General features: G+C 41.7%; 2 protein-coding genes across 3 annotated transcripts; one reads left to right on the top strand and one right to left on the bottom strand.

Moving 5' to 3' along the window:
• Positions 1-15,189: 15,189 nt before the first annotated feature.
• Positions 15,190-26,971, top strand: smyd2b (SET and MYND domain containing 2b). Its single transcript, XM_029462999.1, is given in 13 exon segments — positions 15,190-15,424; positions 17,719-17,782; positions 18,522-18,632; positions 18,736-18,796; positions 19,919-20,043; positions 20,306-20,373; positions 21,014-21,116; positions 22,021-22,131; positions 22,260-22,380; positions 23,152-23,285; positions 23,287-23,327; positions 26,239-26,347; positions 26,702-26,971. Coding segments are annotated over 13 exon segments (1,299 nt in total). The 5' UTR covers positions 15,190-15,254; the 3' UTR covers positions 26,783-26,971.
• Positions 26,972-27,475: 504 nt separating this feature from the next.
• Positions 27,476-64,683, bottom strand: LOC115029000 (tyrosine-protein phosphatase non-receptor type 14-like). Of its 2 annotated transcripts, none has more exons than XM_029462997.1 (20): positions 64,321-64,683; positions 53,303-53,704; positions 50,726-50,901; positions 42,812-42,909; positions 41,328-41,395; positions 40,759-40,829; positions 40,546-40,633; positions 40,335-40,423; positions 40,120-40,207; positions 39,754-39,836; positions 39,511-39,571; positions 38,846-38,924; positions 37,384-37,850; positions 35,995-37,287; positions 34,240-34,380; positions 32,872-33,090; positions 30,677-30,805; positions 30,231-30,465; positions 29,795-29,958; positions 27,476-29,482 (listed from the first exon to the last, which is right to left on the bottom strand). In XM_029462997.1, exons 2-20 carry the CDS (start codon positions 53,474-53,476, stop codon positions 29,354-29,356), a joined length of 3,852 nt encoding a protein of 1,283 aa, XP_029318857.1. In that variant the 5' UTR covers positions 53,477-53,704; positions 64,321-64,683; the 3' UTR covers positions 27,476-29,353. The 2 variants fall into 2 exon arrangements, with proteins under 2 accessions (XP_029318857.1, XP_029318858.1); XM_029462998.1 differs by lacking the exon at positions 64,321-64,683 and adding an exon at positions 53,960-54,079.
• Positions 64,684-72,089: the final 7,406 nt, after the last annotated feature.

The raw sequence follows: 72,089 nt of genomic DNA, 5'->3' as shown, positions 1-72,089 counted from the left end.
TATATTCTGGTTTTAAAAATCAGTATTTTCAGGCTAAATTCTGGAAACGATCTCAAGCATTTTTTATTGGAGATCTGCTGTACGTTGATTGATATACATGGCTGTAACCGATCCCACAATTGTCTTTGATAGCCACCCATCCTGTCAATCAGGCTGCAGGACAAAGGCCACTAAACCAAGGCTGCTAAACCAAGGCTGATGACCTCATGCCTGGGGTCTGCTTCATACCGAAGGGGTCTTAACACGTTCAACTTGCCTTTTGTGTCTGGGGCCGTTTTTCAGATGCTGCTGAGTACCGAGAATCGGCTCGCAGTATCTCTCGAGGCCCAGGATGCACGCATATACACACACACATGCAGCTCACACATCCCATTGATCCATGGGCTGGAGCGTTGAGCCAGGAGTGAGCCTTAAGACAAGGAGTGACAACCGGGACAGCTGCAGGGGCTGGAAGCCAGTCTTAGCCCCCACCACCACCACTACCACCACCTCCCATACCGCCTACAGCCAGCCAAACAAACCATTGTTTCTGGCCAGGACCTTTGGTATTTCATTTGTCATGAAATGGATACGGACATGGGACAAGCATGAGGCTCTTTCTCTAAATAAGAAGCTGCTACTGCGACTGCTGCTGTTGTGGCTGCTGGTTGCTGAGCCCAGATTGCTAACTCCCCTCATCCTTAACCTTCTCGTGCAGCTTGCCCCAAGCACCCTGCTCTGAACTATTAATAAACCTGCTTTTCCAAGGTAGAGAGGCAGGGAGGGGGTGGTCCAATGGGTATTGTTTTCAAAAGGGGTGTAAGAAGAACGAAAAAGAGAAAGAGTGAGAATGTGGGTGGGAGGGAGGTTAGCTTACGTGCCAATCTGTTTTTGTCATCCTTTATGATCTACATTTTCTCAGGTTTCTCAGTGGACATTAGGCAGGTTAGGCCTGTGGGCCAGGTTGGTCATCAACCTCGGCTCAGCTGTTCAATCTCTGCCGAGAATGAGTTTGGTGTTGTGGGTAGTATGACAGAGGGGCTATATCAGCGAGCCAATAATTGGCCAACCTTTACACGTTCACATGGCTGCTCGACGCTAAGCCCCCCGCACATGCCGCGTCTTAGAGCTACTTTCAACACGTAGTTAACAGCAATAAGGAGGAACTTACAACATCCAGCTGCACTTCTCATGGCATTTATGATAACAGTAAAGATGTTGAGATGTTCATCACCCTTGCAGCTGCATCATCCTTATGTCCCCAAGTCTAAAAGAGTCCATGGGCATAAAAAAATACCCCTCTATCTCCGTCAAGGGCATTCCTTGGCACAACAATAGGACCATCTCCTCCCCCTGTATTTTCCTTTCCTCCCCTCCCTCCTCATTCTCCAGCCCCTCCATCAAAGGGCATTCCAGCTCCAGAGCCCCCTAAGCCTTTCACTCTGGGCCTGTCCATGTGACACGCAGACAGTCATCTTTAAGAACTGATTCACTCTGGTATCCAAAGCCCATGGAGCATGGCTGCCAAGATACCCAGCAGGCGCCACTCATGGGGTCCAGGTACACAACAGCTGCTCCCCGACAATAAAGGCAAAAAATGGAAGGCACTCAGGGGGAAGATGCAGCCCTAACCTCCCTCTCAAGCCTGAACTGGTCACCTTGAGCCAGTTGTTGCCTGCCCGCCTGCCTTCAGAGACCACAACGGATTGGGTCTTACATTGGGACAAGGGTGGTGGAAGGGGGAGGCTATAGAAAGACACCTATAATTTACAATAAAAATGGAGAAAGCGAGGCACAAGACAAAAGTGGTAAAGAGAAATATGTTTCCCTTCCTTGGAAGAAGCGTGCAGTCACAGCTGTGCTACCAAGATGGTGCTGAGTGACACATGGAAGACCATAAATAATAAAATGACATGTTGTTTTCTTCTGAGGCGCATGGAGGTCAAGTGAAGGAGATGCAAGCCCATCCCTGAAACCTCACGCACACATGCACACGGGGAAGTAACGCCGGGTATGTCGTGATACTACAGATAGAGATCACAAATCACACAGAAGGAGACAGGAGAGATATTACCTCACCTGAAGTGTTTCCATAAACTCCAGTGTACCAAAGCCTTGGGAAGTGGTATCACTCTTCAAGCAGGTCCTGACCCACACACACAGTGATTTATAATGATACAATCCAGCACATCATCCATCATAAATAAGGGAGATTAAATGAATATACTGAGGCTGCGTATGTAGAAATGGTGTATACTGTTGAGCCACTGTGTGGTCTAAAAACTAATTCCATGGTTTAGGAAAGAGGAGACATACATCTGTCACTTTTTCCTAAAAGTTAAGGAGACATGAACAAGAGACAGAAAAGAGAGAAGGGAAGCAAGAAACAGAGAGAGGAAGATAAGGGCAGAGAGGAACTTGGCATCACCGGTCTTCCTGTTAAAACGGAAAGGCAGAAGAGGGAAAGCGAGAGCAATGGAGAGAGAGGGGGAATTTACCAAAGCAGCTCAGGAGGGCCCTCATTACGATATTAAACAAGATTTAATAAGTGAGAGTGATTTGATGAGGTGATTATCCTGGCCCATTAATCAAGCAGGCTTCTGGCCTCGCTGTAATATGGCCCATCTTTCCCCCTATACCAAAGCCTCTTTAGACGCTGAGCTCCTTACTGCACTAACGCCGCTTCAGAAACAACACCAGGCCAGGGGAAAAAAAGGCATATTACGTCTCATCTCTCAACCCTGCGGGTATTTTCAATGCTCACTCATCCCTCTGCCTCCCTGCCCGCTCTTCTGGTGCATCTGGTAAATTGAACTCCTTAACATCTGGGTCAGAAAGTAAAGTCTTATCAGAGGGAGCTAAGAGTGATAACTGGCATTGATAACGAGAAAGCATCTGTTGGCTTTAAGGCTTTTGGTTGGAGAACAGAAGGAAGTTGTACGGATTTCACAGGATTGTTGGGTTTTGTAGAGAGGCAGGGGACACACGCTTGTGTGCGTGCTTGTTTGTGTGTGTGTGTGTGTGTGTGTGTGTGTGTGTGTGTGAGTAAATGTGTGTGGATGGGCTGATTCATAGAATCCTTCTTAGGAAAATTAGGTAAAAGTTGCATCAGGACATGCGAGAGCAAACACAACCTGCTGTCAAAACGGACCTGGCAGACCTGGCCATATGGCTGCAACGTATTACTTATTATTTTCACTATTGATGAATATGTTGACTTTTGTATTTTTTAATTTTAACAGTTAATTACTTTTTTGAAAATAGTGAAAGTTATTTCCCAGAACCCAAAGTGGCTTCTTTAAATTGCATTTTCTGTTGCACCAACAGTCAAAATCCCATAAAACTATTAACTTGCAATAATATAAAACAGGAAAGCCTCCTTCACAAGCTGCAACCAGCAAATGTTTGGCATGTGAGCTTGATAAGTAGCTTAAACAAGTAATCCATTAAATAGTTGGTGGTTAATTTGATGTCAACTGACTAATCGATTGATTTACTAATCGTCTCAATCTTAATACTATAATTTCTGTGTGTCTTACAGTAGGATGTGTAACGTAATGTATAGCAGCTATTACCAAAACAGTCACTTGCAAAAACTGAGATTAATAAAACAAAATATTTCAGCATATTTGGTAAAATGAGTCCCTCCCCGATCTTCTTTCAGCGCTTTTTTTCAGTCATATATAATATATGTTCTTCAGCCAGATAAAGGGCAAAATGCAAAATGCCTTCCAGCACCAAAAGCTGAAAGAGATGCTGCATAAACAAAGAAATGACTTTAACTGATAACTTCCGAGTCTGGGATGCAGCCGTTTACTATTTAGTCCCGGGAAGCAACTATTCTTCAGTGTAGGACGCAAAATGCATCACTCTCTGCGCACTAAAGGAGAGACCCGACTAGAGCTGAAGTGAGTTGTCGGTTAAAGTAATAAGAAACTAAATATGGAAGGATTTTTATAATTAAGGAATTTTTTTTATTACCTAAAATACCAGACACTCTCTGAGGACTTGTTTATTTATTTTGCCACATTATGATAGATATTATATATTCCTGACATTTTATAGACAAAGCAATTAATCAGTTAATTGAATAATAATAATAATAATAATAATAATAATAATAATAATAATAATAATAATAATAATAATAATAATAATAATAATAATAATAATAATAATAAGGGTAATTACTCAGTAATTTGGGCTGTTCCAAGAAACTGCAGCCCGTGCTATTTTTGTGAAAGGAGTTGACTTTATGAGAATAGATTATTAGTGTAAAAGTCTATAGAAAGAGATAAATTCTATCATTAGAGCATAATAATAAAATATCCTGAAGACACGTTTGTTCTCCTCACAGAGGTGTAAATCATACCTCTAGGGCAGTCATGTGCCTTCAAACTTTCTTTCTTTTTTACTTTTAGTGGGTATAATGACAAAACAAGTCCCCTCACTACCCAGGTGCACATATTTATTAAAAGATGTATAATGTACTGTGTGGAATAATATGATAGAGGAGTTGAGCCAAAGACAAGAGGTTAAATATAACATCAAGAGTAGGAGAGAATAGGTATTACAAAGACAGCCAACCCCCCGAAAACATTTTAAAAGCTCAAGTGGAAGAAGATTACCTTAAAGCAGGCGTGGGACGGAGCTTTTTCTGGGAACTGCCTGAGAGTATTAATACAATAAGCACAGAAAATATAATACAAGAATGTTTTTATCAACGTAATCCGGAGAGATGAGGCTGAACCAACCTGGACTGTAATCCCAAGGAGAAGGTCCCCTGGTTATCTTTCATCTAGGACACACACACACACACAAACACACACACATGCACACACACGCACACACACACACACTTATGGAGACACACTCACACAGTGTCCCTCCATGTCTCGTCCTGGCTTCAAATAATCAACAGATAATCTTCAAGAGGATGTTGTCCCTTCAGACTCATCTTTACTGTAATGTCGTCGTCCCCCATCAGGGCTGAGAGGTCATCTGCTGGTGAAGCTATCAATGAGAGGTCAGCTTTTTAATATTTCTATTAAGATGACATCTCTGACCTGATTCTTCATTAGTATTTGGAACGGTTATTTGTTGGCTAAGATCCTATATTTGATTTAGGCTGAATTTAGCTCATCCACTTTTTTTTGCAATTTAAAAATAAACCAAAGCATGAAATAAGTCACTCAGTAGTTCCCTTATGGCGCATTTTTACTGCATGGCCCTATTTGACTCTACTCGACTCTGCTCGCTCGTTTCTGTTTTTCCACAAGGGACGGTACCTGGTACCTTGTACTCTTTTATAGTACCACCTCAGCAGAAGTTCCAGGTGACATTAAAACACTGCAGACCACCGATCAGAGAGAATAATTGGACATCCTGCACAAACTCATGTCAATAGGGATCGCATTACAAACCACGTCGTACACAATTGAGGAATTGCAAACATTCTTTTGATTAGTTGCCAAGGAAAGGATTCAGCGAGTCTCCAGTTTATACAGAAGCTTCAAGCGCCGAGGCTTCAGCAAACAGCCTACACTGAGTCAGTACAATCTGCAGATGAAACCTAAATTATGTGAGGCGAGTCGAGTTGAGTAGAGTAGAGCTGTACCATATGGTGGAAACATGGCTTTAGATGTTTAGCATTTAGCTCCACAGAGATGGAACTTCCTGTTCGTTTAACCACTTTGAAAATGTTAATAAATACTCTCTCACTTCTTTTTTTCTGCACTATTATTTCTCCTATTGCATTTTCTGGAAACGTATTACTGCCCTCAAACTGCATTTATTGGCTTATATTATTTGTATCTTATTGTAAGTTTTAATAGCTTTTATTTTTATTATGCTTTCAAATGTTGTTCCAATGAGTTTGTTTGCCTCATGGAAAGCTTTTTGGATTGCCTCCATATTAGATATTCACTTGCCTTGCCTTTATAATAAAACAGTTAGATAAAAATGATAAAGCAAATTAAGCAGTATAACTGTCATTAAGGAACACCTCGAGGGAAGAAAGTAAGGGTTTACTTGAAGGACAGATACAGAATTTGCTAGCTGACACTCTGACGGCTGTAAGACAATGTCGCCTTGGCCAGTGACTTTCTCTCTTTCGCTCTGTCCCACTCTGTCCCTCCGTGTATCTAAGCAGCATAATTTGAGTAAATGACAGGGGAACATCTGCTGTGCATAAGAGAGAGGCCAACACTTTAACATGCAGATGTCTCTCTCCATCTGCATTAATTCAATAATTACCGCAATGGAGGGAGGGGAAAAAAATCTTTTTTTATAGCTTAAGACAATGTTATCTGTGCCAGTTGGTATGGGGAGTTCGAAAGGGGAGGGTGGGGGGTGGGGATAAATGAGTGTGTGAGTGTGTGTGTGGGTATGTGTGCATGTGCTGCTGGAGGTTTGTGAGAGGAGGGGTAGATTATTACACCATTTAGCCAGAGCAAGCTGTCACATTGCGGAGAATCTCACTAATTCCATTGTGCCCTTGGTGAATCACTGGCAGACTCCAAGTGACCGATGACGCCTCAACGCCACCAGTTTATCACGGGACGACCAACCTGCTTCACTCAGGGAATAACTCTGTGTGTCTTGCATTGCACGTGTTTGTGTGTGTGTGTGTCATATGACTAACTTGTGTATTTTAATGTCTGTAGGAGTATGTGAGTGTAATTAATTCATAGTGTGCGTGCAAGCATGTGTGCGTGCGTGCGTGTGTTTGAGTGTGAGAGAGATTACAGTAGTGCAGTCCATCGGTCGAGGTCTCTGAATCCCCAATTAAAGGGAATTTGAGGCAACACCAGAGAATGACAGGTCAGGGCTTTCACATACCACTGAATCAGTCCTTGTGACATTTAAAATGTCAGGCAATCATATTTTGGCTGGCACCATCAATTACAATGAAAGTTTTAGGCCAAGGAGAGCATTACCATGTAATGGTTTCCATTCAAATAAGAGCTAATTACTTTATTGAGAGGTGGGCTCCAATATCTCATTTTCATCAAAAGCATTTATAAAGCAATCAGACAAATTTGATTATAATGTCCTTGTTCGATGAATGGAAGAATGTGAAACATTATTTTAATGATATTGAGAGGTCACATTTTGCACGATAAAGACACTCCTAGCAATATAACCAGAAGTTTTGTTTAAGTAATTTACCTGTAGATAAAAAAAAAAGACAAATCCTAATTGTGCCTCGACAGTAGCAGGTTGACATGTGTTCCACCAAAAAGCATACCAATGCTCCGACAACCTGTGAGGGCACATGACCTCTCAAATAAAAGGTCAGCGAGGCTTACACACACGCTCGCACAAAACACACAAACAATTAAAGGATGTATCACCGTGCATATACGATTACACACTTAAATAAACATACAACCTGACATAATACCCATGAGCATGCACACTCTTGCTCGTACAGACATGCACACACACACACACACACACACACACACACACACACACACACACACATATCTGACTCTTAGGTGCCTGCCAAACATAGGGACAAAGGAAAATATTTGTATACTTAGCAGGCCAACTTCCTTTGATTACAGCAGTGCTGCTGTAGGAAACAATGCACAGGCTCTATTTATACACCAAGGAGAAAGAGAATTCCTCTTAGAGGAAAGCTCAAAGGAGCCATCGGCCGAGCTATTTACAGACTTACTGACTGATTGGATGACTGACTGCACTATACTTACTGTAGTCCCTACGTCTTGTCTTACTCCACTCCTTTTCTCTGCAAGGACTCCGACATGCTGACACATACAGTACATTGTGCATTAGAGGGTCAGTGGTACATATTCTTGAATAATACCTTCTTTTATACATTTTGCTGACTATTCTGGTTATGACCGTTTCAGTGTACAGATATCAAATTGAAGCAAGTGCATGAGGAATGTAACAGATCTCTTCCACTGCTGTATCATATCCACACGCCTGTGACATTTGACTGTTGGTAAATAGCCGCCCGGCCACACTTATGACCGCCTCTCCTTTCTAAAAGTGCTCAGTTAAAGAGCATCAAATCCCCACTCGCTAAACCCACACAAGCCCAACCTTCATTAGCATAGCTAACAAACTCCCTGAAAGAGCAACAGTGAGGAGAGAGAACAATGGCAGTCTATTAAAGGGGGAGTTGAGGGGGTGAGAAGAGGAGACGAGGGGGGAAGCTATTGTTCTGGTCTCATTTAGCCCTTGGTGTCACCCTGCAACTGTTGTCACTTCTAAGTTTAGCCGGATGGCTGAAGAGGACAGGGAAGAGAGGAAGGAGGAGGGAAGGCAGGCGGAGGAGGTGGGGAGAAAGATGGAGAACAGAGGGAGGGTGGACAGGGAGAGATGGTGTGAGGATGAAGGCTGGAGGATAAAATGGATGCAAATGGAAGATGGAAAGAATGCAGAGTGAAGTGATGTCAGTCTCTGTAACCCAGACATGTTTACAAAATTAAGACTCGTCTCACGACTTTTAGTTAGAGATACACCATAATGTTCAGGCTTAGCAAATAATATGGCTATTTATAGTCATTTCACTGCAGATTAATTATCCTATTAAAAACACTAAATATGGGTATAAAGAAACTGCAATCATGACTCAATACAAGTACCATCCATAATGTTTTATTCTTTCAACTGGCTAAAGAACCATTTCAGTATTGCTCTTTTGACTAATAATCTAAGCAAATCTCTTTTATTGTCTCTGTTTTAAGGTACATTAACAAAGTTAAGAATCAGCCAACACAGTGCCCTGTAAAGTTGAGTCTGCAACGATCAGCTGATAATTTACCCCAAATATTTGATCAATCTTTTTTCCTATAAAATGCCATAAAATTGTGAAAACTGATAATTATAAGGGGAAGTCGGTAATTGTCTTGTTTTGTCTGACCAACAGTCCAAAACCAAAAGATATTCAGTTTACAATCATGTATAACAAAGATAAGTGTTTCAGGAGATGGAGTGAGTAAATGTTTTTGCTGAAATCATTTTGCACCTTTTGTAAGTTTTAAGTATATTCTGGTGTTATTATTGTTGGCGCCGCTGTTGGGGCGCGTTCCATTTTCTTCAGTGCTACCAACAACGCAGGACACACTGCATTATGTTTCCAAACAAACTGCGCGTAGGAGACATTGATGACATATTTTCTGTCTGCTCATTTTCATATGAACAAGAAGATCGATGTACAACATTGTTAGCAACGTAGTCACCGCCAGCAGCCTTGCTACTGTCCAAAGCAAGAAACAACTCCCGACTGAAATGCATCCCGAAAGCAGTGAAAACAAGACTTATAGGGAACCAATGTAAACACTTATGGTGTCATTATTCTATAGCCATTTCTTTGTGCAATGAAACATGACCAACTTCATAATTATAAGTTAAAGCTAAAATGGTATCTATTGCCACTTTAAGTGCAAGGTCTTAATTTAGAGGTTAACAACATATTAGATGTGGAAGCCACTCTGAGATCAATCAGGTGTACTAGGGGTGTCAGCCCGGCAGGTGCATAGTGTGTTACACACAACATACAAAACTTTGATTCGGCAAAGATATTCACCATGTCTTATTAATCTCTGAGAGAGCCAAAGTCATTATTAACAGGTCAAAGCCAACTGAACTCAATAAAGATTCATTGTAAAGTTGATTTAGTTGCAGCATCCTGATGAGCCAAGGACCAAACCTAATCCTTTCTCCCCTCTTTTTGAATTTCCTATTGAGTCGCACAGAGACATTCAAATGGAGAAATTGTTACTGTGTGTGTGTGTGTGTGTGTGTGTGTGTGTGTGTGTGTGTGTGTGTTTGTGTACTGCAGAAACAAAAACAGCAGTGTCAGTGTTTGAAAGGCATGAGATCAAACTAGACTACAAATAGATGACCAAAGGAGCCAAAAGAAGAGATGAGGCAAGACCCAAGGAGAAAGAAAGAGGGAGATAGATTAGCCCAGCTGTCTGCTCATAAAGCGGCCGAGGGGTAAGGCGCTAAGCCCCCCAGTGAAAGCAGAGCTTAGGTGGGTGACACAGGGCAGTGGACCCCACTCAGCCCGCAGTGGTCTGCAGCGTAGGGCCTGAGCCAAAGCAAAGACACATGGATAAACAGTGGGAGATGAGGCTCCGCGCCTGCAAAGCCCACAGGGCTAAGACGGCCGAGCAGGCGAGCAGTCGGGCAGGCGTCACATTCCCCCCCAGCCAGAAGTGGAGACAGGGCGGTTAAGGCTTAAGGCTTGGCTCCCTAACTGACTGCCGAGGGACAAGGCGGGATGGCAGACATTGTCCCAGTCAGTGAGTTCATCAGAAAGAATGTGGATTTATTGTATATTGCTTAGGCTAGGCTCAGGAGAATAAAGGCACAATTACATAGGGTCTTGGCATGCAGCCCCTCCCAGCCCCCCCGCAAAACACAGCCCATAATGATCAATTACTGTGTCCCCACTATCTCCACTGTACGCAAACACACAGCAACGTCCATCTCTCAAACCGTGCCCTGGTGATGACCCCTACTTAGCACAGCAGCCTGGGAATGGCCTGTGATGACAAGGTCACGGGTATGAGGTGAGGAGGCCTGGTTCACCACTATTGCAAGACCGAAAGTAGCACAGGGTCTTTAACCGCGCTGGATTTCACACACAACCCTCATCCACGACCTTGTGGCAGTTGAGGCATTAGCAGCTGCTGTTTTACGAGGTTCTCGATGTGACAATGTTTATCCATCAACAGTATGTCATAAGTTATACCTACAGTGTCTTCTAAGGGTGTAAAAACAGCCGCAGTGGTTATGTAGTTTGATCCTTGCAGGCTGAAGACAACATGCAGATATATTACGAGACATCACAAGTATAGATTTGTGCTAAGCCTTTTAACGCTGTGTGTCTTCCCTTGAATAACTTCTTTATAAAAATACACAGAGAATAATTCCAGTACTGTAAACCATCACTTGTTTCCACTGGTTTTCTTAAATTAACAATAAACCAGTCAACCTATCTTGATCTGTACAAAGCTTAGAATGGCCGCACTCTATTGTCTATAATATAATAGCCCTCTGTACAGTATGGTGCCCCCTGTTGTACGATGGTCCTCTGTCTGCAAGCCATGCATGCTTTGGTTTACAGCATCAAATATTGAACTGAAGACCTTTTCTTCGCTGTTTTTGAGCATAAAAATGTAACCTGGTGCCTATATCATCATGCTCTGGGAAGATGGCAGGAAAACACATGTACTAAATGAACTTTTCACACTTAAATTAAATTTGTAAATGGCAAACAAATCCACATAATGTTTGAACAGAAGCAGTTTTCCATAAATGTGTTGGATTTTGTAAAATTACACCTCACAGCTCTGTTATGAGGAAAACTGAGAAACCTTCCTGGATTAGAGCTCACACACAAATAAGTGTATTCAAACTTAAAATGCCTCTCTATCTCTGACATTACCCTGGACATAGTCAATTTTTTAAGGGCTTCAACTAACAAATGACCTTGATTATTTTCTCGAATAATCAATTAATCGTTTGAACGATGAAAATAGTGAAAAATGCCGATCCCGATTCCCCAAAGCTCAAGATGACGGCATGTTTCCTCGTGTCATTCTGTTTTGTCCAACTAACAGTCAAGTCTTCGCTTCAATGCCATTATTTTTATAGTCGAATAATCTGCATTGTTTTCGGTTGTTTGCTTTGATATTAAACTCTCATCACAATTTCCCATAAATGAGGAAATGTCTTCATATATCCTGTTGTCTGATCAACATTTAAAACACAAACATAGCAACTTTATATATGGTATACAATAGTGAATCGCAGCTAATCCTCACTTTGGAAAAGCTTCAGCTCCACGGGTTTTATTCGCTTGAAAGATAACTCAAAAAGTTAAAAATCAAAAATACTAATCGATTAATAAACTAATCTTTGCAGCACTATTTGACTTTGAATTCAATTCCAGATGAACTCTATATTAACTGGTGTATAAAACAATTTATTCTGAATCAGTGCAAATGTTATGGTGGGATCGATTCAATTTGAGTTGAGGAATCTCAGACCAAACAGGTCAAGCCGACTGTATCTATTTAATACCTCTGTCCTGTCTCTTTCCTGTCCTGTCTCTTATTCTGTTGATTTTCCCTAACAGGGTTTCCTTGAGAACTAAATCTACTTAGGATTTATTGTTTCTTATTATTTCTCGTCATTGGAAATTATAATCCTTTCACCTAATCCCCCTCTCCCTCCCTCTCTTTCAGATCATATTCATCAAGATCATCCCCTCTGACAAAGCAAGAAATCAGCACAGTGGGGAGGTCTAACTAGAGCGTGTACTGGAACATGGGGGTTTCTTCCAAATCAAATCAGGTTCCTCTGATGTAATCAAGACGAGACGCCAAAGACGACGACATAATCTCCCAGGGACATGCCTTCATTGCTTGCACATTATTAAAAAATGAGGAGGAACAAATCTTTAGATTGAAAGACTGGAAAATGGAATTATAATAAATCAGTTGAAACTGGGGCAAGGTTGGATAAAGCTTCAGATACAGATGACAGACAAATCTTCACAGTGGTCTGTGTGTGTGTGTGTGTGTGTGTGTGTGTGTGTGTGTGTGTGTGTGTGTGTGTGTGTGTGTGTGTGTGTGTGTGTGTGTGTGTGTGTGTGTGTGTGTGTGAGAGAGAGACAGAGACAGAGAGAGAGAGAGAGAGCAGGCGAGCGTGCGTGTAATGTGTTTGCATGGTTGCTTATGAAATATTTCAATTTACTCAAGATCAGGTTCATGACCCGAGCTCTCCCTCTCTACCTCTGTGCAAAAAAATCACAAGTCACTCTGTGTTTTTGGATAATCTGTCTGTACCCAAGGTGACTGGTGGACTGTGATGCATCACGGATGGGCAACTCAATCATTAGAGGCTGCACTTACAATTCACACCCACATGATGGCACAACATGACAAAAGTGGACACTAGCTAAGAACTTGAGGGTTCAATCTAAACCTGGTCTGATATTCATGATGAACAAAGTATCCCCATATAATGCATAATTTTATCAAGGTCAGTGTTACATTTGAATACTCAACTTCATGAATGTATTCAGTGAAATAATCTACATATGCACAGCTGTCACAACAATTAAATTAAATTGAACAAAAGGGTAGGCATCAACTAGAAATATTGTCTTGGCCTTCGCCACCAGATGGCCTTATTGAACTGCAGTAAAAAGTATCAACATTAAGGACATGAACTGTGGGCTTCATATGAACTGTATGTGTGCATCAGATGTTGGAGGTGGTGGTCTGATGTATGAATGTAAGAAACTTCCAAAAGCAGGCAAATCATTATTATTTCACATAATTAATATTATTTATTTCAAGTATTCTTCTATTGTCGTGGAATACAACACATCCAAAGGAAACAATGCACATATCATATATAACTAACACCTCTTAGTTTAAAGAAGATAATTATACAATATACCTAATTTTAGAGAAGTTTCATGTAGAGTGGGTGTAGTTAGTTACTAACTAACTATGAACTAAGTATTTCACCAAGTTAAGAGTATAGTATGTCATTAAGAAAAAAGCCATAGTAGTAGTATATGTCATAAGAAATATCTTAAAAATCCCATACATGTAACAATACAGTGTATCATAAAAAGGTCATAAGAAATAAAATAAAAATGTAAAAATGTTCTAAAAAATGTCATAGTGTAGTATGCAATATAGAAATCATAAAAACGTAACAACATAGAGTAGTAAGCAATAAAAGTATCATAAATCATAGCATAGTACGTCACAAAAAAGAAAAAATATATAATAATAGTATGTCATAAAAAAGTAGCAACAGAGCAGCAGCAGCAAGATAAACCCCCCCATGGAGTCCAGACACTGGTCTTGGTGGTGGCTGATGATTCTGCTGAGACTGGTAGGCTGATGAAGCTGATGAAATGATGAAGCTGATGAAGACTCTGCAGTGATGGGGAGGTGGAGGGGCGTACATAACAGCAGCATGAATGAAGAGGAAGAGAGAGAATAATTTTTTAATAAATAGTCTTCCAGACTTAATAACATACGCTTAAGCTTCAATAAAATGTCATAAAAAGGTCATAAAAAATATAGTATATTATTCAAAACCTCTTAGTATATATATATATTATATTCTTAATGGTCATAGTATGCCACAAAAAAAAGTCATAATATCGTATGTTATGTTGAAAGTCACAACAGTCATTGTATATTATGTCATAATAAAGTATGCCATAATAAGCCATGGTATAACAGGCCATAAAAATGTCACAATACATGTCATATTATAGTATGGCATAAGAAAAGTCCTTTTATAGTACTTCATAAATATCTCAAAAGGTATGTCACAAAAAAGTCATAATATACTATGTTATGTTGAAAGTCATAATAATTTTCATAGTATAGTATGCCATAAAATATGTAAAAAAAAATGTCATAAAATAGTCATGCTATAGTAGTTTTTAAAAAGTATTCATAGTAAGTCATAATAAAGTATGTCATGAAAAAGTCATTGAAAGGTTATAGTATAGTAGATTGTTTAAGATGTTGAGAAAATGTCATGGTATACTGTAGTATGCCATAAAAAATCATAATAAATATCATAGTATTGTATATCGTAATCAAATGTAATAATATAGTATGTAAAAAATAATAATCTGTTGTATGCCAACAACAGACACAGTCATAAAAAAGCCACAGTATACTTTGCCATACATTTTTTATTTAAAAACCAAAAATCTAATAGTGTAGTATGTTGTGAAAGATGTCGAAAAAAATGTCATAAAAGAATTTCATAAAAAATGTCACGGTATAGTATGCCATTCAAAAAATTCATAATAAATGTCATAGTATAGTATGTCATAATAAAAACATTAAAATGTCATTTTAAAAAATGCATTGCATAATATGCCTTAAAAAAGTAATTTAAACATCATAGTAAAGTATGTCATAAACATGTCATAGTATAGTATGTCATAACAATGTGTAATGTTAAATGTAATAATATAGTATGTCCCACTTTTTTTGTGTGTGTAGTATGCCAGTAAAAATAATTCATAAGAAAGTCATACATGTCATAACATTTTTTATATTTTACTAGTTTGTTTAAAAGTGCAACCTGGCTCTTTCTATGCCTTAGGATGCCATTATGAACTATTAGTGGGAGGTTGACGCCCCAACTATTGGAGCAGAGGCGCCACATCCCACTTCACTCCCGGGTCCTCGTGAGAAAAAGGTCAGTTTGGAGGAACTCAACCCGAAGGAGGCACCATGGCAGGCAGCATCGCGGGACTCGAGAAGTTTGACAGTCCCGGTAAAGGGCGAGGTCTCCGCGTTACTAAACCCTTTAAAATTGGAGAGCTGTTGTTTTCCACCCCGGCGTACTCTGTTGTGCTGTCAGTAAAGGAGAGAGGCTGCTACTGTGAGTTCTGCTTCAACAGGTAAGTGACGGGCTATTTTTATCCATGCATGCTGTGACAACGCATTTCATTTTAATTTGCTTAGCCTTAATCACAACTCTTTCTGATGCTACCTGTAATCCCGTAGCTGCACAACACCTTTATTACATACATTAAATGTATTATTAGATCTATGCACATACGTTAAGACGCTACTACCTTCGACTGCTTCCCAGATTCTCTTCTGTTTACCAAATGACTTCATTAGTGAGTCTTAAAAATAGCCGATTGACCACCAAACACACACACACACACACACACACACACACACACACACACACACACACACACACACACACACACACACACACTACACCATATAGGCTCTTTGTCATGAAAATGTCACCCCATGAAATCTATTTTGGTTATCTGGTTCATGTAGATCCTGTTCAATATGTGGCCATTACCCTCCGACCAGCTGTGGGAGTATGAATAGTGAACATGAGCCAAAGATTGTGTTACCTGAGTAGCATCATGATTACATGATACAGTGTGTTTCAACTGTAGCTGTAGTTGTGATTAAGGAAGGGGCTATAGGTGTTAGTGTTAACAATAAGATACAATCATATCTAATGCCTTAATAATTGTCTTTGTCCCGTAGTCTACAGGTTGGTATGGATGCTGGTGAGAAATCAATATCATTATACAATCGATCACTATGTATATGCAATGGTGGCAATCAGTCATGAAATCAGTCTTTTTATTTCTGGAGGTTCATTATGGATGAAACTATAACATGTGTCCTTTTTTATTGATATGCTGTTGCTTTGATGATCTCCCTTTAAACTGAAAACATGCAAAAGTCTTAATATGTGCACAGTTTGGATTCTGTGAAGTGGCATTGTTTATATTGTTTGGAAAAGTATAATTTCCTATTGTAAACCACTATCACCCTTTCTCCGACCTTATCATAATCAAAACTCTTTGACCTCCTGAAGCAATACAGAGAAACCTACCTCAAAAATGAGCTTAGTCTCGCATAGATAAAATACAATTTCTAAGAGATCTTTACATCTTGGCAGAAAAACGTGAATAATGAGTAGGGGTGTGAATCGTTTGGTATCTCACAATTTGATAAAACTTCGATTCTTGGAGTCATGATTCTATTCAAAATCAATCCTCTATTCAGTTCATAGGGGTGCTGATTTCAGTATCTACTCTAAAGGTGGTGTGCCAAATTAAAGTAAAGTGGTTATAATATTATGGAGTTTTTATATTTGAATAAGTTATATTAACTGATTGCAATAATGTAAACATACAAAGGCAAAAAATAACATTTATTCATAATAAACTTGCACAAATGAAAACTTTCTACTAAAATGTTTTTTATTTCACGGAAACAATATTAAAAATAAATTGTACATAAAATAACACTGTAAAACTGGTATTTTGTGTGATTTCTCAACAATTCACACAATAATGCTTCACTGACGTAGTGTTTCGGATCACTGTCCATAAGTAGCAATATTTCTCTTCTTTTGTAGAAAAAAAACATTTTGAACGATTTGGATTTCTTTCCCTTCCACCCCTAATAAGGAGACATTTTAAGATCCTGAGACAATCATTTAATTTTCCATAAGTTAGAAAACACAGCTTCAGTGTAAAGGTAGCCAGCGGCCTAGACGACTTTATAGATACAGTTATAGACAACGCATTGAGAATCAATGACGTTTGATACAGCTCACTTTAATTGGCTTCTGTGTGTAGAGTGCAGACTCTGATTGTAAGAACCAATCATCAGCGAGACGCACTTTACATCAGGTGCTGCGCTCCCAGCTTTAGCCTGTCATGTTCACCCACCACTGAGCAACTTGTTAGACATGTCCCGACTAACGACTGCAAGTGTTTAAAAATTAAATGAGTGGACTTTTAGACCGCTTTACTTTTCAATGTGGTAGAGAGACAGCTGGTCCGTCACAAGGCCAGCTCTATTAATACCACGGAATGTTTTAAAGCTCTTCATTGCTATCAGTTACGACGGGCCACCAGCAACTGCTGCTTCTTGTCTCAAAGTAATAGAGCTGAATGTTTAAACGTCTATACACACACTTATACACTCAAGCAGCTACATACTCACATACACGTGGATACTCAAATACAGACATTCACAACGTTGGAGTCTGATATCTGCAGACCAACCTTTTGTATGCTGGTTGATATCCACGGAGCTCTGATGTCTGACGTTTGTGTGTCTGAAAAAGTCAATTTCTGTACGTTTTTATTGCATGCTGTTTGCGATCCATAAGCTAAGAGCCTGTATTTTTTGTCATTAATAGGAAAGAAGGCTTGGCAAGATGTGGGAAGTGCAAGAAAGCCTTCTACTGCAATGCGAAATGCCAGGTGGGAAACAGTTGGGGGAGGGACAGAATGTCTCTGTAATGTAATGATTCCTGTGTAAGATAATGGACCCTATATTGTAGCTTTAAACTATTACTGTGTATTTCCTTTACAACAGCTTCTGTATGTTGGAACACAAGCAGTCTCACATGAGGAATGATAATGATTGATTGAGTCTGAGATTACCTAAAATAGTCACTATAGAGAGCAGGAACCCTGGAATCCCGACCCCCCCAGGGGGTTGCCAGATCATTTCCAGGGATTGCCAGATGGTTGTTGAGAAAACAAATAAGATATTAAGAAATGACATAGGAGGGGCAGACAGTTTATGAGCGATAAATGTGTTGGGATTTAAATGTCCCAGTGCTATTTTGGGGGGGTCAGGATTCAAAGAAAATTGAGAACCACTCTTTTAGGTGACAATATGTTCTCTACTGGTAGCATATGACAAACTTAATCAGAGAGGGTGGCCGGGCAGTCAATGAATGGGTCTGTTTGCATGTGGAGGGAGAGGATAACATTATAGGTCCACACAGTCTGGAGTCACATCCCACCAGGCTCTTAATGCTTCATCTGGTAGTGTAGCTCCGGGGCCATAAATGCCAACTGTTAGGCCTTTTGTTGTGGTGGGACCTAAACTGTAAATAGTTGGCTCTACCGCAGATGTTCACAATTTAATCGGTTTGAAACTACAGGGTTTCTCTTTTGTGTTCTGTTATAATATTTATGTGTTTGTGAGTAGAAAGGGGACTGGGCCATGCACAAGCTGGAATGCTCTGCCATGACAGCATTCGGAGAGAACTGGTGCCCGTCAGAAATATCACGCCTGGTGGCACGGATCCTCGCCAAGAAGGTTGGACAGTTAATAAAAGACACAAAGTCCTTTTGGAGTGTTGTCTCGCAAATACTGTGGTTCATTGAGGTCATTTATGTTATTCATGGCTGTTACTTCACAGAAAATGCAGAAAGAAAGATGTGTTTCGGAGAAGATTTTGCTCATAGAAGAGCTACAATCACGTGAGTAATTGCTCCGTTAACACACATGGGTGATTTTCTTTGTGATTTGACCTTTTCTCCTTCGGGACGACCCTTATAAAGCCAGATTTAGTCAGTATAAAGTGTTCAGAGACTTCAAGTGTGTACTTCTGTCCTAAGTGTCCATAGATATCCCTCTTAAAAAAACACAACCTATTCAGATTAGACCCAGAGAAACACCAATGGCTACATCTATATATATATATATATATATATATATATATATATATATATATATATAGATGATACATATATAGATACATATAGATGTGGGTTGAATGGCCAGGAGACAACATAACAAAGTGTAACAACTTGAATGGGAAGCAGGAGCACTTCAGACTAAAATACAGGGCTGCCTACATGAAAGTCTGTAAGTCAAATGGTATTTGATCGAGTAAGTCTTATTCAAAGAATTCATAGTTGAGGTTCAGTTCAAAATCAGAGGAAATAAATTAGCTAATATTTCCTGATGTGAAGGAAGTATTGCATGTATACAGTATATGGTGTATGTGGCATAAAAGACAAAGTCTATGGTGTTAATGGGGAAATCCACCAATTTTACACATCAAAGCCTGTAAAGTCTTTTGTTGCTCCAGAAATGATGTCACTTGAGTCAGTCAGTTGGGAATAAAGAATACAAGTTTGAAAATGATAAAAACAAAAAGTCAGAAATAAGTGAGCTTCCCAGACCTCTGTAGCCTGCTCCTCCTCATAGCGACTTGATGCTACATTAGCTCCTACTTGCATAACACACCCGATTCTCTGACCCAAGTGTTGGCGATCAAGTTGCATTGTGGGTTATGTAGGCACCAAGTTGTGACAAGGAAGAAGAAAGCCTGGAATAAATAGATGCAATCTCTGGCTCTGCTACAGCTTGTATTTGCAAATATTACTTATTAGCAAATATGTAAATATATATGATACCCTGTCAGAGAGCACGGCAACGTTAGCTGTTATACACAGGATGGCAGCAAGAAATTTCAAGTCAATGAACTGGTCACGAAATAAAGGCAATCCTCGTCTAAAATAAATACTGCTATGCATGCTACCCTGTTAAGTAAAAAAAACACTTTTGATGAATCACAATCCCTCTTCCTGTAACAGACGTGGAGGACGTGGATAACGAGAAAAAAGAGATGCACGAGGGTGATGTTGCGGGACTGCATCGTTTTTTTACCAAACATTTGGAGTTGCCTGACCATAAAGACCTTCTCACACTCTTCTCCCAAGTACTACACTCTCACACACACACACACACACGCGCGCACACACACACACACACACACACACACACACACACACACACACACGACGATGTTAATAATGTCTATAGATTATTTCTCTCTTTTTTGCTGTCCTCATCAACCACTGGAGTTTAAGAAGATAAGAGGACATCACAATTTATATATAATTTGAAGTAAAACAGGCAAAAGATTGGTAATATGGTTTTGCATTGTTTTCATGTTATTCCCTGTGTCATTTATTCAACAGGTTTCCTGTAATGGTTTCACCATAGAGGATGATGAACTGTCCCACATGGGTACTGCAGTCTACCCAGAGTAAGAAGGAAAACTCACATGCATACAAACACATTCTGTACACATGTAAAAGGTACATTATATCAAACAGTACATTATCCCCTCCACACACAGCGTATTTAGTTTTTTGGATATGTGTATCCTCTTTCTGTTCTGAGACCTTTGGTCATTTGATTTGGTCTCCAGTTGTAGTTGAAAAAACGCCCTGGACAAAGACAGCCATTTATTACTCCCTGAATGCTGAGTGCTTCTATTAGCAGTATTTGTTCATGTTTTAAAGGTCCGTATTCAGAGCAACATGTATCATATATCCAAAGAGGCCATATTCTTAATTCCTGGCAAGACAGCTTTTCTTCTCCAGGTGGTCATTTGATGGTACAATAAGCTCCCTGCTGTGGCTGTTTGAAAGTGATTTTTCCCTCTCAACTCCCTTTTAAAAGCTATTTCCAGGCTTCCCCCCAGATAATAGCAAGGTCTCTAACATATGTCAGAGACACTCAAGACCTCTCTGTAAGTGCAGTTGTAGCATAGTGTTAAAAGCACCTAAAAATAAAGTGATGACACTTTTCTCACTGTTCCTACTTCATCAATTGTAAGAAAGTTGAGAGCTGGGTTTTTAAATATTCTCTGTTGCTTTCCCTTTTTGTGTCCGTCTCCTCAGTGTGGCTCTGATAAACCACAGCTGTCTTCCCAGCGTCATAGTAACATACAACGGGACGTCGGCTGAGGTTCGAGCGGTGAAGAACATGAAGCCGGGAGATGAAGTGAGGAAAGGGGACAGCTGCCATTAGAGGGGGTTGGGTTTTGTTCCACGTGTGTGTGTGTGTGTGTGTGGAGAAGGAAGCTGTGGTTATTACGAGAGTGTTAAACGTGTCTGTGAGCACAAATCAAATTGGATTTTGGTTTATCAGCCTGCGCCGAATCCAAATTAACAATAAATAATAAATTACTTTTAAACTAGTAAATGTTTTATATTAAAATGACACTATACTTCCTTTTCATCTTCCAATAATATATAGGAATAGATCAAAATTGAACTTCCGTAAGTCAAACAGAAGACACTTTGACACAGTTTGTTACTCTTGGACAGAGCCATGTTAGCTGTTTCCCTGTTTCCAGTCATTTATGCTAAGCTAAGCTAAAAGGCTACTACTGTTAGCTTTGTATTTACCGTACAGACCCGAGAGTGGTGTCAATCTTCTCATCCAACTCTTAGCAAAAAAGTGAATAACTATGTTTCTCAAAACTTAGAAACAAACTTTATATGTTTTGGTTCTGGTCTTATTCTCAATGCCGACGGTTTTATCGTTGATACAGTAGCTAAAAAATGGTAAAGGAGACATGACATTGTGAGAAAGGCAAAGACAGGCTTTCGCATGAGCAGAGCGTGACATCACTGCTGGTGTACAATAAAAGGGTCAAGGACAGTGTGTCAAGACCATAAACCGGTCAACACAAAGCTGTAGAAGAAGAGTGTGTGTGGTTTGAAGAGGGGATGCAGCAGCTGATTAAAGAAGCCAGTGGAGTTATTATCAGACTGACCTTGTAACATGTAATTTAGCGTCAACCTGGCAGTTCATTGAGACGTTCTATTATTTTATTATGATTATTAAATGTCGTGTGCATTATTTAGGATTCTCGTATGCTGTGTGTTATGCCTACCTTTAGGTGCTCATCAGCTACATCGACCTCCTCTATCCAACAGACGACCGCAACAACAGGCTGAGAGAGTTTTATTACTTCACCTGTGAATGCCAGGAATGTAAAACCAAGTCCAAGGTGAGACACTACAAGCAGTGCTGGGTGAAGAATCATACAACTCCCATTGTAATTCTTGTGTAAAATTCAGAAACAAAACTTTATAGTTTGGGTGACTATCGTGCTTGATGTCCTGTCTTCATCTCCAGGACAAGGCAAAGTTGAAAGTACGTAAGCGGAATGACGCCATAGAGCCAGAGGCCATCAGCAACATGGTGCGCTACGCCAGGAAAACCATCAGAGAGTTCCGGGCCTTCAAACACATAAAGAATATCCTTTAATGTCTCTAAGTAACGTTGTCTATTGTGTTTTACAATGTGTCCGCACTTTTATTTTAATTTAAAAAACACCTGCAGGTATGTTCAATGTTATTCTTCAGCAAAGTTACTTACAAGACTCTAAAGCATCTGATTGTATGATCTAAGGCCCTTTGATGTTTCAGTTAAACCTAAGTGGCAACCTAAGGTTCTGAAAAGGGAAGCAAATGCAGAAATGCCTAAAACCTGCATTTATTCCATTGGCCAGCAGGGGCACTGGTTGTAAAAGTCAGATTGTATAGAAGTCTATGAGAAAATGACTCTACTTTTCACTTGATTTATTATCTTTGTAAACATTTTCCTAATGGTCTCAATCGCTAATTTCAAGTTTTCTTCAATACAACATGATGTTCATTTAGTAAATTATGGTCCCATTTAGAGTAAAATATACAAAAAAGCAGCGTATACTTTAAGACGTGGCTAGTTTGGGATTGACATGGTGCTATCATGGCGTTGGCCGCTGTCCATGTAGCATTTTTGTCGCCTAAGAATGTCTTGTTCCACATTTGTTTGTACTTTACTCCACCCTCTTGTGTGCCTTCTGGTTCCAAAAAACCAAGATGGCGACCACCAAAAATCAAGACGGCCAGAATGCATAACTCGAGGCTTCAAAACTGTAGTCCATTAACCAATGGGTGACGTCGCGATGGCTATGTCCACTTTCTTATTACATTGTGTGGTTAAACCTCAGCTTGAGTTGATGCAGTCCTTGACTCTGTGGCACCCCCTAGTGAGTTGCTGGAGATGTGTGAGCAGAGCCTGGACGAGATGGGAGCCGTATTTGATGACGCCAATGTCTACATGCTCCACATGATGTACCAGGCCATGGGGGTTTGTCTCTACATGGAAGATCCAGACTGGCGCTATTAGATACGGCGAGAAGATCCTCAAACCTTACAGGTGAAAAAGTCGAAGCTGTGAACACTGAAAATATAGCACCAGACCATGTCAGAGATCGGCTACCAAGGAGCTCCCTGGTCTTTGACATTTTTTATATTTTATATCTCACTTGCGAGTCCAACAATTTCTGAAAAACTGAGAATTTGTGTCGATTTGAAAAGTCCAGTAGGGGACTCCGTAGTCTTGCTGGGAGACTTCAACGCACACGTGGGAAACGATGGAGACACCTGGAGAGGCGTGATTGGGAGGAAGGGCCTCCCTGATCTAAACCCGAACGGTCGTTTGTTGTTGGACTTCTGTGCTAGTCATGGAATGGCCATAACAAACACCATGTTCGAACATAAGGATGCTCATAAGTGCACGTGGTACCAGAGCACCCTAGGCCAAAGGTCAATGATCGATTTCGTAATCGTATCATCTGATCTGAGGCCGCATGTTTTGGACACTCGGGTGAAGAGAGGGGCGGAGCTGTCGACTGATCACCATCTAGTGGTGAGTTGGATCAAGGGGTGGGGGAAGACTCTGGACAGACCTGGTAAACCCAAACGGGTAGTGCGGGTGAACTGGGAACGTCTGGAGGAAGCCCCTGTCCTGGGGATCTTTAACTCACACCTCCGGCGGAGCTTTTCAGCTATCCCTGTGGAGGTTGGGGGCATTGAACCTGAGTGGGCAATGTTCAAAACCTCTATTGCTGAAGCTGCGGTGATGAGCTGTGGTCTCAAGGTCTTAGGTGCCTCAAGGGGCAGTAACCCTCGAACACCGTGGTAGACCCCGGTGGTCAGGGAAGCCGTACGACTGAAGAAGGAGTCCTTCCGGGTTATGTTATCCGGGAGGACTCCGGAAACAGTTGCAGGGTATCGAAGGACTAGAAGGGCGGCAGCTTCTGCCGTGTCAGAGGCAAAGCAGCGGGTGTGGGAGAAGTTCGGAGAAGCTATGGAGAAGGACTTTCGGTCGGCACCAAGGTGCTTCTGGAAAACCATCCGGCACCTCAGGAGGGGGAAGCGAGGAACCATCCAAGCTGTGTACAGCAAGGGTGGGACCCTGCTGACTTCAACTGAGAAGGTTATCGGCCGCTGGAAGGAGCACTTTGAGGAACTCCTGAATCTGACTAACACGCCCTCTATGGTTGAGGCAGAGCTGGAAGCTGATGGGGGATCATCGTCAATTTCCCTGATGGAAGTCACTGAGGTAGTCAAACAACTCCACAGTGGCAAAGCCGCAGGGGTTGATGAGATCCGTCCAGAAATGCTGAAGGCTTTGGGTGTTGAGGGGCTGTCTTGGTTGACACGCCTCGTCAACATTGCGTGGAAGTCTGGGACAGTGCCTAGGGGTTGGCAGACCGGGGTGGTGGTTCCCCTATTTAAAAAGGGGGACCAGAGAGTGTGTGCCAACTACAGGGCTATCACACTTCTCAGCCTCCCTGGTAAAGTCTACTCCAAGGTACTGGAAAGGAGGATTCGGCCGGTAGTCGAACCTCTGATTGAAGAGGAACAATGCGGATTCCGTCCTGGTCGTGGAACAAGAGACCAACTCTTTACTCTTGCAAGGATCCTGGAGGGGGCCTGGGAGTACGCCCATCCGGTCTACATGTGTTTTGTGGATCTGGAGAAGGCGTATGACCGGGTCCCCCGGGTGATACTGTGGGAGGTGCTGCGGGAGTATGGGGTGAGGGGGTCACTTTTGAGGGCCATCCAATCCCTGTACGCCCAAAGCGAGAGTTGTGTCCGGATACTCGGCAGTAAGTCGGACTCGTTTCCCGTGAATGTTGGCCTCCGACAGGGCTGCGCTTTATCACCAATCCTGTTCGTGATTTTCATGGATAGGATATCGAGGCGTAGTCGTGGAGGAGAGGGGTTGCAGTTCGGTGACCTGAGGATCTCATCGCTGCTCTTTGCAGATGATGTGGTCCTTATGGAATCATCGGTCTGTGACCTTCAACAGTCACTGGATCGGTTCGCAGCCGAGTGTGCAGCGGTTGGGATGAGGATCAGCACCTCCAAATCTGAGGCCATGGCTCTCAGCAGGAAACCGGTGGATTGCCTACTCCGGGTAGGGAATGAGCCATTACCCCAAGTGAAGGAGTTCAAGTACCTCGGGGTCTTGTTCGCGAGTGAGGGGACAATGGAGCGAGAGATTGGCCGGAGAATCGGAGCAGCGGGGGCGGTATTACAGTCACTTTACCGCACTGTTGTGATGAAAAGAGAGCTGAGCCAGAAGGCAAAGCTCTCAATATACCGGTCAATCTTCGTTCCTACCCTCACCTATGGTCATGAAGGCTGGGTCATGACCGAAAGAACGAGATCATGGGTACAAGCGGCCGAAATGGGTTTTCTCAGACGGGTGGCTGGCGTCTCCCTTAGAGATAGAGTGAGAAGCTCAGCCATCCGTGAGAGACTCGGAGTAGAGCCGCTGCTCCTTTACGTTGAAAGGAGCCAGTTGAGGTGGTTCGGGCATCTAGTAAGGATGCCACCTGGGCGCCTCCCTAGGGAGGTGTTCCAGGCACGTCCAGCTGGGAGGAGATCCCGGGGAAGACCCAGGACTCGGTGGAGAGATTATATCTCCTCACTGGCCTGGGAACGCCTCAGGATCCCCCAGTCGGAGCTGGAGGATGTGGCCCGGAGAAGGGAAGATTGGGGTTCCTTACTGGAGCTGCTGCCCCCGCGACCCGATCCCGGATAAGCGGTAGACGATGGATGGATGGATGGATTGAAAAGTTATGAAGTTGATCAAAAATCCCCTTTTACATTCAGTATAGGAAGAAGAGGGGATTTTGGAAAAGGAAATTAGGGGGTTTCTTGTGATATAAATGCAGTATATTACCTTGGAAAGACATTTTCCTTATTTCCATGTCTTGAAAGCACAGATTTAGCTGTTTGAGTGTAATCATATGTTTGCTCTCTTTCCAATGCAGCAAGCTGTATCCACCCTACTCTTTGAATGTGTCCTCCATGTACCTGAAGTTGGGCAGACTCTACATGGGTCTAGAGAGGTTCTCAGTGGGAGTCAGCTCTCTCAAGAAGGTAACATGACCTGCAGACTTTTTACATCATACTTTCATACAGCAGCTATAAAGCATTTTAACAGATGAGCAACAGTATGTTCTGAGTATCTCCGAAAAATTCATTATGACATTAGTTTTGGCACAGATACTAAAAGATTACTTAGAATATAAAGATGTTTCTCGCCAAAACCCGTGTTTTAATTTAACAAAAGAAGGGATTCAATAACTTCATCTAAATAAAATTTGCCCTGAAATTTAAATAGGAATCTGTCAAATCAGGTAATATTATCAATCATTGGATGCTAGTACTTGGTTCCGAAAAGATAGTGAGGTTCGATATGCTGTAAAATTATATTTGTTTGTTTGTACACAGGCAATGGCCATAATGGAGGTGGCTCACGGGAAGGATCACTTGTACTTGACAGAGTTGAGCAAAGAGATGGCACGAAAATGACCAGAAAGGAAATAAATGATTCATAAATAAATGAATAAATCCCTACGTGTCAGCTGTGACACTCCTTTGATTAGGAGCTTCACAGAACTGAAAGCACTTCCTAATTGTTTTGGTACTGAAGCAAAGATAGTTCATGTTTTTATGCAAAGTTTTATGCAATAAAAATATTTTCAGATTTTTGCATATTGAGACTTTTTACGTCAGCGTCATGTATGCAAGAACCTATTTGTTTGTTGAATGCAGGATACTTTCGCATTTAATGTTCAGTTATTAGCAAATGTAAAAATCTCATTGTAAAAAGTGCTTTTTAATCATGTCGGCCACAAAGTGTGTATTCAATATTTTCCTAATTGTTTGATTTCATGTTTGTTTTGGCTTGTGACTGACACATCAGCTGGACCCAGTCATCCATCAGAGTCAGTTGTTTACATATGTGTGTAGGGGGGTCAATGCAACAAAATCCCCGTCAGCCAATAAGGACAGCTGCTTCGCCACAAGGGGCCTATTAAAGCTGCAGAATGAGCCCGAGTCACAATGGAGGGATGGGATAAAGCACTGTGTTTGCATTAGCACCTTGTGTGACGGCTCTGCGCCAATTAATGTCTCCAATACTCTCTCTAACACACGCACGATATTACCAGCTAAAGGAAATTATTTAAAACATCCAAAATAAATGAATTTGTGACCACAGTCTTAAAGAAAATAAGGCTTTATTGCATAATAAGCAAGTACGACAGCTTCATACATGTCTGGGGAGAGAAAAACAAAAGACTTGATGCACTGAAAACGCATATACAAAACATATGTACACATACTTTGAAAGGTATTTGGGAGTTTTGCCAAAAAAAAGAAAGATGAAGGGGAAAAATTAAATATAAACAAACAGTGGAATGCCGTGTGAGAAATACTGTCACAAAGAGAACAGAAGTGCAACAAAACACTTATATGTCAAGAGAGCATAAAGCTTATACTTATTTTAGAATATATACATTGAAATATAAAAATGCATGCATAGTTTATTATGTTGCGGTATTTTTAGGGTACCAAGTCAAAAAAAGAAACTATATAAAACATTTGTAGAAATCTTTTCTCACATGTCCATTATGTACAAAGTTACTTTGGACATGGCTGACTTTGTATCAGAAAAATAAAAAAGATTATTTAACGTAACATGTAAAAACGAAATTCTTCAGAGTGTAATTTTATAAACAGGATCCAGGAACATTGGATCAGATTAGTACTAACGGCTGCCTTTTGTTTTTGGCAAAGTCAGTCGTGTCATGTTTATACTATTATCCTTTAAAAACCAAACTACTGCCAAATCCTTACCTGAGAGTTAGGTAAATGATTTAAGATGTTAACGTTGCTCTTATAACAAAACCAACACCAATTTAAAGATTTAATCTTTGTAGGTAAAAAAACAAAACAAAAAGGAATTTAGCTTAACAAACCCATCCAGAACCCTGAAGCAAGGATGGGGCTGCCAGCTTCTGCTGTTTCGTGTTTCAATAAGGCACAATGACACAGTGTATTCAGTATTTGCTGTATAAGAACCCATTTCTCTATCGACTGCCAGTGCCAACTGTGAAATTATATTTATAAATGATCTCCATTTACCTGGACAAACACTTTTTAGACTCTTGAAATGCTTTTAGGTCGGAAATGTGATAAGACACGTTTGATCGCAACGAGCTGTGATTCAAGAAACGAGTTAGAAACCGCTAAAACGCACTCTGTGTTTGCATGTGGAGCGGGATCTTAATACAAATGTATCAAGGAAAAGGTAAGAGATCCTTTTGACATTGACGAGGAAGGCTTTCCAAAAAAATATAGTCAAAAGTAAGACAAGTTCGAAGATGAAAAGGTTGACAGGGCAAGGATCAACATGCTTGCCGATGCTCTGTTCAATGGCAATGGCCACAATCTTGATAGAAATAAATAAAAACATTTGTTACAATGTTGAAGTAAATATTTGCTGTATTAATTAATACTCTGTTAAAAATAAAAGGACCATTTTAGAACAGTGATTTAAGGAATACTTTTGTTTGGCAAACTCTTTCAGAGTATAGAAAATAGTAATAATACTGCTGCCACCTACTGTTCATGCAGCATAGTGCCATTTCTAATAATGGCTAAATAATGACTGAGAAATGTAGCAGGCAATCTATCCGAATTGAAACCGAGATTGTATTCCTCAAAATATTTGTTAAGAAATCTCAAGAGCACATGGGGCACGTAGACAGACCCCTGCATGGAGAAAACACACACACGTGCATTCTCCACGCAGAAGGACCAGGTCCAGGAGTAAAAACCCAGGGGGGAAAGAAATGGTCGTCAATTTCTAGCCTCCACAAATCCTTTCCTCCCTTGAAGTGAGTTTTGTATGAAATTTCACCAGAATTTCCATAAACTTCCACATTGACAACTCAACATGGATCTCTGTATCTGCTTCCAACCAGCTATCAGTTACACTGCATCTGTTGTACAGTCCTTATGCTAATCCAAACTACCATTGTCGTTATCTGGAGCCGTTCTGCCACCTCGTGTAAGGTCAAGGTCAGCATACCGGGCTCAGATGAGGCGGGAGTTCTTGAGGAACTGGATGAGCACCTGGTAGACAAACTTGTACTGGGAGATGGTCTGCACCATCAGCATCCTCTGTTGCCTCAGCTCAGACAACATGGTGGGAACCTCCACGGGCTGAAGGGGAGGGAAGAAGAGAAAGATGAGAGACAATCCTTTAGGGGGTTTAAACTGTTCAATTCTGTTGAGCTACATTCCTCTGTGCAGTACAAATACACACTCAAGAGTTACATTCATACTTTCACTGATTGAAATATCTTCATTATATCTGGACTCTGTTAAAAGACATGTGAGTTTGCTTTTCATCCAAATAAATGCAGTTGTTTATTAATTCATGTGATACTTGTGAAACATATATCTTGTCAAATACAAGCTGTGATCCTAAAATGATAAACACTTTACAGCCCTGTAAGTCCACAGTCCACCCACCTCATTGTGCTCCAGGCAGCTGATCATGAGCTCGGTGAGGATGACCACTCCGGTGCGACCCACCCCGGCACTACAGTGAACCACCACAGGTGGATTGAGACTCTTCGACGTGTCCAGCATGGAGTTGGTGTGTCTCCTTACGGACTGGATCTCCTCTAGGTACGCTGTAGGGAGAATTTGTTCAATGCTTTTGTTGCTCACTTGCTGTATGATAACATCTTTTCAAAGCATGTGGCTTCGCTAATAAAATGGCAAATACACACTGCACAACTGCCTGCTGGCTTCATATTTACCACAGATATAATGTGATATGTTGTCTAACCCTCTGAAAGAATGTGAATAAGTACTAAAATAATGAAGGCATAGTGATTGTTTCATCACTTCCTGTTCTATCTTACAATTCACACAAACTGATGATGATAATGATGACACTCACAGAGGAATCCCTGGACATATTCAGGACAGCCCTGCTCAGGCCAGTCAGTGTACTGCAGGTGCCAGACCGTCCTCTCCTGGCCAGACAGCAGGTGTTTGACCTTTAACCCCGTGGTGGCGTAGCAGCCTGAGTCTGTACGGAATTTGGTGGTCACCTTGAATTTTCCGTGAGTGGCTGAGTTGTGTTTGGAGCCCAGTTTGGGCCAGTAACGGTGACTCTTGGACCTGCCACCCTCCTGGATGGAAGAGAGGGTGAAGATGGGAGGATGAGGATAGAAATAAAATAGAGGAAGAACTCTGACACTTACATACATAAACACAAAGACACAGAAACACACATTCTCTCACTGTCATCCTATTTCTCACACACAGAAAGACGGCAGCTGTTGGCCGCTGAAAAATGTCCACATCTGCGAGTGCCATGTGTGGGCATATGTGTGTATGTACCTCCTCGGCTGTAACCATGGCGATGACGTTGACCCCCTGCTCCCAGACCATCTGCCAGAAGTCGGCACAGGTGTTAGCTAACGGGCCCTGGGTGGCAATGTAGTGCCACTCCTCCCCTCTGATCATCACCTGGGAAAACACACACACACACACACACACACACACAAAGAATCAATTAGTGCACATGGAGATTACAGTGACTGCAGTAAGGCTGCAACTGACGATATTTTCACTATCGATTAATCTGCTGATGATTTTCTAGATTTTTAAATATCCATCCCAGTTCCTCAAAGTCAAAGGTGAGGTCTTTAAATGTCTTGCTTTGTCAGCCCAAAACCTGAAGATATTCATTTTTTTTTTTTACCAGGAAATCTGAATTCTTCAGAGGCTAAAAAACAGCATTTTCTGACATTTTTAGATAAGAAAGGACTTGAACGATTTATCAATCAGCAAAATAGTTAATGATTTTATTCCTGTTGGTCGACTAATAGATTAGTCGACTAATTGTTGCAGCTCGAGACTGCAGCACAAACAAGAATCAGCCTACACATAAGCCATTTTGTACGTTAAAACATATTAAATGTTAAGAACTTATTTACACACAGACAATAACAACATCCACCACTGGAGGGCAGTAGAAACATTATTTTCAGCCACAGTTTGAGTCTTTTCTCTCATTTATAAAACCCCTCTTCTTTAGCTTTCTTTTGTTTTCCCTCATTAATAATCACAAGGCCACACGCAGCACTGAAAAACTTCCCATCTTCAATACACCCCGACCACAGAGTGCCATTACATAATGAGCCTGTCCCAGCTAATTCCTCAGGTCACCTTGTGACTGTAAACACTGTATTAAGAGATGGATGGGGAATAAACAAGGCCTTTTGTTCTGCGGCAGCTACCTTAAACGACGGGGGGAAGTAAGAGGGTTACACCGTGATAGGCAGCGATTCAGTGCTGCCCTGGTGAAATGCAAAGTCATGCAGACACACGAGCTTGTGCGCACACACTGTTTGCAACTAAGCATGAATAGAGGGCTAGTGAGAGCAGCTCAGGTTGACTTAAGAGGGTTTGGAGTTTGGACCACATTCTTTGGGAATTCCACGAGATCTGCGAGCTTAAAGGCCCAAACAGCCTTCAACAGCTGCCTTTCATCCTTTTCACCAAGCCATTGGCTGCTTAGGAATGACCACAACAAAGTCGAGCGGAGAGCTGAATGTGTCGAGTTTGTGCTCTGTGTTTTAATTTATGGTATCTGATGTGGGTGTTTGCGTAACACTTTGAGACTGTAGCTGTGGTTAAGTTGAGCTAAACACATAAACTTGAAACCTATAAAACACTTTGTGAAATATTCTATTACTTAATTTGGCTGTTTTAGCCGTCAATATCATTCTTTTCCTCTATAATGATGAATACTGAAAACCGAAAGTCTGATTTAAAATCCAGTCATGACACAGTACACATGTATGATGTTATCTTTCTATAGGTGCGTTTCTATACACTTTTTATGCAAATATTAGATTTACACGTATGTATGGTGTATCGATAAAAGCTAAATGTGGCAACTGTCAATGGAAGCAGACTTGGTGAATACATCATGAAGCATGTGAAACTTCAGATCTTTGTGAAGCTAATAAAATCAAATACAAATGCCATCTACTTTGCTTATCAAATTGCGTTTGAGGTTTGACGGTTACCGGTTTGATTACATCATCTTGTTGTGCTCTTTTCCTCTGCAATGGTATAATGGCACCATTATAGCACCACCAACTGTTTATCAATGAATATTTGCATAACAGTAGTTGATGGACACGCTAATTGATTTGCCTTTCTTTTGACGATTTTAACCTTTGGGCAACATTTGAATGGAAACCTGCTTAATATATCATGTATATTTCCAATGTACAATTAAAAACCATGTATTTCCAATTTTGGTGATTTTGAATGTTTCAAATAAAACAGAAAGATCAGGTTTTCCTTTATGGATTTAGCTACCTAAGCTAAATAAACCATTTTCCTGAAAAATATATTGTCACACAGGCTCCTGAAAAAGTTTACATGGTTTTCATAGATAGATACAACATAAACCAAAGATACTGGAATGTTTTAACAACAGATAAAAGCCTGGATAATAGAAAGGTAGGTGCTATAATCATCCCTAAAATTCCTTTTTACCCTTGACCCCTCGAGCGCACCTTGATATGCGAGGCATTGATGTAGCCCGTGTTGTTCTCCTTGTTTGGTACAAGCTCGACCCGATTCTCCTCGTACGGAACGACGTCACGGAAACGGTTGCGCTCTGTGTTTTCGGGCAGAGTTGCTGTGGTGAGAACACAGTCTGTCCTCTTCTTGGGCACCTGCTCATACTCAGTGAAGACTCGCTCCTCTTCCAGCTTCAACTCCAAGGTCTTACACTGGACAGACAGAGAGAAAAAGAAAGAGAGATGAGGGGGTGTTCGTCATTCACATCATTCAGAGGTTTCTCTTTCAGTTCCCAAGGGGCTTTTATTCGTTTACATTCCACCATACCGAAGACTATTCAGACCAGAAGAATCCAGAAATCTCATTATAATATACGTCCACATTTCTTAACTCTCATCACCACCCACTGACTTCAAAATCAAAGAACTCAAAGCATGTATAATGCATCAACACAGCTGTAAAAGAGCAGGATATGCAGTAGTGCTATTCATCCTGATGGGGGTACATGTTTATTAGTCCAGTCATGTTTGAGAGGGCAGCGTCTCAGTCTCTCACTCTCTTTCTATCACTCTTTCTGTGTGGTTCGCTCGCTCTCTCGGGTCACATTCTTAACATACCAACGGGCCTAGAGGCGATAAGCACCACCATGCCACGCGTTCCACAGCCCACTTAGGGCTTGCCCCCGTTAGCTTAGCAACAGTCGGGACAAAGGCTGGGTTTCACACCTCGAAACTCAAAAGGGAACCAACAGACAGTATTTGGGAAACTGAATGCATTAACTAGTGTGATTATAAGAGACTGTCGACGAGTTTTAGAGCGACAATCTTTATCACTGCCAGCAGGTGAGGAACCTGTAAGTTAGAAAGATCCGACATAAATCCTTCAATCATAAAAAGAACATTTGTTTTGAGTTAAATTTGGGATTGGATGTTTTTTGAATTCTCTAACTGAATGAAAAGACTCTTAATCCAGAATAGCAACAGTTGTATAATTGTGGTGTGATTATATTTTCAGTCTAAAAGGGTTTGGTTATAAGCAGCTGGGAGTAAAAAAAATAGCTCCAAAGAGATTGTTTTTTTAATCTACGGTCATAAAATGACAATAATAAACCTACAATTTTCACACTATAATGCATCCCAGAAGGTTTGGCAGAGTAAAACACCTACTGTCATGTAGTAGCACCAAAATAAAATGTAATTATTTCAATCACAGCACCATGACTTTTTAAAGACAGCACATACACACACACATTCACATATTCACTAGATCTTTCAAAAATACTTCCGCATACACAGTTCAAGACATGAAATCTTAAAATCTCAAGCAGCTTATATTTGGTATATTAAGAGCAAACATCTTACCCGTTCGTCGGTAGCTGCCTTGCCACCATCTTCCGCAGGGCTCTCTGGGACTGGCATTCGGGCCACGTAGAGACCGTTGAGGGCGGCCATCATCAGCGGCCTCTTCATGGAGTCCACGGACATCTTCTGTCGTTCCAGCGTCTTCAAGAGAGAGGAAAGTCCTGGTGTCATGGTTACAGGTACCGGCAGCATTGCAAAACTGATCGACCTGCGCTAGCCTCAAATCTGTGAGCGTGCACGTGTAAGAGCGTAGAAGTGGGTGGGGAGAATTTGACGTGAGTGTGTGTATGTGTGTGTCCTGTTTGTAGGGCAAACCATGCCGTACCAATCCCCTTGTATTCTGTCCAAAGGTGTGAAGTAACAAGCCCTGAGTGTAAAGCCCATTAAGAGTAAACTCGCAGCTTCTTATCCGCCTCACTTCGCCCTCGACTCCTTTTGACGCTTTCATCCTTGTTTTGTGCTCCTTCACATATTTCTCATTCTTCTTCTTTGTTTATTCCCACCTACCTTTTCAGCCTCCTTTTCTCTACAGAACACACGCTCCCTCTGTCACCCTCTGTCTTTTTTTCCTTCTCTACCACGCTAGCCAAACTCTGACCCACATTGCACGATCCCTCCTTCCTCCAAGGATTACCTCTCCTAATCTCTGATGCTATTAAACCTCCAGGACAGCTCCACCTCCTTCATTCCCTATGGGACAGTCAAAACAACAGCTTGGGGGTCACCAGGGGTGTCGTCTAGGTATGAGATAAACCAGCTGAGGGATAACAGCTTTGGACTTTTGGATCAAAGTAAAATATTTTGGAAATGTTTTTGACTCACACCATAAACAGTCGGCCACACCCAGTCCACTCTTGAACAGAGAGGTTTATCACAACTAAGTGAGGCGATTATACGATTTAATTTATACCTGGACTCTGCTGCTGTGTCAAATGTTTGTGCCCTAACAGGGAGCCAACATGAACAAGAACACCCAACCCAAAGAGTAATCTGAGGGATTTATAAGGGTTTTAGCTGCCTGGGGGGACTCAGAGCCTAGTGCTACTCTCTCAGGTGCTGAACCCCGGATTACTGCTAATCAGGAGCTATGAAAAAAGCTAGCAAACAACAGACTGAAATACTTGAATCTGTACCAATATGGCGGTGCTTTATTTTGTCCAGTACAGGATGATGTGCTGCATTGAAGTTTCTGTTGAATGACTTTTAAATGTCAAGAGCTGACATCTTGTTTAAAGCTTGGTTACATACCAATCCCGTCTACATCGCTAATATACAACGACATGATCAAACCTGTTATTGATGCTATATTTGTGCTGATTAATACAAATCATGCCGATACACTGTAATACATTTGCATGGATTTTATCAATAAATGAATTTCTCTGAGCTCAAACAGACATCTTCAAATTTACTCCAAAACCCAAAATCATTCACTGTAGCAAAAGTATACAATCTAAAATCATATAACACAGAGAAAAGCAGCTCATCTTCACATCTGAAAAGTTGCTGGTTTTGGATTATAAATGATTGTCAACATTGCTGTCAATCAATTAATCAATTTAACATTTCAGTACTGATAAATAGGAAGTATTATTAAAAGATATGTTGGCACTAGCAATAAATAAATGCTGTCAAGGCACTGAATTAAGAATTACATTATATTACATTTAGCTGACGCTCTTGTCCAAAACGACCAACAATAAGTGCAAACAATCATGAGGATACAACTCCAAACAGCAAGGATGGTTGTCTTACCCTCTGAGCGATTTCCCTCTCCACGATGCTGTCTTCTAAGGAGAACATCTCTGATACCGGCCTCTCTTTGACCGGCTCCTTGCGCACCCTCTCCTTCACGCTGGTCAAGTCCGGTTCTGAAATAGATGGACCTAAAACCCCCCCATTCACCCCACCCTGGTCCCCTCGTGTCCCACCAGCACCTGCACCACCACCACCTCCAGGTCCGCAACCACCTGGGCTCTGCCCAGCTTTGAGTGCCCGTCCCTGGGCTTGGTTTGGGTCCATTTGTCCCTGGTTGCTTTGCGGTCCTTGATTGTGGTTGTGGTGGTGAGTGTGGTTGTGGGTGCGGATTTGAGCATTGCTAGGAGGTCTAGGAGGACCAGGGTACTCTGGAGGGGGTTTGTTGGGCAGTTTGGCCAGAGCAGCCTGGAGCTGAGCGCTGATGCCCTCATTGAGACCTGGAATTTGAACATCCAACACAGGGCTCTCGTCTTCCTCCTCCTCCTCTTCTTCACTCTCACTACTGTGTATGAGCATGGTAGCATTGGAGAGAGTCTTTTGATGCTGGTAGGCCACAGGTTCAGGTGGTGCTACAGAAGCCTCAGATGCTTTCTGAGCAGGCATCTGCATTGGCAACTCCTGTGGTTGCTGAGGCTGTGGCTGGGGTTGTGGCTGAGGGGTTTGGGGCTGGGACTGAGGGATGGACTGAGGCTGAGGTGGCATCACATGTTCTCTGAGAGTATTTCTCCGATGAAGAGGAGCATTTATGCTCTTCATCACTATGCCCTCCATCCCTCCTCCTCCACCTCCTCTCATGCTGCTGATCACCTCCATGCTGTGTCTCTTGCCCAGGGTGGAGCGGTGCTTAGCAGCTGCAGTTAAAGGTTCACTAACCTCCTGCAGGGACTGGTGCACCACGGCCGAGCTGTCCGGTTGGAAGGTCTTGACCGACAGCTGAACCATGCGGGTTACCAGCTCTGGACTGCTGCCCCCGATGCAGCGGTGACGGTGGCTGGCCAGGTCCGGGGTGCTGGTGGCCGGGCGGAAGGAGCTGGAAGGGTAAGGTGGAGGAGGGCGCGACATGTGGTTTCTCAGCACGTTAGCTGTAGCTGCATAGCTTCCTGCATTGTTCCCCTGTTGTTTGGTATTCGCCAGTTCAGGTGTGCTGACAGTGTGAGAGATGGAGCTTCCTACACCTCCACCCCCGCCACTGCCTCCACCTCCATTAACGCAGGGAGAATGACAGGGGCCCTGGCTGTTGGCTGGTCCTCCCTGATGAGGGCCGTGGGATACTGGCTTACTGTAGCTGATCTGCAAAGCGAACATTCATAGAAAAAGCAGTGTGAGACGTAGACAAGAGCAAGAAATTCAACAAAATCAAAGACAGAGCATCCACCTCTACTGTACCTGTGGTGTGTAAGATTGATTGGGCCCCAGGCCATGATAAGGGCCCACGGCCCTCATCTCTGGCTGGCTATACACCAGAGCCTCAGGCTGGCGGTAAGCACAAGCATTACTGATGTTCAGACTTCGCAGCGATTGGCTGTGGAGGTCATGGTGAGCAGGGAGCATGCAACGCTTCTGCCGCATGACAGCATCATACTCAGGCGTGGGCCGGTAGGACGGAGCAATGATGGCGCTGTGGCGGTGGCTGGGGATGTAGTCAGGGCGCATGAGCTCGCTGCCGGGGATGCTGAGGTTGGAGGACATAGGTGAGGGCGGGACGAAGGTCTGGGAGTGATTGAGGGAGCTCAGGCTGGGACTGCTGTACATACTGCCATTGGGCACGGTACCGTTACGGAAGGGAAAGTCCGCTGGGCAGCGGTCCAGACTAGTCTCTGACTTGTAGTAGGCTTCGTCATGGAAGATACTGTCTAAAGATCAAAAGAGGAAGGTAGTAGATAGGTTAGTAGAGTTGTTTGCTTCAATTTTCCATTAAATAAAGCAAGTACATCAGAATACAGATTATGATGGCCCCACAAAAACACATAGTAAACACAGTGAAGAGTGTTCAAGATGACCAAACAAAGAAAATCAATTAAATAAATGAGTTCAATTAAATCAGAAATAAAATTATAGGATATGAACCAAATTTTCCTAAAATTCTCAAGAGCAAACCTGATTCTTCCAAAGTTGAGAGTACTGAAGGTGGTTTGGGTGTATTCAATCTCAAGGTGTTTTTGATGTGGCAAAACATGATCACTGTTTGCACCAACCACCTTTGAAGAAATTCTAAAAATGTCCTCCCAGTAGTTAACCTACTTAGAGCGGAATATTTTCTTCCCACCGTAATGAAGGAGACAGTGGTATGCATGTCATTCCTCTTTACTCGACAAATAAAGCATTCTATCATGTGAAACTATCTCAAGCCCACAAGCAGGCAGACATACATAATCTCGAGTGTGATGCCTGAGGTCACACTACAGAATGATCTCACACCCACGCATAGTAGCACACCCAGAATGTTTTTCCACTCTCTCTGTTTTACTGTCAAGCCGACATGAGTGAAGCTCTTCGGATTATAAGGCCGGCAGAGTGTGTGAACAAGTCAATGAAAGAGTGAATAACAAAATGAGGTCACTGCTCTGCACCCCAAACATTGGGCTCTAATTGGCTGGGAGATTGTTAAAATATAAATGGCCTGTGAGTCACGCGCCTGATGGGAAAGACACAATTAGCTCCATACGAGTGCTTCACTCATCAGGGAGGTTAAAATCACACTGTGGTCAAAGCAGTGAGCTGGAGGGACTGAAGCCTACTCTAAATGTGTTTGTGTGTGTGTGTGTGTGTGTGTGTGTGTGTGTGTGTGTGTGTGTGTGTGTGTGTGTGTGTGTGTGTGTGTGTGTGTGTGTGTGTGTGTGACACATACCTTGAGAGCTCTGTGTGTCCTGATAATGCTCTCCATACTGAGAATGCATCGACTGGAAGTTACAAGACTGGGGCCGCGGCTGAATGAAGAAACACATTATAGGCAATTAAGAAGAAGCAATTAATTTTTATACTCCATTAAGTTATGCACATTATCATGATCTGCACTTATTGAAACAGCCGTTAAATAAATTACATTTCAATCTTTCCTAACAGTACAGGTGACAGATCTAATCTAGGGCTGTGGAGTTGTCATTCGCCAATGCCTGCGGTTCTCCAGACAGACAACGGAGCACTCGAGAGGATTGACTGAACAAGCTATTGTGCCGCATTTAGCCTAGCCATTGTCTGGCCAGCAGGGAGGGAGACGCACAAATCACTGCTTTCATTGTCGTACCGGAAATCAGACCAAGCAACACCCTTGCAAACTTTCCAGCAACACCCACCACACCACCAACGCATGTTAAAACCAAGGCTCCATTGCACAATTAAGTGCTGCCCTGAGTGGGAGAGCAGGGTCAAATCTCTAACCACAGCCATTTCTGTCTTCACTCCCAAATTGTCCATCTGTCCCCTGACTTCTGGTCTCATTTATACATTGTGTCACTAAGCAATAACCAATGATAATGAACCACATCAAAGCAAGTCAAATGCTATTGACAGTACCAAAGACAGGCGGTGGGTCCAGGTGGGTCTTCTCCTGATTGGTGCAGGTGAGTGAGTAGGCCTAAAGAGACACAAATGTAGCAGATGATTCACAAACTCTGTATCACCAGTTCAAGATTATACAATTTGTTTAGTTTTTTTACATAACCTTCAAAAAGGTTGGTGAGCTCTATTTTAAACATTAAATGACAGATAATACTGGATGTATAAGTGTAACGGCCTTCAGCTGGCCTCGGCACTCACTCTGCGCAGATCTTGTTCTGTTTGTAGAATTTGTGTCTGGCCGTGAAAAGACGAGCGATGTACTTGGCCATTTCCATATCCTCCTGCAGATACAAGCACAGAGAGAGAGAAAAACATTAATATTTTTAAATTAACATAGCGGTTGTATTTATAGAAAATCAAGACCCTGTATTTTCTGCGTGCAACGATATCTCGGAATGTGTTTGTGCTTTTTGTTTAACTTTCCACTAGAAAACCTTGTATAAAGTGTGTGTGTGTGTGTGTGTGTGTGTGTGTGTGTGTGTGTGTGTGTGTGTGTGTGTGTGTGTGTGTGTGTGTGTGTGTGTGTGTGTGTGTACTGAGACCCCCTGCAGACACAACACTCACCATGTGAAAAATGATGGTGTCGTCTCTGCTTGTTATCTCCACTGTGATGGCTGACTTGTTGTGCGCAATGGTACCGATGTCCTTCCACCTGTCACACACGGAAACACAAACAAATGCACACAAGGATTGAATATTCCCACACAAAATTCACAATATTTATTGCATATTCATTCATTTATATTATAGATACATTTGACAGAGGGTGGGGGGCTTACTTGTGGAGCATGATGGATCTGCCATTTCTGTGTTTGACAAACACCCCGATGAAGGACACACCAATGAAAATATCGTTGGTGTAGTTGTCCTGTGGAAGAGGGTTGAACATCATAAGGACAAGTGAAGTCTTCTTAAAATCAAAGGAATTGGCACTCTGCAGAGGTGTGTGTGTCTGTGTAGGAGCCTGGGGGTGATATGTTATTTATCTACCTTGGCAGGAAAGCTCTCCTGCCCAAAGCCGTCCAGTTTTTCAACCTCCTTGATGTACAGCAGCTCTGCTTCAGCGGTCTGCATTCGACTGGAAAGTACAGACAATGTTAACACCTGGTACTTTGCAAATTAACTTATTGTCTGTAACTCTTTTTCCTCACTCTTTTTCACATGTGCGCACATGTACAAACACTATAAAAAATAAAGCTGTACCAGCGACTCTTGTGCTCTTTAGCGACTTTCTGGGTCCACTCCTCCAGCACCTCGTCTCCATTAGGCCAGTTCTGAGAGAGAGAGAGAGAGAGAGAGAGAGAGAGAGAGAGAGAGAGAGAGAGAGAGAGAGAGAGAGAGAGAGAGAGAGAGAGAGAGAGAGAAACAAGTGAGTCAGCAAACAAGATATAGAGGAGGTGAAAAGCCAAATAAAAGGTAAGAGAAGCAACAGGTGGTGGAGGTTTAATGACAGAGAGATGGCAAGGTAAAGAAAAAGTCGGTCACTCTCTTTCTCTACCCTGTCTAACAGTTTTGCAGCTAAACTGTAGTCAATGGTGTAGCAATGAACAACAGGTAGCTGGCAATGTAACATAGTGTTCCATTAATGTAATTGGTATCTACTAGATCTTTATCTTACTCTTGCTCATTTGTTTTCTATGTTCTGCCCTGTCAATCAGGTATGCAGAGGGAGGAGGAACACATGTGACACAAGAATGTGTGCCTTCAGGCAACACACAGAGACACACAGAGACATACGCATATATTTTAACAGTGAAGGTTTGAGGACTCACCACTGGGAAGAGCACGTACTCCCTGAGAAAGTCCTGAGACATGAACTGAGTGAAGTCTCCAAAATCAGCTAGAAAATACAAACACATTTATCATATTTTAGGTTAAGAAAAACCCCAATGTGAGCCCATTTTCATGTTTATAAATGAACACTTACAAAATGACATTACCTGGAATGTATTGTCTTTTGTTGTGGTTATATATATATATAGGCCTATAGGCTATATATAGTCTATATACATATATATATATATATATATATATATATATATATATATATATATAGACTATATATATATATAGACTATATATATATATATATATGTTTTTTTGGCCTTCATCTTAAAGGTTGTATCTACGTAGTTCATAAGATATGGTTAAACCTTATTCATTCCTAAGGAAATGTTTGGGCCAAAGATGCTAACACAAGAATGTCGGGAGGTTATTTATTTTTCTCCATAAAGTTATACAATTGCCCTTTATTTCACCAGTAAAAATTTGATCTAAGTAACATATTTTGATCTTAAAACTGTTAACCGTTAAATTGATAAGTAGTAAAAATGTTGCCCCATTTGTTTTCTTTTTAATGTAGGTCAATGCTTTTATTTTTCCAAGTTTTTGGAGCGTTATATAAAATTCTTAGGAAAGAAATGGAGACAGTGGCCACATTAGGGAAGAAAAAATAATAGAATTTTTCTGCTTTGGCTAATAGTCTTTGATTCAGAGTATCCACAAGCTACTTGTTAGCTTAATTAGCTAACAAGTAGCTGATTAGTAAGCTAGTTAAGCTGCTTGTTAGTTAATTATGCTAACAAGTAGCTTAACTAGCTAACTAATCAGTTACAGAGTGACTTGTTCCTTGTATCTACTCAAGAATTTGTGCACCTTATTGTTAAGTGTTACAAAAATAAATGTCTACAGCACACCAGTAATGTTCCCACCTGCACACCCTATCCATAACATTTCCAGATAGGGCCTGTGAGTGCATCCTAAGTACTGTTCTGCTGTCTGTCGGACAAAAGGAGGTGTAGCAGAGGATCCTCCACTCCCGTCAGATAAGGGTCTTCCTGATGCTACTAAAGCTAACCTTGGAACTAGCGATAAGCTAACTGTCTGTTTACATTCTCCCTGAAACACAGACAGCACCCAGGAACAAGACAGAGGAGATGGTGTGTGTGTGTGTGTGTGTGTGTGTGTGTGTGTGTGTGTGTGTGTGTGTGTGTGTGTGTGTGTGTGTGTGTGTGTGTATGTGTGTGTGTGTGTGTGTGTTTGTGTGCGTGTGCGTGTGCGTGTGTGTTGACTGATACCATAGGAACTCAAGTGGACTGGGCTCTTCCAGTGGTATGCAGCCATATTAGGTAGTGAAGTCAAGATGACCTGAGAAAGTGTGAGTTTGTGCTAACTCTTTCTCTCTTGTGCTGCCTGTCTCCCTCTGGTAGATTATTCACATGAGATGTTTGTTCGTGCATGTGTGTGTGTGTCTTACCTTGTACTGCTAGGCCCGCTAGTCTGATCCCCTGCTCTACTGTGCAGTGGAGACGTCCGTCCAACACCTCCTTCTTCACCTGCAGGTAATACTGATACCTAGAGAGAGAGAGAAAGTGTTATTCAGATGAGATGCTGGAGAGTGACACTGGTGTTGCAAATGTTTTATGACGAGAAATAGTTTTTAGCCACGCCAGCAGCTAGCAGGCTCTGGGGAAGGCAAAATCGGTCTGTTCGTCAGTCCATCACTTTGGTCCAGACTGAAATATCTCAACAGCTATTGTATGAATTGTGATGCGATTTTGTACATGGTGTCCAGTGGATAAATCCTTATGACTGCCGGTGATTCGGTGAACCTTTCCTCTAGCGCCACCATAGCGTTGACATTTTTGTTTCATAGAGAAATGTCTGAATAACTACTGGATGAATTGATATTAGATTTTGTAGTGGCATTCATGTCCATGTAACACCTTTGGTGAGCTCCAGGCTTTTCATGTTACACCACCATCAGGACAACAACTGTAATTTGTAGTACATGGGTTTATATCTAAATACCTTCAAAACTTAAAACATTCCATCAGTTTTATTTTAAGTGCTATTTAGCAGAGGTTAGTATGCTAATATGCTAAATTACAACCGTGAACATGAGTATTATACTTGCTACACAACAGCATGTTAGCACTTTCACTGTGAACATGTTAGCATTCTGAGATTTAGCTGTGCCTAAGCAAAGCTGAGCTGCTGGCATGACTGTAGACTCTTCAGTCTTTGCTCAGACTGCATACCATAGCCTTTCTACCCGCTTAACTGTACACAGAAACTGACATAGTGGGTGGTAGCATAGGCACTCTTAGCTTTCAGAAACTCACCAGAATTGGGTTGGTGGTTAATGTTAGCCACACTGTCTCTGAACACCACTTACATAAAATCGAGTAGGAAAACATGATGGGTTTCAGTTCAACGCATTGATCCAAAGAAAGTAAGAAAAGCTGTGCTCAAGGCGTTGCACATTAGCAACTGAAGGATTGCAAACATCCAAAGAGACACAACAGAGAGACGTATTCTTCTGCATCTGGTTCATGCAACAGAAAGTATGCGTCAAAACAGTATTGGCAACAGCATTAGTCGTTTAAAACAATGCCAAAGAAGTCTGTTGCAGAATCCAAATGGAGGAATGAGTGAATCACCACTATTTGAAATACCAGTGACTCATTTCTGACTTGAGAGGAATGCCAAATGTATACCAGTAAGGGCCAAATAATACGATTTTATAGGTCTGTAAATTCTCAGCTCACAGCGGGCTTGTTACATGGAGCTGATGCTAATAAGGACTGAGTTTAATCTTAGGTATGACCAAAACAAGCTGGACAAAAGAGGAGTATTATAATTGCTGTGTGAATGTGAGGCAAACTGGGGACTCTGCACTGTGGTTTTGGGCAGTGGTGGTTTTGCCAAGTGTAAGCCGATATGATGACACAGTTGAGATTGTTGAGCCCACTTGCAGCCTTCACATAATGTGGTAAAAAAAAGTCCCCAAACCAAGAGGCTGAAATACACTGAGCTCCTCGAGTTTCTGAGCTCCTTTTGTCCACTTTTAGCCGCGGTCCAACTGGATGTTTGTCTTTTGGAGAATGGAGTGGCCACACAGGAGGAAAGAGAGAATTGTCAGGGTGACCGGGCTTAGCTGCGTAAAAACTTGCACACCGTTTCCTGTTTGTTGCCATGGTGACCACCAGCTGAGTCTTTCCAATGTGGGCTGTGAGACACCTTTTCTGACGTTCACACAGACACACACACACACACACACACACACACACAGAAAGCTGTGAGTGGAAGCGTACGATACGCATGCCAGAGTACACAAACTTCTATGTGGGAACCACTGAGCTATACATGCTTAGTCATTCACTCAGTCTCCCTCTCTCTCACACTCCAACACACACACACACACACACACACACTTTTGAGTTAATCCCTCAATTCCTACATTTTCTTTCCTCCTCTGTCATCTCAGTTGTAACACTAGCGCTCACCAATCCTCCACTGTTTAGCGCCGTCTGAACTATTAATTCACCCTCATAGTTTCAGAGTTTCATCCTTTATGTTATTTACATCTTTCATGTTCATATTCACATATTCTCTCCCCCTCTACTTCTTCTTGTTCTTTTCTTTTTTGAGCTCCACTCAGCATACTCCCAGGCCTATAATCTGACCCCGCCCTCTTCCCTCACCCTGTCATTACACACGTTGGCTAAGCTGCCATTCCGTTCCCGTGGCAACCCCCTAATTAGCCAACCCCAACTGCCGCGGCTGCAGCGAGGGAGGAGCCTGATGCGGTGTGGATGGGGGAGGGGGGGGAGCTCGCAGGACACAAAAACCTTCAAATGATTGTGGACTTTGTTTTTACAAACTCCCCATGTTTTCCCAGCGCTCTCCATATGGGGTCTGTGGAAATGTTGAGGTTGACAGTGGTTGGTTCTCATTCTGAGGTTCGATAGTAAAAACACTATGGTGTTTATATATATACATATGCGAAGCCGGCGGTTGAAATAACTATCAACAAGTGAAAGCGTGACAGTGAAAGGTAGTAAAGAGAAGTTCCAGAGCGCTCCTCATGACATTACACACACAAAAATAACTTTTAGGCTTTTCAACCCTAAAACAAACCTTTGTCTACTTGTGAACCCCGTAGAACCAGTTCAACCAAAGAGTGAAAGATACAGACATTTTAAGAAAGTCTAAAATATCTGAAAATATAAAGTCTTAAAATATAAACCCAATAAGCACAATTATCCACATAGCAGCACAACTAGGGCTGGGCATTGGGAGGATAAATTATCAGACAATAAAGCACTTATGCATCACAGTTACTAAGTTAAACATGAGTGGGCAAGGTTTGATTTATAGTCTCAAATGAAACAACAATTATTTTGTCAATGTTTTTCCTTTCCTTTATTGGCTCACTTCTGATACATTTGTCCTGCATAATTATAGTGTAACCACTGAAATATGCAAAGCTGTTGGCTAATTTGTTGGTTCAACTTCCAGTTAGATGTCATTTGTTGTTGTAGCAACTGTCAAGTTTATAGCTTAAAACAACATTGACAGGCGTCTGGGAAATGTTTGTGTTTTAAATGATGCTAGCCACATGTAAAGTCCACATGCTGCATACTGAAGGATTCAATTACAGGAAGATGTACATCCATTTAAAACATTGTAAAAAACTCACTCGAAGTTCATGTCCCAGTATTTAAATTGACGGAGCAAGCTAGGAGTAGGGCCTACGACATATTGGCTGTTCACCTAGTGCTTTTGTAGGTGGAGGAAAACAGAACATATTCGAGATAGTTTTATGGCCCAGCCCTTCTACATACTACTAGGAAGTAAGTAAGAAAATGTCTTAATGTAATTCGGGTGAATCTATTCTTTGAATTGAGAGTCTTTAAAAGAGTAAATCTAAGACCATCACTCGTAAGCCTACGTGGCACACACCTGGCACGTACGTCAGAATGACATCACTATGCTGTAATAACAGGTGAATGTACAAACGTAGACATGAGGTAGAGATTTCCTCACTTAAGAGTTACTTGTGACTTCCACCATGGCAGAGTGCTCTGCTGGCACTCCGGGCAGCCACACAAGCACAAAGGGCCCTTTATTTGCCCACGCATGTTCAAGCCCCGCTCAAGACATGCTGCCAGATGTCCAAGTGGCCCGGACAACAAGCCTGCGAGCATATGTTCATGCATGCATGCATGAATGTGTGTGTGTGTGTGTACATATGCTTCAACCCCTCCTCCTCTGTAGTGGTATGACCCTGTCCACCCCCTCAACCCTGGATGGGTCCAGACGGCTTGTGTAGGAGGCAGGAGGATTTCACTTTGAAATGTGTTGAATCAGCAAAGGGAACAACAGAGTACAGCTGTGTGTGTGTGTGTGTGTGTGTGTGTGTGTGTGTGTGTGTGTGTGTGTGATAACTAGCTGAATAATGGTAGGATTTCAAGGCTGTTGGTGTTGTCAGCCTTGGGGGCTGCTGAGGCCAGCTGGCCTCGCTCCGGTCAACAGCTCTCTGTTTAGGTTCCTCACTTTCTCTGTCTGGGCCACTTTGCCCCTCCTTCATATCACTGAGACAGAAGCCAAAGAAGGCTTCAACCACACACACCCGCTGCAAGATGCGTGTGTGGTAAAATGGATAAAATCCAATAGAGGTAGGTAGTATATTGGAGGCAGTCTGGGATTAGTGCAAGAAGCATTTTAGGGGTCAAACATGGTGCAACTGACTCTGGATGGAACACGCACCACACACACCAAAGCAGTCCACACAATGTGGTTATGACCAGTAATGCAAGTATGGCATTACTCTGATTTATATGTTTACATGGGCGACCTAAAAAGGACTCTTCTAGCTAAAAATGCACCCTACAGATTCTGTTACAAAGTCAAAGTTCAACTTCAAACCCAATCTTTTGCTACTGTGGTTCTGCTTGTGGCCATCTTGGTGAGAATATAGCTATAAAAGTATGCTCTGAAGCATTGTTTTCTATCAGCTTCAACACCGAAGAACATGTCCAAAGATGTGTGGTGAAAAAGCCACTTCAAGCACGGAAAGTTTGTTTGTATTTTAGAGAATGTCTGGAGAAGAGTGAAACATCTTGTCAGCAAAAATATCTTCAACATGAATCTTGTGTGTTGCAAAACACGGTAAAAACTCAAGTTAAGTTTTTACAATTACATAATCTGACAATTATGTTGAACTCTACAAAGTGTATCTTGCAGCAATAAATGCAGCTATGAGCATAATTGCATAAACATAACGGAGAACAGTGTTTACATGGGCTCCAGCTTTCTTGCATTACAGCCTTAATTGCTTGATAATTCGATTATTGGTGTGAATGTGTTGCCAGCAAGCACATGCACACACACACACGCACATACATACTTTAGCCCCCTGCTTTTGGTAATTTTCACAGCTGCATGGATAGAGGAAGAGAGGGAAGCAGAAACAGATGAATGGATGGACGGGAAGAGAGGGAGATCTAGTATCAGGTTACACATCAGTCAAACACTGAACTTCAAAGATCTGACCACAATATAAAACTCACATTACTTTCCCAGTAAATCTCATTTACTCTGAGGAGGCAGAGTCAACACTCTGTCTTTCTGGTTTCTGGCAACACGATAAGATGAAATTATTTTTAAAAAAACAAGTCATCTTGTTTTTTTTCTTTTCTTACAAAGCATGTTAAACCAATGACATCTCAGTTGGTAAAAAAAACAAAAACATTTCAAGGTCAGTAACAAACGAATCCACTAAATCCTACTCTTTCTTTACTCACAAGCACAAACATACTTTTCTATGCTGACTCATACATATGTGTAACTTCAGAAACAGAAACGCGGGTACAGAGATTAAACCACATAAATAACATAAGTACACATAAGTACAAAACCCAAAATCAAACTTTTACTTTCTCTGTCACCACTTGTCTTCCTCTTTGCCTCTGTCATACTTTCTCCAAATCCTGCCCTTCCCCCGTCCATTAGACCAGGTGTGTAGAAAAAACAAAGATCTGCTTCACTGGATCTGACCCAAATCAACCTCAACCCAATAAATGATCAGGGCCATCAGTTGTAATTGTTATCATTCCCACACTGATTGATGTTCTCAAAGGAAAGTACAGAGAGTACAAGAGCAAAGGATGCTTTTAAAGATTTCTTTATACCCTTGATAAGGACTAGGTAATTAAAAAAGTGTGTTTTGAACTTCATCAAAAAAAGTTGTGAAGATTCTTTTCAACTCGATGTAAAGAAAAACGGGGATGGGGCTTTAAGAAAAAGCTTGCCTCGGGGAGCGTGTATGTTCTTACAATGTGGCGTATTGTGACTAACTCTTCTGACAGGGCTGCAGCTGGCTTCTCAGAGGATTCTTGGGGGGAATGTGTGAGGTGTGTGAGGTGAGTGTGTGTGTGTGTGTGTGTGTGTGTGTGTGTGTGTGTGTGTGTGTGTGTGTGTGTATGTGTGTTTTGTAAACCAGACATCTCCCCCCCCCCCTTTACCCCCAGCACTTCTGCTGGGAGGAATGTGTGGTCCGCCTCCTACGCTGGACGGCTGTGCCAACATTCCTGACAAACAAAAAAAAAGAGAAAGAGGGAGAGAGAAAGGAGGACGAAGGGACGAAGAGAAAGAGAGTAAAAATGTGGGACTGGAGTGATGTGGAGATCTGCTCTTGATAAAAAGGAGTAGGGGTGACACTATGTAGACGGATTGTAAGAGAAAGAGAGGGGGCTTGAGAAAAAGAGGCGACCATTGTTCCCTAAATTGCCCCTAAGGCCCCATCATAACCCCTTCAACCCCATAACACACACACACACACACACACACACACACACACACACACACACACACACACACACACACACACACACACACACACACACACACACACACACACACACACACACACAAAGCCCACAGGGGTTTCCTGGAATACCATTGCTTTACCAGAGCAGATCGTGGCTTCTGTGCAGCGAACCTGCAGACACACACACACACACACACACACACACACACACTACACACACACACACACTCTATCAACAACACACACACACACACATTGAGAGTATGAGGCCGGTCACTGATACATGATGATTTAATTATTTTTTATGTAAGCACAGAAACAGCATGTCCAGTCCTGCCCCTTTAAAAAGCGAGCAAACCCAACAGCGTAAATGGTTAACACACTTTCACACACATTCTCTCACACACACACACACACACACACACACACACACACACACACACAGACATTAAAACTAACTCTAGTATCAAAACATCTAGCTGTGACCTGCAATCGACCTTTCCCACAACCAGCGAAGCAGAAGTTGCAAATTCACCAGCTCTGTGCGAGGCAGACCTGTATAGTGTGTCTGTGTGTGAGAGTGAGAAGAAATCTGAGATGGCAGACTGTCCACTACACACTGACCCCTGGATGCCCCTTTCACAGCTAGCTAACGTGCTCGTTCACACTCTTTGTCACACACATGCACACACACGGCGGGTGATAATCAGACTGAAATGACATCAATGTCAGGCGTAGATGAGATTGACATCCACGCCTGTTGCCATTTTTCTGTCACTATTTTTCACGAATGTAACTAACTAGCTGGCTAAGTAGGGAGATGACAGCCCCATTTGAGAGAGCAGCTCACACATGGTCTGCCAACACTGTTCAGAGACTGCGACACATATCGTTCATTTAAAAATCATGATCATTAAAAGACAATCAAGTGTGTGTCTAATGTGCACTGTCCTGTAACTCTAAAACTGTAGAAAGTTAAATTCATCATCAGAGGACACATTGCTGAACAAATCAGATATGCGAGAAGCTGATTCAGAGGTCTGGAACAACAGTAAATGTACCTGTCTGTAACCAAATGTATTCAAAGACCACGCAGAAGATTCATCGCACACAACTTCCTTTTCTTCCCATGCCATCAATCAACGTCAGTATGACACTGTTACCATGGCTGATGTCTGATAGTGACACACTGTTTGAGTTGTGTTCCTAACCCCTCAATGACAATATTCACATGATATGTAGCTGTGTTTATGGAGCCAAATTAAAATGATGTTTTATCTAAACCAAAGGACATATGAAAAAAGGCACAAAAGATAATGAAACTAACAAACTAACAATGCTACATGGAACATGTAAGGCTACATTTTCCACATATATTCCACAGCACGCATAACATTTACTATATTTCATGTACAGTAAGTCACATGGACATATTACAGAAAAGAAAATGAGAAATTAGTGGTGGAAAAGATTGTCGTAGTTGCAACTGAAATTTGAGACGCGTGTCTGACAGTTGCACGCTGTACGGTAAGTGGTGTTAGGAGACTCTCTTACCTGGTGGCTTCTTGCTCCAGTCGGGAAACACTGGGCACGTAGAACATGACTCCGAAGAAGAGCAGTGGTTCATTGCCAAACTTGTCCAGCTGCTTCTTGAGCGGTTTCTCCAGCTCCACCCAGCGATGGGCCGGGGCCTGGGTCTTCCCTAGGAACCACAGCCCGAAATAATGGGTCTGGAGTCGGGGGAGAGACGGAGGGAAGAGGTCAGTGTGGTGCAAAGGGTCATGGGATGGAGATGACGGAAAAAGGAAACAGGACAAAAAGGAGGTGGGATAAGGAGAAAGCAAAGAAACAATAAATTGCGTAAACTGTATGCAGAGAGATTAGGAGGCGTAAGAAATAGCTCAGGGAAACGGAGGAAGTTAATGGGAGAGACAAAGTATTGGGGTGGGATATAGAGGATTTGGCGGGATACAGAGAAATGTGTTGGCGAGGGAAATGGGAAATTAGTAGAAAAATACATTGGGGACAACTGATCAGAGCAGAGAGAAGATTAATAAGCAGCTGAAATACAGCTGAGCACATATCGCTCCATCAAATCTGATCAAACCTTTCCCCCTCAGTGAAACATAAATATTAGACCGGACCCATTGCCAGTAAGATTACCCTGGGGAAAAGGAAACAGAAAATGATCGTATCTCACTAAATCGAAATTAAAACTATGTCCCTGGCCCTGGCCCTAGAAATGGATATGCTATTTAAAAATGAAACATAATTCAGCTGAATAAACAACATTCAGAGATAACGACACAGGCCTTTTCAAGTGGAAGACTTAATCCTAAACATGCTGGTCTAAACCAGAGTGAATATTAGAATATTGATTTGCTATGCGACGGTTACTTGAAGGCTATACATCCTGGATTCTATGGATCTCGGTGCAGGTTTCAACATCCTGCGATTTGCAACTAAAGATCGTTCCCTGTAACGTTCATTTTGACACGTTCCACTTATCAAAACAAACTCTATACTTGCAACCCATGCATGGCCATGCCAGGGCCTTGTAAGACTTGCACATTTAACTTGGAAGAGACATTTGTGAAACATGACTCTGTTGCCATTTGCGATCTGTGTGTAGCATTCCCAAACAACTATTGTGAAACGGGCCCTTTGACCTGCATTTAGCCCTCATACTACTAACGGCTAACCATGTACTTTGACACACAAGGACGTTTTATTGTTGCGTGTGTGTGTGTGTGTGAGTGTGTCTGTGTGTCATATCACAAAGAGGTAAGCACACCTACTCTACTGTAATAAAAGTTGTAAAGCTGCAGCTGCTAGAGCAGAAACACACACACTCAAGGCCTCAGGTACAGCAACAAAGATGAAGACAACTAATTCAGACACACACACACACACACACACACACACACACAGTTCTGAGATGGCGTGCATGCACGGGGGCAGACGGCGGCTTAAGCTGAGGCGTCACATCACCTTATTTATAACATCACTGACACCTGGCAAATACCACAACACTATGTGAGAACGCAAAGTACACCGCCCATCTCTCTCACTTTGTCAGCAGCTCCAGCTGGCGCAGACACACAGTTGAACACACATATTCATCAAACTCAATCAGTCGTCAACCACACACACACACATTCTTTCTCCGATCTGTGAACAAACGGCCCTGCTTTCACACGCAAAACAACTCCAGGTACAAACAATAAGCCCCGTGCAAAGCTACGTACATGTGTGAGTTAAACCTCGGTGAAGGAAATGTAAAGAAAATTAGGGGACAGAAAGAAAAGGATGAAAGAAAACACACAGAGAAAGCATGGACAGAAGTAGAGGGGGGGGAGTGGGACAGGGGGATGAGCAGAATCTCTTTCTTCTGCAGAGAAAAGAGGACAGAGGTAGCCACGCTTCGTTAGAGACAGACAAGGACCCTGCAGGAGAGAGACGGCACAGGGCAGGGAGACACACACAGGGTGTGGGGAGAGACGCGTGGCCATCACACACACACACACAGACACAGACACACACACACACACACACACAGAAATTGCATTATGCATTCATAAATGAGTGAAAGTTTGAGATCCATATATTGTTTTTTTCTGTGTATGCTTGATTTGGTGATTACCAGGGGAAAGGTGATTTAACAATACATACTGTGAGGTATGAATTTGTCTTTTGTCAGACATATTGCCATTTACATTGTGGACAATTGTGATGACGTATTTTGATTTGTCAGGGATTTTTCATCACTGGATTCACCCAAAAAATCAATATTGTGAAACAAATTTACATATACTGTGATTTTCTTCTCCATATTGCCCAGCCCTGCTAACTGTAGTATGTATGTGTTGTATTTTCTATCAACATTTGATACCTTTACAATTACATCAATTGTATGTCGTCAAAATGTCAAAGTGTCCCTCTTGATACGTGCATCTGCAAGGTTAGGTTATCTTGCCTTTATGTGTTAAAGAAATGATTACAGAAACTGTAAAAATCAACATTTTGTACTTTTGCTTAGATCAAACAAACCTCCAAAAATGTCCAAATATCAGCGTATATATGGGTTTAATACGAGCATGTACGTGGGTCACATAATATAAGACTCCTCACCTCCCGTAGCTCCAGTCTTTGGGCCACCGCCTCCAGACATTCTTGTCCCGTACTCTCCACAGACAGAGTGCATTCAATCACATTGCTGTCTAGCAGGCGAATTCGTGTCACAAAGTAGTTCTTGCTCAGGACGTTGTAGCGCCGTGTGCGCCGCAGCTTCAGCCGGAAGGGCATGGCTGGCTGGAGGTCACAGCTGAGTCAAAGGTCAAAAGTCACTTGGGAGCAAGCAAGCGGAGAGAGGGGTGGGCAGGCTCTATGACCTGGCCGCTGCCCTCCTCACTCTCGCACGACGCCAGCCACACCACCGGGTGGAAAGATGCACCCTGGCAAGGCGCTGGCCCATTCCCAAAGATGTCTGGAGAGGAGGAGGAGGACGATGAGGAGGAGGAGGATGAACGGGTGCTGCAGGGAGAGATGAAAAAGAGGAGGATTAGTCAATAACAAGAAACTCTTTAAAAATATCTACAGATAGTTTTCATGGAGTCTTTTTAAACTCTGACATTTGAGCCCACGGGAATGCCAAAACTACACGCTGCTCTAATCAGTAAACATTCTAACCTTATTGAATCTTCCCACATCATATTCCACCATATTATCGGCCTGCCCACCTCCCATAAACAAGCAGAAACAGAAAACAGCTGAAGTGTGCAGAATCACCGGCGATAACAGCAGCAGCAGCGATGCTACGATGTTAGCAGAGGCAGGAATCGGACAGTAGCAGACAGCTTTATCCTATAGTTATGGCAGCTGCGCTCTCTCCAGCCCCATGAGGCCCAGTGTTGGGCAAAGCTGGGAGACAGAGGCAGAGATGTAAGGCTATGGATGAATGGACATCAAACAGCCGAGCGCAGACATCCATCTGAACCCGGCAGCTGGCTTTGAGGAACTAATGGAGCTTCTAAGTCTCATATCTGCCTGTGTGGGAGGCCTTTCCTTTCCTTTTTATCTCCCCTCTCCCTCCCTCTCTGCCCCGACAGCAGCACAGTGCCAGACATTCAAGCGTACAGTGTTGTAGTGTGTAAGATCACACACATGCGGTGGTGGCACAGATGCTTTCACAGACGCGCCGTTTGTCAGCTACTGCCACTAAACAGAAAATGTCAATGCATGCAGTCAATAAGAAACTCATAAAACTGTTAATTACTGCAACAAAAGTGCAACATTATGAGGAAGACAAGGCAAAACACACACGCACACGCACACACACACACAGAGACTGTGGTTTTAAGGTTGAGACAGGTCTTTGGGGAACACTTTGAACACATCTCTGGGTTAGTCTTCAGTTCTTAGCTTTCATGTCTGTGATGAGGACAGAGCTTTGAAGTAAAGCGCACACAAACACAAGCATATTTACTATATTTATATAGTCACACCTGTAGTATGTTGTTGTATATATTAGTGTACGCAACACCGGGAGGCAAACCTAAGGAACTTTTCTCTCAGGTTATAAGGGATAGTGCTGGTGTTGTCAACGGGAATTCTTTCAGATAGCTAAATGCAGCGTAATTTCAAGGGTGGTGGCCACTTTGTAGCCTTGTTAGACAGGAACACCACCACAAAACCAAAAAAACATCTCCACACCTCCTAAGCAGGGAAGAAACAACCTCTTCTCCATACAAAAACAATGAGAAAAGTCACGATAAAAGTCTGACAAAACTTATACAAAAACTAATAGCAATAACAGAAAAATGCATTAAAAATAGAAAAGAAAAATGGAAGAAAAATGGATGCAAGGAGGAGGAAAAAAAACACAAACGGAAGAATGGAAAGACCAAAATACAGCACGACAATGCTCCAGTGATCAGGAGAGGAGAAAAAGGGGGGGAGGAGTAGAGAGGGAGAAGGAGGAGGAGTAAAGATGGAGTAGATGTGTTGCTTCTTGTCCCGGGCTCTGGCAATGTGCTGTTGATAGTCAGCTTGGACCCTGGCCCAGATTCCTCTCTACCCTGACTGGAAAAACAGAGCACACCTGACACAAGTATGCACTACAAGGAAGGAAAGTGTGCGTGTGTGTGCGTGTGTGTGCGTGTGTTCGGTGTGTGTGCGTGACAAGGCTGAGTGCGCGGGAGAGAAAAGACACAAGCGAGCGAGTCTTGAATGAAAGAGCTACAAACTGCTGACTTACAGCCATGTTGTTTGGTACGATCTGAATCACACTTGTCTTTTGTAAAAGCCGTGCCCCTTTGGAAGCCGTAACACATTCCTTACTCCTGAATCGCTCTGAGACAGCTTGCAGTAATTGAATAAGCAAGTGAATAATTGGGCTACAATGGGTGAGTAAATCAGCTTTGCTTTGGGATATGTGACCCCAGCTGCCACCTGACCTGAACCACAGCCCCTTTGACCCTCCCCTCTGGCTCGGGCTTAGGGGAAGTGACATCACAGGTTGGCGGTAAAAACCTCCCCAAAATGCCTCAAGAAAGAGTTCCCAAGCACACAGGCCCCGCGAGATCGCTGTAAACAAGCCTAAAGACGCAGATAAACACACAAAGACACAAATAAAGACGCATACTTTCACTGTGTAGTGTACAAACATAGACATGCATGAACAGAGCACACCACAAACACACAGGATCACACACACACCCACCAGGTTCTTCAGAGGTTAGCCAAAGGACCAAACAGCAGTTAGTGCAACTCTAAACTAGTAATCAGTGGCATGGTTGGAAGTGTGTGGTTGAGTAAAGCCAGACAGACAGACAGACAATAGCTGGGGACCGAACCCACTCCTCGAAACAAAAAAACGGTGCTTCAACGCCGCTACAGCGCTGCAGCAACATTCTCTCCCAACCGTCGTGTTTATTTCCAGCGTGCAAAAACAGCATATACGTTTATGAATTTGCACATTGTAATTTTGTGGCATGGCGAAAACGAGAGGGAAAACTGAGGGAAGAGGGTTGTTTTTCTTTTTCAGGGTAGAAAGCTTTGGCTAAAAATATATGAAACCATTCCCATCTTTTGTTGTGTTTCTTCTTTATCCCCTCCAGACTGGTTTGGTCAGGGGCAAAAAAGGTGAAAACAAAAAGAGAGAAGATCTTTTCTTTCTGCGTGCAGCTTAAACGACATTACCACAAGTATATCATTTCTTCAGCTCTGTTTGCAGACACATTGTGTGACGATAGGAATGTTTTTAATAAATCAATCAAGATAAATGACGTGCGTGCAGGATCCACCTAGTCGATTCATAAAAGGTGAGCAAATTACTCACAGACCTGCATACTTTTAACTGAACATTCATTAAGTTGTGTGTGTGTGTGTGTGTGTGTGTGCTCCAATGGGGAAAAGCCAAAAGTGCCCGTCAGCCTGGCGTCAGATTAATTTTTATTGCGCTTTTTTGTACACAATATGTGACCACTTTAAGGCTAATTGATTACTTTGAGCATGTTGTAATTGATGTAGTTGGTGATGTGACATGTTTTAGTTTTTTAGCATGCTGGCTAAACCCCCCCCCCAAACAGAAATTGGATGTGTAAGAACTAAATATCTAATGATGTGATCTTACATTTTTCCTCATCATACTTGATATTAAGTTTAGCTAGCTCTACACTGCAATATTAGAACAATGCTGTTACTTTTTATTCCTGGATGGGTCATGAGCTGGGGAGGATTCCTTTAGCCATTAGATCATGTTTGTAGCTATTATGTAAATATTAGGACACTTTTTCAGCTTTCTAGTTATAAAACAAAAACATTTAAAAAGTCCCAGAGAGGATGTTATCAACTAATTCCTTTAGCTAACGTTAGCTTAATTAGCTAGCTAACCACATTTGATAGAATCCACCAGCTACAGGTATTTCAGATGGCAAAATGTACGCTCACCGGCTAGATAGGTTTACCGCTGTCTGAAATAAAAGTTTTTGATGTTTCAATAAATTGCAAAGAATTTTAATTGGTTACTGATCCCCTGCTATTATTGTAAACTGCGTGCTGTGCCGTGTGGGAACAGAGAGCTCGACAGGTGTAGCAACGGTGACTAATGGGAGCAGTTTAACAGTCAGTTGATGTTATGTGTTAACAGCTGACAAAAGACGGATATTAAATCAGTTAAAAAACAATGTTGACACAGGTTTCCCCCCCCCCTCAGGGTGTGATGTTTTGCTGCCTGTCATCTCTCTACTCACTCAGGTTTAGATTCAGCACACAGGGGGCCACCTGAGAAATATAACAATACCTAAACATGCTGTGACAAACACCACAGCCAGACATGCATCATTATACAACACAACTACAACCAGAATGTTACATGTAGTTGCTCATCTGCAGGTCAAACACCACAAAAAAATTGTACTATATTAATTGTACTAATTGTACTATATTATTGACACAAAGACGATTTGTAAAAAAAAACTATTATTCCCGCGCATTTGCACAGTGACAGAGCTGTTGGTCTGGGTGCTGTGTGTGCTGTGTGTTCTGTGTGTGTGCTCCGTCTCTCTCAGGGCAGCCCGTCTGTCGCTTTGCTCCATTCACATCCACACAATAGCGGGAACAAAACAGCACTTTGTCGCCTACTGCTAAGACCATTAGACGCAGGCCACCAAGAGCTGAGGACGCAAGTGTAGCGTGTGTAACTCAATCAATCTGATCTCTGTTGTTTGTCTCCGTCTGAAATACCAACACCACCCCCTTCCACCTCCCCTCCTGTTACACATGAGCGCTGTAGCAAAACAAAGGGGTTAAGTGTTTCACAGCTCGTAACTACTCTTCTCCGGCGTACTCTTTTTACAGTATGGTATATGAGTCTAAAACAGGCCTAAATCACATAGTAAGAGTAAAAATTAAACCGTATTTACAGGCTCAGGATGTTTGTTCTGACAATATAAATAATTAATATCCCTCCTGCTACTGTTGTATGTGGAATAAACTCTTGATTATTTGTGTGATGAATGGATTTATCCAGGGCTGCAACTAACGACTTATTATCGATTAATCTACAGATTATTTTCTACGGTAAGAAATGGCATTCAACTTTCAAAAGATATTTATTTAGCAATCATAGAAGGCTTAGAAAATCAGCAAATATTGACATTTGAGAGTGGAAGCATTACATTTTGGGTATTTTTGCTTAAGAACATTATGCAGAAATCCACTATAAAATTCCAGAGAATGTTTGACATGTTTGCTTGATGAATGAATCAAAAGATAAATCCAAAATCTTCTGCAGTCACACTGAATGCTCCTATGTGTCTAACAACTCTATTTGCTGTGTTGTCCTATCTGGTGACAAAGCCATCTGTTACTCCAAGCACAGCTAAAACATTAACATTTGAAACTAATATTACACCAACGTCTGCTCCAGAACAGCCAGATTTGGTCTGAAGTTTCCCAAAAATTCTTCTTGGGACTTTGATCCTCTTTAGGCCCACTGGCTTACCATGGAGCTAAGACTAGCTCAGTCAGTAGTGAGTTGTTTTGGGGAAATACGTCTCTGAAGTCTAAACACATTCCTAGACACATACAGCCAAAGTCTATCTGAGTAACAGTTGGAGCTGACCCTGGATCAGACCTGCCTGAACCTGTCTGCCTAATTCTGTGGGCAGTAAAACATAAACTGTGTAATCTTTGCAATATAAAAAAAACACACACAGTAAAGGAACATGCATGGACAGCAATAGTTCTCCCAGGACACACCACCAGGGCCCTCTTTGTTATCTGACTCTCTGGTCTCTGGTGTGTGTGTGTGTGTGTGTGTGTGTGTGTGTGTGTGTGTGTGTGTGTGTGTGTGTGTGTGTGTGTGTGTGTGTGTGTGTGTTTCTGTCTGAGCCAGAGGAGTGTGTGTGTGTGTGTGTGTGTGTGTGTGTGTGTGTGTGTGTGTGTGTGTGTGTGTGTGTGTGTGTGTTTCTGTCTGAGCCAGAGGAGTGTGTGTGTGTGTGTGTGTGTGTGTGTGTGTGTGTGTGTGTGTGTGTTTCTGTCTGAGCCAGAGGAGTGTGTGTGTGTGTGTGTGTGTGTGTGTGTGTTTCTGTCTGAGCCAGAGGAGTGTGTGTGTGTGTGTGTGTGTGTGTGTGTGTGTGTGTGTGTGTGTGTGTGTGTTTCTGTCTGAGCCAGAGGAGTGTGTGTGTGTGTGTGTGTGTGTGTGTGTGTGTGTGTGTGTGTGTGTGTGTGTGTGAGAGAGAAACACAGTAAACTTTGCCTCTCTAGTTCCTCACCTTGAAGGAATGAACTTAAATATATGTTCCACAATATACTGTATGATTGCACACAGTCCTGCACACACACACACACACACACCCACACAAACGTACTGTCTGTCACACACAAACATTAGCAGCTGCAAACAGATGGTGGAGCCAGGCGGCCAGACAGTGTGTTTCTAACAAGCGCATCTGCTTTTTCACTTTCCAGCTCTCTTTTTTTTCCCTCTCTCTCTCTCTCTCTCTCTCTCTTTCTCTGTAGCTCCATCTCTTAGACAAAGACTTAGACACATACAAACACACATGCACACGTTCTACTACATGACAGCACAGCGACAGTCGCAAACAGAGCAGACTGTTCGCACAGAGGTGATATCCAGACAGCGAAGGAGCCTTGTCAGTCACACAAACTATTTCCTTCCATTCCTTCCTATCACACACACACACACACACACACACACACACACACACACACACACACACACACACACACACACACACACACACACACACACACACACACACACACCAAGGGGTTCAAATCATAAAAGCTCCACTCAAAAGTTAAACAATATTCAGAAGATATGTTGGAGTTTTGCTCTCAGTCATACATACCTGAGAGCAAATACATACATACATACATACATGACTGAGAGTAAATCTCCAACATTTTTGTGTTCAGTTAGCTGCTGAGTTTAAGGACATATCCGTCGTGTGTGATTTACTGCTACCATCAGTAAAAGCAACATCACGTCCTATTTGAGAATTGAGTGTATGTAGGATTGCTCTGAAAACATCCACTATATCTTATACTTGCAGATGATAACTTGCAAATGTGTTGTACTATCCTGTGCAATAAGAGGTAGCCTATCTTTCTGCGTTTTGGTATTAAGAGTGTTGAGAAAGATGGAGTTCAAAGAACTTTGCAAATAATTTGCACGATCTGTTTCATGTATCCAGATATTTTGCAGCTGCAGCAGCTACTTTCTTATAAATGCTAATTGTTCAACTTCTACTGAAGTTACTGTCACAGGACTGATTATGCCTGTAGACAGATGTAGGTGTGTAAAATCGCTCAAATAAATCAGCTGCAGTATATGAATTGTGGAGGATTGGAACACGTGTACGCCATAAAGAAAGGGTAAAGACATTTGATTTTCCAACATTATATTGATACATTGATAGAGAATAGAGCTGCCCCCTCTTGTTCGACTTGTCGACTAACAATTATTTTGTTGATGAGTCATTTTTTAAGCTTTATGCTTTATTATAAAGAAACTTATGAGCACATCTCTGGTAAACACAAGATTTGAAGTGGTGCTTTTGCATGTTTCTTTCTGGAGAAACTCAGTTTTACAGATCTGTCTATTAAATCAACTTATCGTCAAAAGTGTTCATCAAATTTTTGTCAGTCGAGGACAGCCCGAATAGTTAATGTCTGATAGTGCAAGAACCCCTAAATATCGCACAACTAAAAAAGGAACAGGAGGAAAATAATAGAAATGTGTGTTCATGGGCTGCAGCGCTGTGCCACAGTTGACAGTAATAGATGGGGAATGCTCAGTGTTACAGGCTGGCATAGCCATCTAAACACTGTCACTAGAACATGAAGAGGGGGAGGATCAAAGAGGGATACAGCCTAACACCGGCCACTGCCTGGTTTTCCAGACCAACAATGACGTTGCTTTGCCGACTCATCTTGTGGCAGTGAAATCTGGGGACTGATGACATGGAGGCAGGGACAGTTTGGAGATATGATTGAGAGGAAGAGTGCAGTGTGTGTATACATGTGTGTGTGCGTGCACCCGATTAAGAAAATAAAGGCTTTCGATAAGTGAGGATGTGGGGAACGGGAAGAAGAGGTGTGACACCGGGGTTTCTCAGGCTCTTATCATGTTGGTACAGTTGGTCAGGATGAGGGGGGGGGGGGGGGGCGGGGTGAGACTGAGGGGAGGATGGAGGGGGGACGGGACGGGACAGTGAGACCGATAGCAGCGGCTCTCTCCACCTCAACAACAGAAACACGGGATCATCAAGCGTCGGCCACCATGTCTGCTTACAGCCAAACCACGGTGCTGTTCACATTTTCCATGCCCCCTCCTCCTGGGAACCACATCACACTTACACAAGCATACACACAAACACAACTCCACACACACATGCTCAATCCCCCAAAAGCCACTGAGTGTTTTTCTCACAGCTGAACCTCAAGGCACTAACGCTAACAGGGACCTCACTAGCACCGAGTTTACAGGCCTATGAAAGCACCAACACTTTGGGGTTGCTACTGCTGACATCCGGCTGTATCTAAGAGACATAATGGCCGTGAGGAAAGGAAAATTCACAGTTTAAACTCGAGATCAAATGGAAAACATCTCTGCTTGATGCTCTAATAGGAGAAATGTGAGGTAGGCTAAATCACATACACACTTCCTCACAAAGAAAGCATGTGTGTTACATGTACAGCTAGGCCCATGTGTCAGCCACATCACAGAGATAGCGTCTAAACTTTGGGCCTGATCAGAAGGAGAGGGTTCTGTCCTGCTATAGGGGGGGGGGGATCTTTGATTGACAACTCGTCCGCAGCACCTGAAAGGTGCCTAAGGAGGAGTGTGGGAGAGTTGGGCAAGTCGCAGCACGCTCTCTGCTCTGTTGCTGTCTGCCGGCATGCCAGAGAGCACAGCTCTTACACAACTCTGACAAAAGCATCTCTGCAAGTGTGAATGCACTCACCACACACACAAGGTACTGATCAGTCACAGACATCAACCCAGCTCGCACTATATTGTGTATTATACTATTTTATAATAATATTAGTGTGACTTTTTTATAAACATTTTTAAATAACCACTCTCCTAAAACTCAAATTTATATATTATCTATATTAATGGCTATTTGTATTATGATTAAAACAGGGTGACACAGCTACAACTCATCAGGTTTATTAGAGGGTGGGAGATGCCCGTCACAATTTCCTACATTCAAAGGTCAAAAAGCTAAAAGTATTCTGCACTTGTTTTTGGCACTTTTGCTCAATAAATAACTCGAAGGATTAATCGATTATCAAATGTATTGTTAATTAATTGTGTTCAATAAAAAAAAAAGCAATTACTGGACTAATCATTTCAATACTAAAGCATATGTCCTAACATGCGGCTCCACATGTTAAAGGCATAGAATAAGAGTTTAGGATGATATAGCTAAAGAATGGTGAAATCAAGAATTCATTCAAGCTTTAAGAAAGAGAAGGAGGTCCTTGCCTTTTCTCTGCAGAATAACAAGAGAACCACAACTTGAGTTTGAAGGAATTCTGTACATTTCTCGGCCTTCACTTAAGTGCTACGACAATAACAACAATAACTTTTCCTCTCTTCCTGCGCTACAGTGTGAGCACTTGACCAAAATTACAGGTGTGTTTGCCCCACATAGCAATCAAATGGCCTTTAGACTCAAATGACCACTGGCTACACAAACAATAGCCACTTTTCCTTTTAAATGCAGGCTTGCATTATGCAGTAAACACCTATTATAATCTTACCATACTGAACATAAACAAAACATGCCTTTGGGACTTGCTGTTAACATTTCAAGAGCACCGAAGACACTTTCCTTTTGCTTTCAAATATGACAGAAGGACGTGGAGGGCAAATTATGGCACTGCCTTTGTGGAAGTACTCGGAAACAATATTATTAGATATTTAACCCCTCGATCTTGTGTCTGGACTACGAAACAAGCCTCACTATGAGGTGATGAAAAGCAAAGATGAAGGTGGAACCTACAACTCTGACTTTTGGTCCTTTAAATCCTCCATCAGTGTTTTAAAAGTGGTGTGTACTCCCAAGCCACTTGCTCTGGCACCATATAATTTACACAGCATGCCTTTGAGCTTATAAAGACAGCCAGATGTGTGTGTGTGTGTGTGTGTGTGTGTGTGTGTGTGTGTGTGTGTGTGTGTGTGTGTGTGTGTGTGTGTGTGTGTACGGCCTACGCCTCCTGCAGCTATGCTATATTTGCCTTTACAGAACTCTCCCCTTTTTTTTACAGTAATGGATGGTGGTAGTCCAAGGTGCATGTCCAAACACATCTTTTACATACTCTCACACAAACATGTATGCAAGGTGCGCACACAGGGTGTGAGCAGGGCAAACACAAATGATAATGTCATCATCACCTGGCTCATTTAACCCATCATGTACAGTATCATGGATGCATGCTCAGCTCTCTCACTCTCGGTCTCTTGTTTCTACCTGGATGACTCCATGCATTTTCCACTGAAGTCACAGTCAACCAGCTTCTGTTAATGGAGGTTGTTTTCAGTTTGCAATTGTCGTTTCAAGGTGTAATAACAAGAGTATGATGAATCATCCAGGTGGTGTCAACTCTGTCTGGCATTTGACCATTTGCCTCCCCAAGAGAAGTCCAAACTGGATCCCAAAGAGGGTGGGGGTGGGGGGCTGCAGATGGCCCCATAAAGTCCCTTTAGACAAGTGTGTTATTATAACTTCAGTATTACCTCATTACCTGAATGTTGTAGGCTGCTCTGATTGGAGGTGCAGGTCTTCACACTGTTTTCCAGTTACCTACAGCTTATAGTTATCTCTCCAGTTCCCTCACACCCAGAAGTGGTACACATCTTATCAAGAGGAGAGGAGGATTTGCGTCTCTGTCTATTTTTTAATGTATGTTTATCTGGTGGAAGACGGGGGTGGGGGCATAGCATGAGAATATTTAGGATCCCATACGTGGCCCGGGCCATTTGGCCTACATTTTAGCACTGCTCGTTAAAAATAGTTTTCCTCTACTTTAAGACGTTTTGGAAACAACAGAGAGCATAAGAAAACTCTCCTGGTGATGATTTTGGGGTTTTTTGCATCAAGACAACTCACCCTAAATCCTGCGCTACATGCCGTTTTCTGCTCCTCGCTGGAGAAACTCCTCTTTGCTCGACGGCGTTGAACCTCACAGCAAACAGATAATCCTCATATCGTTTTTTCTTTTTGAATACGTTCCCATGTAGAAAGACAAAATCTCGAGAGACTCGTGAATCATACGAGCGCAGCAACTTTCAGAGCAAAAAAGTCGCAAACTCAGTCCTGTCGCTGCTTCAACTCCCACGTTTTTATCCGGGTTTCTTTTTTGGTTTTTCACGGAGCACAAAAAGTCATTAAAAAAAGTCACAAAAAGTTCCCAAACTCGGCCATGGGTAACTACGACGTGGTCTTCTTCTCGCGGTTGGACCCTTGATATGTTTATAGTAGTGGTCCCTGTAGTCCAATGGAGGCGTTCAGGACAGGGGGAGAGAGGAGCACATGCTGCATTCAAACGCAGCAGAAGATATTGGAATTTGGGACTTGGGACAACGGGTCGGGAAACTCTCAAAGGGTTTCGAGATGATTAAAAGGATTTTATGGTAGAAAAGTAAAATTCTGCTGGACCAAATAATTCCATCTAAATTGTCTGTTTTCTTGTGATTTACTGGATAAATTTTCCTCCGAAAAATACTAAAATAAAACAAGCACAATTCCATAAACTACACAACCGGTGAGAAGCGGTCACAATACATATAGTTTGGTTATAACACATTACAAGCCAAAAATATTGGAGCCAATTGTGTAAAGAATGACCATATTTGATAGTATTTATCATAATTTATCACTTAATTGATGTTAATTCTCAGCAAGCAAGTGAATAACGTATAGTGTTTCCCAAAACCCAAACTATGCATTTAATATTTATATATATTCCACTGTTACACTATTACATATCAGCAAAACGACTTTGTTCTGCTTATTGGTCAAAAGAAAGCACTTTTAAAACATTTTTTAAAAAGCTAGTGAAAAGTATGCGTCCATGTTGATTTCTCCCTTCATAGAGTAGCGCTCGGATGTCGCAGTCATGGGGGGGTCCATGAAGGCAGCAGTGGGTCCAGATGCCTCCGGAGCGCCGTCCCCTCCGCTCTGACATCAGACCGGAGGAATCTGAGGAATGCCGCGCTCCTGAGAGAAGTCCTCCTCGTTTAATGGTTTTCCAGGGGCCACAGAGGTGACTAAACGTCGAACAAAGGAGGTCCCCTCACATATTTGTGTCCCCCTTTTTGCCTTTTGGCCGGGGATGAGTTAAAGCCTCGGTGGGTCAATTTATTTGCATAACCTACATTTTTACAACATGTAGGCTTTAGTATGTATAAGCAACACCCTTTCAATTAACGTATTGAATTTTCTTTTTTAAGAGTAAATTTCCCCGCTGTTGGACGATAAAAAGATTTCTAATTCTGAAAAAAATAGTTTTAGACTTCTGAACAGTAGTCTTCTTACAGTTTCTGTCTTAACTTACAGTAGAGTTTTTAAATACACAAGAAGGACAATATGTGGTCATATGTATGATTAAGAAAAAGTCTGTATTACAACCCCAGGAGCTGCCAAATTATGACTTATTGTATCTCCCGACATGATATTTAAAGCCTTCTTCTGCATAAATTGTAAATCCCTTTTTTAAAATTGATTTATTTTATATTATATATTTACCTCTGAGCACTACTATTTTAAGGGATTTAGACATGTTAAATATATGTTAGTGGAAAGAATTATAGATATTATTATTATTATTAGTATTATACATTAATTATTAAATACATATTCCTAGGAAGAAAAAAAAAGACTTCTGCCTCCTTAGTGGTGGCTTCATCCCTATTGTATTAGTAGTAGTATTAACAGTACAATATTCTTGATCATGAACATTTTGTATATATTATTGTGTCCACTGTGATCATTTGTTCTTCCATGCTGCTATTTTATGTTCCATTCTGCTACCTTAAACCACCTTAAACAAGTCGAAATATATCTTATTTAATATGCTTCTGCACTATACTTTCACCCACATGCTGTCATGCTGTTATGAGCCCTTGTGAGCAAAGTCCATAGTGATCTCATTATACTTTTTCAAAGCAAACTATAAATACCACAGCAAACGATGAATCCTTGTATCCTGCAAGGAGATCACAGGAACATATTATGTACCACAGGAGAGTAAAAAATACAGGAAACAAGAAATTGCCCTTCAAGTTTATTAAACAAGTATTAACGTGATCTCCTGTTTGGGATGAGTGTTCAATTATAGAAAAGGTAAACCTATTGTGGTACTCTGAAGTTACTCTTTAGCTCTTACTTAGCTTGACAAATTGAAAACAAATTTTAGAAATTACAACATAAATAACTACGTGTATGTAGGCATTTGCATGATGATTAGTGTTAAGGAGCAAGCATTAAGTGGAAATAAAAACAATTCAGCTCTCAGCAAACTCTGCCTTATTTGTGACCAAATTGCAGCCTCTGGTGGCTAAAATGCAACTTACATCAGTCGCAATCAGCACAAGAAAAACAGCACGTGAATTATCACACAATAATTATTATAAAAGGACAAAAAAGGGTTCTAAAGGGGCACTTACAAACATGTTTAGTTCCGCAAAAGAGTAAAAGCAGATTTTTAAAAAATCATTAAAATAGTTTGACCATAGCAAAAAGTTAAAAACCTATATATTAGTTGTATGTCTTATATACTAAAGACATCAGAGCCAAATACTTGGTCACCTTTATTTTTAAACCAAGACTTTGGAACAAATGTAAATATATTTGATGATGCACACACTCCCTGCAAATAATCCCAAGTCTGTACTGCACCCTGACTCCATGCAGTCCTCTGCATCGCCACACAGGAGTGCTCCACCACTGTCCATCACTGAGAGAGCCTCTCCTATTAAGAGCAATGATGGCTCTTCACATCAGTCTTAATGAAGCCTGGAGCAGCTCCATCACTCACAAACAAATGTGTATTTTTGCAAGCGTTTACTGGCAATAACTATACTTCTCAGTCTATTCAGTATCACATGCATTACACTATCAGACTGATGAAGGAGGCAGTCCCTCTCTTCCACTCTAAATATAATAATACACTGAAAGAAATAGCAGTTTGTGCCATATCTGTAGCATTTCTTGTCCCATTTCCTACTTGGTGGTGTATATGTCTTTAAAAATGATTCATCTAGGATTTACCCTCAATTAAAAAACAACGTGACATCATACTGAAATATTATTTAGCTCAGGTCATAGATGTGGGAACCTTTTCATAAATCTTTGAATGTTCTTTTTACCTTATCAGAGAGTGATAAAAAGTTTGATCCCAGACCTTTTTGGAGCATGTTAGGGTAAATAATATAGGTAGCTGCAAATAGAAAAATAGCTATTTTAAATGGTGCAGCTACAGTGGAGGTGAACAAGAGAAAAAGTGTAAGAGTTTAGTGATTAAAGACTCATCACTCACACATAGAGACATTAATCACAGCGTAGGCTAGGATACCAATCTGTCACAACCTACAAATATATACAAAATATTAGTGCAAGCCCTCAAATAACATTACATAAAGGGATGATAAATAGGTACAATGTATACAAATGTGTAAGTATAAAACTGTGCAGACAGTTGAAACAATGTGGCATGTCCAGGGAGAGCATCTTTTACTGAACAACAACTGTTGAGACAGCTGGTTAAAGTGATGCGTACTGCATCCAGAATTCTCCCACCGCTAGCGGAAACTACAAGGCTAGACTACAAAATAAGTGCCTTAATGTTTTTAAAGGACCCCTTTGACAACTGACTATCAATCTTTTTAATTTCTTTCCTTCTCACGAAAGACCAAGAAACATCAAAAACAGAAAATCCAGCACATATCCTGAAGCTGTCGAACTTCTTAGATCTACTAAGAAAGCATTACAGGTCAATCAGCAGGTTAAATAACGATGCAATAGGACAGATGTTTTTAATGCACTTGAAGCACTTTGAGGTTGCTGCAAGGTTCGATACATGTGCTTTATCTTATGTTTACCCATATATTTAATCATTTAATTATTATTTCTTGGGTAGGGATTTTACCTTTTATCTTTTTATACTTTATAGCACGTGAGTGGTTTTACTGTTGTTGTCTTCTTCTGCCTTTGTTTAGGTGAGCTCAATAAAAAACATTTTCCAAACAAACATGTTTTATGGCAATTAAGTATTTAATCTTGAAAGAGTTTTAACTTTTTCAAAGACAAAACAAAAGGATGTTTAACAACAGGACTGTGTGTCCTGAGAGCCTGTGGGAGATGGAATGTAAAACACCAGCATTGCCAATTATGAGAACTTCAGTCCGTTTACATGCAGAACATGATGCACACTGGGTGCGTTATGTTCTACACCAGTGACAGCAGGGTGGCTTTGAGACACTCTAGGGTTCTTCCTTAAGGATGTGTTTCCAGATGTCAAGGACTGTGAAATATACTGGAAGTGGTCAAAACAGCTGAAGACCAATTTATTGTGTTTTACTTTCTTTCTTAGTTAACTCATTGCCAAAGTTATTATGCACTGAAATATTGTTTTGCAATGATATCAGTTATTGCACATCATTTATTAGCAGTGTAACCCTGTCTGGACCACTAGTCTAAAGTTTATCAGACTAGAAGCTAGACAAAGTCTTTTTTCAACTTGATGAATGATGTAAATAAACACATCTGAGACCGAATCACACTTCATTTGTCCAGGAAAACAGACAATCACTATAGGTTAAAATACAGAGTACAGACTCTATACATTTGAAAAACAATTTCTAAAAAAAACTGTAAATGAAAGAATAATAAAGAAGATAGTTAAGTTGGAAAAAAAGTTCTAAAAATATCTGAACATAAATAAAAAGCGATTGATGCCATGGATGGAGCTTAATAAATTCACAGAATTTATCCTTTTTCATAAATTTAAGTCAGACATGGAACATTGTGTGATAACATTCTGGTCTGAAAGGATTAAGGGAGGTTTTGTTTTAGAGGTCCAAGGAAGAAGGGAGTTAAAGTCGTATCTTTTAGAACTGATCAACATCTGCCATATTAAACCTTTGACGTCGGACCTGTCCAGCTGTTAGTCTGCACCTTGTCCTCTTAGTTGGGGAAAGGATTTCATGTGGCTCAGTTACATTTTGTCTGCACTCTGCTGTGTGCCAGACGTAGGTCGTCTTGATGTTTCAATCGCTTCAGACATGATTGTGAATATGTGTGTATGTAATGGTTAGTTGTCCTAAATTTACATGACCCAGTTTAAATCTCCAGAGCTGCACTCTCCTCGATGCATCAATACACCTTGAATGGGCCACACGGGCCGCTGTTACTAGTGTGATTTCACTAATTAGTGTCATCAGCTGTTAAAGTGTTTTGTTTAAATGAAAATCTAAAGAGGCAGCTCTTAATGACATATTGTCAGAGACCAAAGATATACATTTTCATTCACGCTTGTGTTGCTCATTATTGGATGAATAATCAAGTGTATTTGTCGAACTGTTGTGAGACCTTCAGTGCCGATTGTTTAAACATAAGCGCAAATTTGTTTAGAACATTTCTGCGTTTTCTGCACCTGGGCCCCCTCCAACCTTGAATGCAGAGTAGAAAATACAGAGAAACAAACATATTATCAAGGAAACATGTAATATAATACATCAAACAGCAAAAGTGAAGTCTTAATGCTCTCAAGTGCAGTGAACAGCTGAAAAAAAACGTAGATCAAAAGTTGAAGAAAGTTGAAGTTGTTGACGTGAAATCATCATTCATGAGTCAAATCATAAGAATCATTTCAAAACTAGTATTACTCGAGTAAAGAGTGTAAAGCTTTTTGTGTTAAATTATGTCATAAACTTCCTGTCACACTAGTGACACCTTTTTACCCCATATAAAATAGATTTTTTTTAATTACATTTTTATAAACTAGACTACTAGTACACACATCTACGACTCAGTGTTACCTGTGAAGTGTGATGTGTCTGATGAAGCAGCGCCCATCAGTTTGCCCGAGGCATCCTCACGTCTGGCTTGAAGCCAAAGCAGCTATTATCTGAAGCTCATGTTTTGGGATTTAACGGTTTGAAAAAAAGTAAATCCTGGGACTCAATAACTTGTAGGCGTTTGGTTAAGCTTTGTTGATATAAGCCAGCTTGTCTTCAGGTAACCTAAAATATGAGGAGAGGCAGATGTTGTCTACTAGCTGCACCATAGCCACAGTAAAGAGATACTTTTGAAACCACGCATCTCTTTCTTTCTTTCGATCTTTCATCCAAAGCCAGAGTTTCCCGCCCACAAAACTCATCTTTTCTGAAATGATCTGCCAAGGTGAAAACTTTAAAACCAGCTCCCTCACACCATAGAGTGGTTGGAGCTTTTCAAAGAATCTGACATATTTCAACCTTTTGCAGAATGTAAAGCCCTCTCACTTCCTTTCACTTGTATTGCTTCTTTGAATCTCAGCTTATTCCTCCTACGACGTAAGGGAGGAATCAAGGCAACAGATACTTGCCAAAAGGGACATTCCTCCTCACTCCGGCAATGTTTTGAAGTGATGTCAGAATATTCATGACGCACAGTTGCATAACCCGACACTGAGCTTGTGATGTATTGCTTTGGGTAATGAGAAAAGCTCTAAATACTTAACTGTGAAGTATGTAATTGGTTTGTAAAAGGTCACAGGTACAATAAGTCACATTTCTTCAAGCTGAGGTGGCCTATTATGGATCTAAAAGTTTAAATAGTCAATGTAATATCCTACTCTGCAGCCTTGGGAGGAAGTAATTTGATTCTCCATCTCTCTATGGCTCAGCTGAGATGCATTTGGAAGGGAACAGTGGACATCACAAATAGAAGATGCCTGGATAAATAATGACTAAACAGTTCAAAGACGACATTGTAGTTTTATGATTTACTATGTAAATCAAAAACACCAAATGACTCCAAAATGGAACAAAATGGCAGAAGTTTGGCATCATTTGACGATGGGATTTTCAAAAGTATTCACATCAAGGAAGACATGACTGTTTTAGTTATGTCAGCCCAAGGGAACACATGCTGCCTTCAGGGGTCCTGTTTTTGACAGAAAGTTGAATGTGCAATAGGGAGACAGGGGACGACTTATTCCTCGAAGCATGTTAGAGTGATGACACTCATACTGCAAATGCTCAGTTAGATCAACAAACAAAACCATGTAAGATATAATGTGTGTGTGTGTGTGTGTGTGTGTGTGTGTGTGTGTGTGTGTGTTGTCTGAATTTCGACTATCTCATCAATCCTTGCACCGATCTACTTCACGCTTGTCACATATGTTGCTGAGGACCTGAGGGAGTGTGGTGCCGTGTGTGAAGTTATTTGGATCAGCGGTGCTGTAGAAAACCCGCTCTGCGTTGTTAGTTTAGTTAGCGTCTCTGTATGTTTTCACAAAATAGCGCGCCTGTCCATGTCATTACGTTCATGGTGATACAAATTAGGATGTATGTGTGTGTGTGTTAGACACATTGCACCTTTATCCATACCGCTACAGTACAGGTGCCTGGAGCGGCCAAAAAGGTGCCTCGCCCTTTGAATGACGATATCTCTATGTGAGTCGGTCTGAACTTCAACTTCTTCCAAAGCATGCATCAAACCTGGCTACACATTTGATGGGTTTTGACTTTATTGAGGCCATAAGATTGTCATGGGAGCTTTTGCACTCATGATGCGTAGAGTTGCTTAACGTATGCATAGACTCACTTTGAAAACCAAAAAGCAGCGGCACGAGCGGAGTGAAGCTGTGCCGCTTAAAATAGAAGCGCCCTGTC

This window comes from Cottoperca gobio, chromosome 24 (assembly GCF_900634415.1).
Source record: "Cottoperca gobio chromosome 24, fCotGob3.1, whole genome shotgun sequence".
Lineage (NCBI taxonomy): Eukaryota > Metazoa > Chordata > Actinopteri > Perciformes > Bovichtidae > Cottoperca > Cottoperca gobio.
The sequence above is the reverse complement of the archived record's forward strand: the minus strand, read 5'-3'. Positions and strand labels throughout refer to the sequence as shown.

Bases quoted from the DNA above. Each gene is read 5' to 3' on its own strand.
- LOC115029000 (XM_029462997.1), bottom strand. From the start codon at position 53,476: ATGCCCTTCCGGCTGAAGCTGCGGCGCACACGGCGCTACAACGTCCTG. The intron at 37,851-38,845 runs GTATGTGTCACA...TTTGATCTTTAG, and splicing joins GGACACACAGAGCTCTCAAG to ACAGTATCTTCCATGACGAA. The intron at 30,466-30,676 runs GTACATACACAC...TCTTCCATCCAG, and splicing joins CCATGGTTACAGCCGAGGAG to GAGGGTGGCAGGTCCAAGAG.